The sequence below is a fragment of the Bos mutus genome, chromosome 19, assembly GCF_027580195.1.
Source record: "Bos mutus isolate GX-2022 chromosome 19, NWIPB_WYAK_1.1, whole genome shotgun sequence".
NCBI lineage: Eukaryota > Metazoa > Chordata > Mammalia > Artiodactyla > Bovidae > Bos > Bos mutus.
This window is the reverse complement of record NC_091635.1, coordinates 54,152,939-54,216,049: the sequence shown is the minus strand read 5'-3', so window position 1 is coordinate 54,216,049 and position 63,111 is coordinate 54,152,939. Positions and strand designations below refer to the sequence as shown.

The following is a 63,111-nucleotide window of genomic DNA, read 5'->3' as shown; positions in this document are numbered from 1 at the left end:
TTGGAACTCTATGATGGGTATGTCTTTCCTTTTCTCCTTTGCCTTCCACTTCTCTTCTTTTCTCAGCTATTAGTAAGGCCTCCCCAGACAGCCATTTTCCTTTTTTGCATTTCTTTCCCATGGGGATGGTCTTGATCCCTGTCTCCTGTACAATGTCAGGAACCTCTGTTCATAGTTCATCAGGCACTCTATCTATCAGATCTAGTCCCTTGAATCTATTTTTCACTTCCACTGTATACTCATAAGGAATTTGATTTAGGTCATACCTGAATGGTCTATTGGTTTTCCCTACTTTCTTCAATTTAAGTCTGAATTTGGCAATAAGGAGTTCATATTCTGAGCCCCAGTCAGCTCCCGGTCCCATCACTTCATGGCAAACAGATGGGGAAACAATGGTAACAGTGACAGACTTTATTTTCCTAGGCTCCAAAATCACTGCAGGTGGTGACTGCAGCCATGAAATTCAAAGACGCTTACTCCTTGGAAGAAAAGCTATGACCAACCTAGACAGTGTATTAAAAGCAGCGACACTACTTTGCCAACAAAGACCAGTCTAGTCAAAGCTTGGTTTTTCCAGTAGTCATGTATGGATATGAGAGTTGGACAATAAGGAAAGCTGAGCGCTGAAGAATTGATGCTTTTGAACTGTGGTGCTGGAGAAGACTCTTGAGAGTCCTTGGATTGCAAGGAGATCCAGCCAGTCCATCCTAAAGGATATCAGTCCTGAATATTCATTGGGAGGACTGATGCTGACGCTGAAACTCCAGTACTTAGCCACTTGATGCAAAGAACTGACTCATTGGAAAAGACTCTGGCGCTGGGAAAGATTGAGGGCAGGAGGAGAAGGGGACGACAGAGGATGAGATAGTTGAATGGCATCACCAACTCAATGGACATGAGTTTGAGCTTCCGGAGTTGGTGATGAACAGGGAAGTCTGGCGTGCTTCAGTCCATGGAGTCGCAAAGAGTCGGACACGACTGAGCGACTGAACTGAACTGAACTGAGAGTTTCAGCACAAGCATTTCAGTAGTGGTGGCACACAGGTTTAGTTGCCCCATGACTGGTAGCATCTTTCTGGACTAGAAATCAAACCCATGTCCTCTGTATTAGCAGGCAGATTCTTAACCAATGGACACCAGGGCAGTTTCTCCTTTTTCCTTTTTTTATGCTGAACATTTTTTCATCACATTTTAAAATAATTCTTATTAAACCTAGAAATTTTCCATTGTTTGCTATAAATATTGATTTGCCCATTGCCACAAAAAAAGTATAATTATTCTTGATTAAATTTGGACACATTTTATCCTCTAATTTAAAAAATTATCTTCCATATGGTTTATTACAGAATATTGAATGTCATTCCCTGTGCTATACAATAGGATCTTGCTGCTGTTTATCCATTCTCTACATAATAGTTTGTTAATCCTGAACTCCCAATCTGACCCTCTCCACCTCCTCTTCCCTTGGCAACCAGAAGTCAAGTCTGTTCTCTATGTCTGTGAGTCCGTTTTATAGATCAATTCATTTGGGTCGTCTTTTAGATTTCACAGATAAGTGATATCGCTTGATATTCTTTTTTCTCTTTCTGGCTGACTTCACTTTGTATGATAATCTCTAGATCCAGCCAGTGTAGCTACAATAGCAATCCTTCATTCTTTTTTATGAATGAGTAATATTCCATTGTATATGTGTGCGTATATATATATGTGTATATATATTGTATCTTCTTTATCCACTCATCTGTTGATGGACATTTAGGCTGTTTCCATGTCTTGGCTATTGTAAATAGTGACACTATGAGCATAGGGGTCATTAAAAGTGTCTCTCTTTTAATTATAGTTTTGTCTGGATATATACTCAGGAGTGGAGTTGCTGGGTCATAGGACAACTCTATCTTTAGTTTTTTAAGGAACCTCAATCCTATTCTCCTAGTGGCTGCATCAGTTTACATTCCCACCAGCAGTGCAAGAGGGTTCCCCTTTCTTCATATCCTCCCCAACATTTGTTATTTTTAGGCTTTTTATTGATGGTCATTCTCACCGGTGTGAGCTGGTACCTTTTGTGCCACCTGTAAATTTGATTTGCACTTCTCTAGTAATTAGTGACGTTGAGCTTCTTTTCTTGTGCCCATTGGTCATCTGAACACATACTATTTTATAAGGACGTCATACATAATCTAAGAATATCATTTGCCTCTGTTGAATACTATTTTTGTTTTGCTGTTTATTCAATCTTTTAAAAATTAATTGTAGTAGTCTCATATATATATTTTTTGCATGCAAGTGATGTTTCATTTTAGTCAAGAACCTAAGTGATTCCAGACACAGACACCTTAATTGGCCAAAACTGACCATGTAAAATTTTGTCATAGTGGTAACAAAATACTGCTTTTGGACCGAGGATATAAAAATACATAACAGCTATTTCTAGGATCTCTTTCTCCATCTAAAATAATTTTGCTGTAAAATTAAATACTAAATTTAATTCTGCCATATTGGTGCAATGGAAAATTCTAATCATTAATTTGAATTGGCTCTTGCTAGAAACATATTTATGCTGTCAGAAGGACATGACAGCTATTTTTCAAGATCACTGTCCAATAAGCACAGTAAAGCTCCAGATGTTTTTGGTTTTCACATTCAATTTCAGCTTTTATAAATGCAATTTTCTTCATATGCTATTATTGGACAGGCCAGAATTGCATTTGGCTTCCTGAGTTATAACTTTGTTATCAACAAATCTTTTTGTTGCTGTTGTTGTTCTCATCGTTTTAATCAATAATGAAGCGTTCATTTCCTGGAGAATATGAAGTTGCAGGCATTTCATCTTTCCAAATATGAGTTGGAAGGTTTCTTTGTTCGTTTTCTTTTGATTATTAATGAGAACTTTATTGAGCAAAACATTTCTAAAATCCTTTTTTTTTATGTGAGTCATGCTCAGCAGAAGTCCACTCACTTGCATTGTTTCTAGTTTTTAGAAATTTAAGTAGAATGCTTTTTAAAAATTGAGGTACAGTTGATTTACAATGTTCTGTTAATTTCCACTGTACAGCAAAGTGATTGTTATACATGCAATATACATACACACACACATATATATTCTTTTCCGTTATGTTTTATCACAGGATATTGAATCCAGTTCCCTGTGCTGTATAGTAGCATCTTGCTGCTTCTCCATTCTGTATATAATGGTTGGCATCTGCTGGCCTGAAACTCTCCATTCATCCTCCCCTCCTGCCCTCTCCCCTTTGGCAACCACAAGTCTGTTCTCTGAGTAAGCAGACTGCTTTCTACTTCCTTCCCCTGCAGCTTTTTTCTTCTCTCAGCTCCACTCTTCTTTTGGCGGCACCGTGTGGCATGGGGGATCTTAGTTCCCCATCCAGGCACTGAAGCCGTGCCCCCTGTCGTGGAAGCGCAGAGTCTTAACCCCTGGACTTGCAGCGAAGTCCCTGAGCTCCACCTTTGCATTTTACATCTCTATGAAGATCTTGTGCTCATTTTCAAAATTATTTAAATAAAACTAAAATGTAAATCTAAATTTTTGAAAAATTTCCATTTTATTCAAATGTTAATGAAAACATCATTTTAGCATTCGGCGTGCGTCTAGTTGCCACTGTCCTTGCTCACCTGGTTGCCAATTCCTGTTTCCTGAATGTTGCACCTGAACCTGCATATGTACAAATTTGAGAGTAATATGAATTATTTAATGATATAAAATATCCTTTAGCGTTCACTTGCAGCCATTGCAAATATCAGAACCAGGCACCTCTGGGGAAATGATACCTTGTTATGCAGGAATCTATGCATTCAAGCTAGCTGAGAGGAAGGATTTGACAAGTTAATTGATTTGTCTTTTTTCCTTAAATGCTTCCTCCACCTTGCACTTGGAGGCAGTGTCTAGCTCTACGTTAGTGGGAGCACAACTGGCACATCTACACGACACCTGGTCTCAGTCCCTTTGTGTTTCAAGGACAAAGGTCAGAAGTGTAAGGAAGTAACCTCTTGGGATCTGTACGTCATGAGAACAAATGTTTAGGGTTTATGAACTCTGCTGCAGCAGCACTGACTGCCAAACTCCAAATGACGGGCATGCTCACACTTCATAATACACCTATCAGTTGAGTTTGTGATTTGTAAAGTCCTCTAAAGTTCATGGCTTGGGTCCCTTTTGCCTAGGTTAAGGGCTATGGTGACCCCTTTGGATGTCGTCTTTGGAAGAGTGAGAATCGATAGAGGGTGGGATCCCTGGCAGACCAGCTACTAGGAGAAAGGAGCCTCACCAGATGAGATTTGGGAGAAAGAGAAGTGGCAGATTACCATGAGGCTAAATGAGGCTAAAGCTTCGGGTCTTTCACTTGCACAGACTTTTCCAAGACCCATACCTATTTTTGTGTTTTTTTTCTTAGCAATGGCCCCCAGCCTATAAAACATAAGGTAGGTTTAACAGGATTCAAGCCAGGCAGGTTCAGGGCAGTTCAGGATCGGTCCTCCTTCTGGCAGTAAGCTGGAGTACTCAGCAGAGATACTGTTGATGCCTGGAGTACTCAGAGGCATTTGAGCTGAAGCGGAGCCCTGGGCCAACCCAGTCCAGTTTCACAGTAACATCAGAAACCCCAGCAGTGAGATTCATTTGAATCCAAAGAACGGAGCTGATTAAGAGAAATATAATGCAAATAACAGGTGAAACTTTGAGTTTTCTAGTTGTTACATTTAAACAAGTAAAAAAAGAATCAGATGAAAGTAATTCTAATAACATATTTTATTTAATCCACTGTATCTAAAACCTAATCACGTACAGATGTGAGAATTGGACCATAATGAAGGCTGAACATCAAAGAACTGATGTTTTTGAATTGTGGCGCTGGAGAAGACTCTTGAGACTCCCGTGAACTGCAAGGAGATCAAACCAGTCAATCCTGAAGGAAATCAACCCTGAATATTCATTGGAAGGACTGATGCTGAAGCTGAAGCTCCACCTGATGGGAGGAGTCGACTCATTGGTAAAGACCCTGATGCTGGGAAAGATCGAAGGCAAAAGGAGAAGGAGGCTGCAGAGGATGAGATGGTAAGACAGCATCACCAACTCAACAGACATGAATTTGAGCAAACTCCAAGAGACAGTGGAGGACAGAGGAGCCTGGTGAGCTATAGTTCATGGGGTCACAAAGAGTTGGACCTGACTTAGTGACTGAACAACAAGAAAAATGCAAACCATTAATGAAGTCCCTAAAATCTGGTGTGTATTTTATACTTGCCACACATCTTAATTCAGACTACCCACATTTCAACTGCTCAATAGCTACGTGTGGCTATGGCTACCATATTGGGCAGCATGGCTCTAGATAAGCCCTCTGTCTCTACCTTCTCGTCAATTCTAGCTGGGGCACTGTATTAGTTTCCTATTGCTGCAGTAAAAAGTCACCCCAAACTGAGTGGCATAAGACAACACAAATTTATTCTCTTATAGTTCTGGAAATCAGAAGTTTAAAATGGATCTTATGGAGAAAGTGATGGCACCCCACTCCAGTACTCTTGCCTGGGAAGTCCCATAGACAGAGGAGCCCGGTGGGCTGCAGTCCCTGGGGTCGCAAAGAGTTGGACATGACTGAGCGACTTCCCTTTCACTTTTCACTTTCATGCATTGGAGAAGGAAATGGCAACCCACTCCAGTGTTCTTGCCTGGAGAATCCCAGGGATGGGGGAGCCTCGTGGGCTGCCGTCTATGGGGTCACACAGAGTCGGACATGACTGAAGTGACTTAGCAGCAGCAGCAGTCTAAGATATTCGTCAGGTTGCCTTCTTTCTGGAGGCACTGTTCCCTTGCCTTTTCCAGCTTCTAGAGGCTGTCCACATTCCTGGGCTTCTAGCCCCACATCACTCCAACCTCTGTTTCCATAGTCATATCTCCTCCTATAGCTCTAACCCTCTTATAGCTCTGTACCCCTCTTACAGGATCCGTGTGATCATGTTGGGTCCACACAGATAATCCAAGATAATCTCCTCATCTCAAGATCCTGCACTTAATGATATCTGCCAAATCCCCTTTACCATGCAAGATAGCATATTACATATTTGGGGATTAAGATGTGGACATCCTTGGGAGGTGTTTAGGAGAGGCCAAGGCTTCAGGGAAAAGATGCTAGGGCCTCTAGCCAAAGCAGAGTCAGGGGAAAAAAAAAAGAAGAATGGCTCTATTTTGTCCAGAAAAAGAACAAGAATGAGCTGAAAGTCTATGGGAGGAAAACTAAGGGAAGCTGAAGGCGTTGAACCTGTGAAGGAACCTGGCTCAGGATCACCCCAACCAGCAGGCTCCCAACTTTTTCGGTTATTTGGGAAACTTGTCACAGTTATTAGTCCTAGAACAGAACCTCTTCTCCAAGGATCATATCCATTCCACACCCCCACCCCACCTCCTCCATCACTATCAGCTACACACAGAGACACAGAGACACACACACACTCAGCATGAAAATCAGAGGCGGACTGCTCCTAAAGTGCTTGGTAGGAGAATGGATCATTTGAAAATGAACAAATTAATTGAAAAAATAAATATGTACTTTATTTCTTCATAAAGTGAAGTGAAGTCAGTCAGTCGTGTCCGACTCTTTGCGACCCCCTGGACTGTAGCTGGAATTTTCCAGGCAAGAATACTGGAGCGGGTTGCCATTTCCTTCTTCAGGGGATCTTCCCAACCCAGGGATCGAACCCAGGCCTCCCGCATTGCAGGAAGACGCTTAACCGTCTGAGCCACCAGGGAAGCCCATTTCTTCATAGGAATACTATTAAAATGGAACAGTGGGCTCCTAACCAAGGACTCAGCACTAAATAAGTTGGGGATATGGTCAAAAATACTTCCTGGAAGAAAAGATTATAAAAATCTATAATCACCTAGAACAATAAAACTGTGCTGCTCCGACTACTATAAAACAGACTTAAATATAGCTACAATGATTACACAAGAGCCCAGTGAGCTGTAAGTGCATAAAAGTGCCTTTGGATCATATGTTTGAACTAGAATCCAATCTGACGGCTATAAAGTGGTCAATGAGAATCTTGCTCAACCCGTTGGAGTTTAGATGGCTCCTTAGAGGTGATTTAATGATCTAAGCTCTCTTGCTGCTAAGTCGCTTCAGTCGTGTCCGACTCTGTGCGACCCCATAGACGGCAGCCCACCAGGCTTCCCCGTCCCTGTGATTCTCCAGGCAAGAACACTGGAGTGGGTTGCCATTTCCTTCTCCAATGCATGAAAGTGAAAAGTGAAAGTGAAGTCGCTCAGTTGTGTCCGACTCCCAGCGACCCCACGGACTGCAGCCCACCAGGCATCTCCATATCCATGGGATTTTCCAGGCAGGAGTACTGGAGTGGCGTGCCATTGCCTTCTCCAAGATGGCTCCTTAGAGGTGATTTAATGATCTAAGCTCTCTTAGGGATTCCTTTATTTTCTCTTGATATGCTTCACTGGGGCCAACAGAGGTGTTTAAAGCTCTTTCCATGAGTCAGTGTATCAGTATTCAATGCGTTATTGGGAATGGCAGCCAGCCCAGCCAATCTGGTCCAGAGCATTGAAGAAACAAGTGCCCTGGAAGGGGCGGGGCCTGGCCCTGACACACCCACCCAGGATACGCTCTGGGAAGGCAGCCCACAGGTGGTGGGTGCGGGGAGGCTCTCCGGTTTGGCAGGTAGAACACGGAATCTGGGGAACAGGGCAATCAATAATAAGCAGGTTTTGCGTAAAATAGGAGGCATCAGGGTCATTTGCTACAAGAGGCAGATAGAGGTAGCAACAGAGGGAGTAATAAATTAACACCCCTGGCGTTCTTGGATGTCACAGTTACCATTTAAAATACATTTGGGTAACCTCAAAGATCCATGACATGCAGCCATTTGTCATTTCGCCAGGACAAGCATCTTAAACACCTTGAGCACGTGGGAACTAATTGAATGAAAACCAGCCTTCCATCTCACCATGACACTGTAGTTCTTTGCTTAGAATGGAGCATATGGAAACTTTCTTTAGGTGACTTAAAAATAACAATAACCACGATGGTTTTTCCTTTGGAAGAGAAAGTTAGCTGCTGATGCTGTTATTAAACTGAAGAGAAATTTAGATGGAAGAATGAAACGTAATTGTCAAAGTCAGCTGTGCTGGGCTGGAAACGATGAATAGGTCCACTTGTATTCTATAAAAAGATTTTGAAGAAGTTCTTTGAGTATGGCACAAAAACTGGTCATCACAGGAGAATTAAATTTTAGGGAATGTTGAAAGGAAGGTGAGTATGTGATAAGGGGCTACGCACAACAAACAGTGACCCTTTGATTCTGGAGAACAAGAGTCACTTGTACAATGCAGGGGTTCAGAATGGCTTGGAAGAATATTGCTCAAGCATGTCATGGGCTTGCTGCAATCGAAAACCAAACTTGTAGGAGCTGGTTTGGGGAAAGTATGTTTGCAGATATCAGCCATTGTTCCCAGCTGGAGTTCAGGGACAGGTTTTGGGTGGAGCCCAAAGCAGGGCAGGGACTGAGTCCTGGAAGGACCAGGACTAAGTGGATAATCAAAAGAGGCTTGTTGGCCCCAGGGGTAAGGCAGAAATCAGCCAACAGGACCTACGACAGAGCAAGAAGTCACAGCTGATCTCAGAGCAAACTTAACTTTGTGTTGTATCCCCAAGCGTTAGACTAAAAATCCTTAATCTTCTTTTTCTAATGTTAGAACCAGGGGACTTCCCTGGTGGTATACAGTGGCTAAGACTCTGAGCTCCCAACGCAGGGGACCTGGGTTCAATCCCTGGTCAGGGAACTAGATCCCACATGCCACAACTAAGTGTTCACATTCGCAACTAAAGATTCCACATGCAGCAATAAAAAGGGGAAAAAAATGATTTTACATACCCAAACTAAAAGAGTTTGCATGCTGCAACTAAAGCAAGATCGAAGATCCTGTGTGTCACAGTGAAGACCTGGCATGACCAAATAACTAAATATTTTAAATAATAATATAAAGTTAGAATTGGTCCTAGAAATTGTGACAAGGCTGAGCCTACAGATTTGGGAGAAGGATCAAGGGCTATTAGGTGTGAGAGGAGAGGGCTGCAGAGCTGGGAACCTGGAAGGGGGTGAGAAAAATTGCCCATTGAGAAGTAAGTAACTGGAGGGTCAGACTGTTGGAGAGCCAACTAACAGCTAAATCAGCTATAACAGCTAAAACAGCTATAGCATCCGGTTGTCCTCATTGGAGAAACTTTACAGGAAGTTCTTTATCTCTCTGGATAAAGGATAGAATTCGTACTGTGTCTATTTGACTAAGCTGGGGTGTGCAGTTCCCAAGATTCCTTTCTCTGTATGATTCCAGGTAGGAGCTGGCCAAAAGAGGAAATTGCAGGAGATTTGGAAGATGGAGGAGAAGCAGCAGCCATCCCCCTCCTTCATTTATCTCTACTGTACCCCATCTGCTGCTGCTGCTGCTGCTGCTAAGTCACTTCAGTCGTGTCCCACTCTGTGCGACCCCATACCCCATCTAGTAAGTTAAATTGGCAATTTTGAACGTAAGAAAAGTTCTTTCTAGCTGAGGTATCCAAAGAGATATCTAGTGGTTGGAAGACACAAATAAATTGCCTAGGCCTCTTATAGAATCTGATATTAAATGAATATGCTTTAAGACCTAGTGAATTACATTAGAAACTTTAAAAACAATCACCAGGATACCACTGAGCATCTTTAACTTTTTAAAAAAATACTTACTTGGCTGTTCTGGGTCTTAGTTGCTGCATGCAGGATCTAGTTTCCTGAGCAGGGATTGAACCCTAGGCCCCCTGCATTGGGAGCGTGGAGTCTTAGCCCCCGGACCACCAGAGAAGTCCTCATATTGGGCATCCTTAGATGGAGCCTGAAACATTTCACTAGAGGCTTGCTAAGATAGGCAGAAGACACTCTGGCAAAGAAAGAGCTGTTACCTTCTTTATTTTTGGACATTATAGAAAACAAGAAAATGAAAGAATGAGAAGTATAAGTCTTCATTTGGGAGCAAAGGAAATGAAAGATGGAGACTATTGCAACATATCTTTACCACACTGAGTTTCCCCAGCCACAGACATGGTGTCATCTCTCTGTTTGTTTAGGAATCCTTTTAGGTCTTTGCTGCTCTGCTAAGTCACTTCAGTCGTGTCCGACTCTGTGCGACCCCATAGACGGCAGCCCACCAGGCTCCCCCGTCCCTGGGATTCTCCAGGCAAGAACACTGGAGTGGGTTGCCATTTCCTTCTCCAGTGCATGAAAGTGAGAAGTGAAAGTGAAGTCGCTCAGTCGTGTCCGACCCTCAGCGGCCCCATGGACTGCAGCCTTCCAGGCTCCTTCGTCCACGGGATTTTCCAGGCAAGAGTACTGGAGTGGGGTGCCATTAAGACTTTAAATTTTTTCATAGACATTTGACCATATATATGAATTAAGATTTATTCCTATATAGCTTTGTAGATTTTGATCCTATTATGAATGGTATTTTTAAAAATCTAATTTTCTAATTGTTTCCTTTCTCTTTTTTTTTCAAGTTTGTTTTGTCTGGAAATGGTAGTCAACTTTTTCACCAGTTCTGAGGATTTATCTGGAGTGGTTCTTGATCAGAAATTTTCTCTCTTAATTTTGACACACAAGTTAGTTTTCCTTCTGTAAAACATGCGAATTCCATAATGTAAACCTGGGATTGTGATACCGTGTATTGATTTTCTTTGACTTAACAATTAACGTTTATTTAATTCTTACTGGAAACCATATGGTCTATGGAAGTGTTTTACAAAGCATGTGTCATTGACTAAGAGGAGGTTTTCATATTTCATACTATAATTATTTCTCAGAGATTCACAAAGGCCCTGAGAAGTCCTGCAAAGAAACCTCTCTACCTCACTTAAACCCTGCATTCCAAATTTATTTCATCACAGAACTCCTTTTCAGGCAATACCTTTCAGCCTTCTGAGGAACCGTTTTTAACAAAGAGCTCCCTTTGGGAATTGATGGTCTCAGGGAATAGTTATTGTGAAAACTGGTTAACTCCAGGATTGTCGTAAAGAATCTATTGTCTCTGTCACTACATTCTGTGGAAGCTAACCTGGGTAGAACAAGGCTCTATTTGGCATTTTCTGATCCTACTCTTGTGTTTAACAATAACACCCTATGGGTTAATGCTATCATGATAAAAAGAAAGAAAAATATGCATATTGGTCTTCATGAGCCTACTTATTACCTCTGTTCCCTGGGAAAGGACCACAGCTGGTCACAGTGGGAGAACGTCCTTGAAATTCTATTGCTATCTTTTGCCTGTTATGGAGATGACATTTTTTCCTGCTGCTATTACTCTTCCTGTTAAACCCCAGGCCCTCAGCTCTTCTGTAATGTTTTTTCCTTACATTGTACAGAACCACATATGTTTACTGAAAGCAGTCCTTTCTGTGTTCTGGATTATGTACAAAGGCTACAGTTTATCGGAGTATAACTAACTGGAAATGGAAAAGGCCCACAAGTAGGAACAACTTTTATCAGGGAAAAAGGGTTCTAGTTATTAATATATAAGTTTTCCTTGTATTGCTATTTCTTATCAGTGTTTATTAGAGCATTTGAAAGGATAATGATGAAGTTCATCCTCCTGTACATCAAAATCATTTGTGAGCTCTGAAAAAATATATATGTAAAAAACTGGTCCCTATCTGGGACTTTCTGAATTGGAATCTCCAGGGAGCAGCTTAAGCATTTGCTTTTTTAAAAGCTGTGCAATTTACACCCTGGCTTTTATGATGTGGACTTTCTTTTTTCATAAACCACTTTCCCATACGGCTCTGCCTATGTTCTTCTTCTGATTTTGATGTAAAACAATAAAGAATATTTTTAAAGAAAATAAATCAATTTCAAAATCAGTTCCAAAACCCTAACACATTTTTTTTCCTTGTCTGGCTCTAGTTGCTGTTTATGTAGAGAAATTTTTGAGTTCCAAATGTGTCACTTAGCATTTTGTTTAAAAATGTTTCCAGGCTTTCATATAGTAATAATAATTGTCACTTTAGGAATCATAATATTCCAACAAGTACTTACTTGTGTTGTAATTTAGCTAACCATTTCCTTACTACTGGACATTTAAGCTGTTTATTTTTAGCTGCTCTAGGGAAAATGGCAACGAAGAACTTGGCATGTATGCACTTTGCTTTTCTTTTGAATCAGTTCCCTTGGGATAATTTTCTTGAAATCTGGTTATTGGGTCAAAGGATATGAACGTTTTTTTATGACTTTTGTTAATGATTACTAAATTGCTTTCCAAAAGGTTGAAGAAATTCACAAAGTCATGCCCCAACTGCACAGCTTAATGGCTGAGGTTTTCAGGGAGTGGCAAGCAGTACTCGAAGTCTGTTGGGTGTTCCCATGACAGGTAGAAGAAATTGTTCTGTTAGCAGTCCTGTTACCTCACTTCTCCCTTCTCCAGCAGATCTTCTCAACCCCAGAATCAAACCAGGGTCTCCTGCACTGCAGCTGGACTCTTTACCGACTGAGCTATCAGGGAGTGGGTAAACGTATCGGCAGTTCTCTGCTTCTTCTCCCGCCCAGAGGTGGAGCCTACTGACACTTCCCTCGGACCCTGGAACCCAGGCTGTCATGTTAACTTCTTTTGACCAATAGAATATAGCACAGCGATGCTGCCTAGGTCTGGACGTTGGTCTTAAGATGCCTGGCAGGTTCAGATTTCATCCTCTTGGAACCCCAAGCCACTATACAGAGAGGCCCAGCTTCGTTGCTGGAGAGTACATGGAGGGAGAGGGAAATCCCTGGCCAGTCCAGCTGGCAGTTGAGGCACCAGACAAAGGTGACTCCATCTTGAATTCTCCAACCTCAGTCAAGTCACCCAGCCAACATCTGGAGGAAAAACAAACCTTCCTGATGAGCTGATAATCAAGGGTTGTTTTAAGCCATTTGTTTGGGGGTGAAATGAAGTAATACATTTTATTTTGCTGAATGTCAAATGCAGAGGCATACCAGTGATACATTCAAGCTTCCTTAACCCTGTTTCAAGCAGAATGAAACTCACTGACATTCACCACCTCTCATCCCACCTCTGTACTGACCTCTGTCACAGAACTGACCCCGCTGTGCCATCTTCATGTCCATTTGCATCTGCTTTCCCTACCACATTGTGGGTATTCACCTTGGTAACCACAACACTTTTCAGTAGGCCTGGCACAAAAGAGTTGTTAATGGGGACTTCCCTGGTGGTCTAGCGGTTGAGAGTCCACCTTGCAAGATAGGGGTCCAGGTTCAATCCCTGGTCGGGGAACTAAAATCCCATATGCCATGGGGCAACTAAGCCTGGGCTCTGCAACCACTGAGCCCTGGCACTCTGGACCCTGTGCACCACACCTAGAAAGCCCCCACACCACAACGAAAGCCCCCACATAACACAACGAAACTCCTGAGTGCCACAGCTAAGACATAATGTAGCCAGATAAACACATACTAAAAAGCAGTTGTTGGAACTTATTTGCTGAGTGAATCTTGACTTGCTCTTGATTGAGTGATAAAAGCACTTGAAACGCAGTGATAGTTTTTATTCCTGGGCTCAGCACTGTGCAAAGTATTTTATGCTGAATACCTCATTTAGCTGTCACAACAATCCCATGAAGTAGGTCTTATTATTATCTTCATTTTGCACGCGAGGAAACAGAGGCTAGGCAAAGTTACTTGAGGCAACAAGTGTACTTGTGCTGATCAAGGCAATGCTTTAGGCTTTGGCAGCAATAAGATGAACAAAGTCACTTCAGTTAGGTGGCCAAAACCCACTGACATCTGGTTAGATGACTGTGTCATAGTGGACAGCACTCTCTCTGAGAGGGCTGCCTTCCAGCTGCAGGAATGCCATGGAGGCTTGTGTAGGGCAAGTTCTGCACAAGGGTATCCAGCCCAAGGTCAGGTAGGGGCTAAAATCTAGGCTATGCTCACCATGGTGCCTGGCATAGAGCTGTCTATCTGGGGGAAGGGACACTTGTTGCTCAATGTGTACTGTGTCACTGGGTGGGTTAGTGGCAGTCCTGGGTAAAATGTGCTAGTCTACAGGAAACTGGAATGCCTGATCAAACACAAGACAGAGATGACTAAGAGACATGCCAGGTTTTAGAACGGATAGAGCAAGGAGACGGTTCCAGAGAAATAGAGTATGTGGAGCCTGGGGGCAATGGAAAATCTAGGTGTGGTATCTGAGTGCTGTTCACCATCCTAGAGGTGGGTCACTTTGGCTAAATGTCTCATCCCTGGGAAGTTCCTGTCTCTCTGCCATTGTTTGAGACTTCCAGACTTTGCTGTTTCAGTCCATCCCAGCTGCAATGGTGCACAGTAAGTTATGCAAACTAGCGAAAATATTTCATAACGATTATAAACCTTGCCAGAGAGGGCTTACCGCAATTTTTCTTAGAGTCCAAGCAATTCAATGTCCATACAGCACCCAGCATGTGGGGCCTTATGGATCCCGACAGTTAACCCAAAAGAGATGTCTCTCATGGAATACAATGAGATTGGTAACAGCCTCTGATTGCTCCTCTATATGCACGAGCGGAGCTGGAGCTGAAGGATCGAAACTGGTTTGGAGTAGAACTTCACTCTGTCCAAAGTAGCTTGCAGAGTTCCTCACGCTCCACTTCGAAACTGGAAAAAACTGGGAAGACTGGAGAGGGCTCTGGGAAATGGCTAACCATACCCTTGTCAGACACCCACTGAATAGAACCAGAATTAAGATCTTCAAAATGTAGCTGGAAAATTCCCAAGAACAATGTAGCGGTGACAGTGTCTCAGTCTGGCTAGTACTTATTTGAGGCCCTTTCATCATAGCCACTTGGATGAGGCCTCTGCCTTTTGAAGACATGGCACGTGGGTCCAGACAGGCGGAAGGGGACAGCCCCCTTTTATCACCTGCTGAATGACATCACATTCTCTTGTACCGCCTGGCATATATGAGCTCAAGAAAGAAAGGCACTATTTCAGTTTCCTAAGGCTGCTGTAACAAAGTACCACCAACTGGGCAGCTTAAAAGAATGGAAATGTATTGTCTCACAGTCCAGGGGGGATTAAGTCCCAAATCAAGACGGTAGCAGGGCTCTGTTCCTCTGAAGCCTGCAGGGGAATCCCTCCTTGGCTATTACCTGCTCCTGGTGGTTTGTGGGCAGTCTTTGGCATTCGCTGGCTTGCAGATGCATAAATCCAATCCACTGTCGTCACGGGATATTCTCTGTTCCCGTCTTCACAGGGCCATCTTCTTATAAGGACACCAATCATTTTGCATTAGGGGTCCAATCTACTCCAATACCACCTCAGCGCAACTGCTGACATCTGCAACGGCTCTATTTCCAAGTGAAGTCACACTCGGAGGTACTGGGGGTTAGGACTTCATCACTGGGGAGGGGACAGGGTCACACTTCAATCCATAGCAGACACGCTCCTGTATAAAACTACTTTCTGGACTCCTAGATCTGCCTCTAGTATAGTGAACTGGTTAATCCATGGGTTCTGAGTCAGATTTCTCAAGTTAAAAATTTGGTCTCTCATACAGATGGCCAATAAACACATGAAAAAAATGCTCAACATCACTCATTATTAGAGAAATGGAAATCAAAACTACAATGAGGTATCACCTTACTCTGGTCTGAATGGCCATCCTCAAAAGATCTACAAACAATAAATGCTGGAGAGGATGTGGAGCAAAGGGGACCCTCTTGCACTGTTGGTGGGAATGTAGATGAATACAGCCACTATAGAAGACAGTATGGAGATTCCTTAAAAAACTAGGAATAAAACTACCATCAGTTCAGTTCAGTCGCTCAGTTGTGTCCGACTCTTTGCGACCCCATGAATCGCAGCACGCCAGGCCTCCCTGTCCATCACCAACTGCCGGAGTTCACTCAAACTCACGTCCATCAAGTCGGTGATGCCATGCAGCCATCTTATACTCTGTCGTCCCCTTCTCCTGCCCCCAATCCCTCCCAGCATCAGAGTCTTTTCCAATGAGTCAACTCTTCGCATGAGGTGGCCAAAGTACTGGAGTTTCAGCTTTAGCATCATTCCTTCCAAAGAAATCCCAGGACTGATCTCCTTCAGAATGGACTGGTTGGATTGCCTTGCAGTCCAAGGGACTCTCAAGAGTCTTCTCCAACACCACAGTTCAAAAGCATCAATTCTTCTGCAGTCAGCTTTCTTACCCAACAATCCAACTACTGGGCAATCCCACTATTACCCTGAGAAAATCATAATTCAAAAAGACACAGTTGCCCCAAAGTTCACTGAAGCACTATTTACAATATCCAGGTCTTGGAAGCAACCTAGATGTCCATCAACAGATGAATGGATAAAGAAGTTGTGGTGCATATATACAATGAAATATCATTCAGCCATAAAAAAGAATGAATTTGAGCCAGTTCTAGTAATGTAGATGAACCTAGAGGTGGTTATATAGAATGAAGTAAGTCAGAAAAAGAAAAACACATATCATAGATTAACACACATATATATAGAACCTAGAAAAATGGTACTGATGAGCCTGTTTGGAGGGCAGGGATACAGATGCACACCTAGAGGACAGACTTGGGCACTTAGCAGGGGCAGGAGCAGGCGGGATGAAGTGAGTGGGTTGCACTGAAACAAATATATTACCATATGTAAAACAGATAGCGAGTGGAAAGCTGCTGTGTGACACAGGAAGCTGAACCCGGTGCTCTGGGTCAACCTAGAGGGGTGAGAAGGGGTGGGAGGAAGTTTCCAGAGAGAGGGGACACAGGTATATACTTCTGATTGATTCACTGTTGTTGTATGGCAGAAACCAACACAACATTGTAGACAAATGACCCTCCAGTTTAAAAAAAACACAACTGTCTCTACGTCTGTGCGAATGAGGGTGGGGGAGGTTAGAATAAGGTGCAGTGCACAGCGCTGGGTATTAAGTGCTCATTTAAGTACCAGTCGTCAGTGTTTTTACCTGTCACATCTTTCCACTGACTTCTCTGGAAGGAAATAATTTATTCTTTCCTGCAGACACACACGGTCCAGGGCAGAATCAAATGCTCTGCAGTTACGCGAACAGGGACCCGAATGGAGAGTCGGAGAGGTTAGTTTCACTTGTTCATTCAGTTAGACTGAAGGAGGAAAGCCACTCCTTCGCTGTATTACCCATAAAGGAGACAGTTCATATTTGTTAGCACTGAAAAAGTTCTCTCTGTAGACGCTTCCAGTAGGAAAGGCAGGCATTTCTCAAACACATGCCCTTGACGTTGGAGAGGTTGCTGGGAGAAGACGACTGACTCATGTTTAAAGAGAGCCTCACAAGATGATGTTTTTGGTTTTTGGTTGTTTGTTTGGCAGAGCTGAGCTGCATGTGGGATCTGTTTTTTGTGTGTTTTTTTTGACGAGGGTCAGACTTTATTGTGAGCAGGATGGTAGGGAGTGGGGCTCAGGTCAACCAGAGACTGAACGCATGTCCCCTGCATTGGAAGTGCGGAGTCTTAAACAAGTCTTAGACCCTGGACTGCTTTTGATGAAAGCATGTTTGAGGATGTTTTGATGAAATTCCCTGTGGTCAGGTATCAAGCCCTCACTCAGTTTTAAGACAGGCTCAGAAACTTCACAACAAAGACCCAGAACTGAAAGCTGAGTCAAACAAAAAAAGTTCATAAAAATGTACGAGATGTCGAAAACCAGAGGGCCACTTTTATAATTTGCAGTGACAAAAATCTACGTCTGTTGGACCAGAACTTTCCATCGGTCCAACCAATGGAAAGTCTAAAAGTCTCTCCTTAGACGTAATGGGCCCAAAAGGAAACGAATGATTCTCTGCCCCCATCTGGGTCGGTTGCACCCACTTCACACCCATAACCCAGGCCAGAGGAAGCCCGGTTCCCTCTTCTTTACCGTCCATGACGGTAAAGCCAGTCTTGTCGCTACTACTTCTGAAATCTGCCTTGAGTCCAAAGCGTCTCTCTTCCGGTTCACTGCCATGGCTCTTGCCTCAGGCCACATCATTTTCCCTCTGAACCTCTGTACCGGCCTCCCAACTGGTCTCACTTTTTCTGTGCCAGTCTTCCTCTAGTCCATCGGTCCCCAGCTTTTTTGGCACCCAGGGCTGTTTTCGTGGAAGAGTGCTTTTCCACAAATCGGTGGGGGTGGGGGGGCCATGGGTCCAGGATGATTCAAATGCATTACATTTATTGTGCACTTTATTTCTAATCTAATGCCACCGCTGATCCGAAAGGAGGTACCTCTGTAGCCTGGAGGTTGGGGACACCCTGCTCTAGCCTGTCCTTTCCGCAACAGCTACAGCTCCCATTTCAAAGCAGAAATTACAGTGTCACTCTCTACTTCATCCTCTTTATGGCTTCCCATTCATTCACTAAACATTTTTACTGAGTGCCCTCTCTGTGCTCTACCCTCAACAGTGCCTCCATTCAGGAAAAGAAATAGTATGTAGATTGCGGTAAATGCTGTGAAGAAAAATTAAGAAGGTGTGAAGGGGCAGGGAATTGTGTGTGTGTGTTTACAGTTATTAAACAGGGTCTCTGAGGAAGGTTTCACTGAGACTAAGTAGGAGGTGAAAGAGGTGAGAGTTGAATTCTGCAGAATATTCCAGTGGGAGGGAATAACTGGTGCAAAGGCCCTGGGGTGGAACAGAAGCATGCCCGGGAGCTGAACAGAGTACAACAAAATCAAAGCTTCACTATGGTTTATAAACTGACCCAGTTCCCTCACCCCCCAAAAAAACCCTTCCCTTGACAGTCCTCCAACCTTCTCCAGCACTCTCCCCACCTCACTGCAGTCCATTCACACCAATCTAGTTCATCAGACGCTATTTCCTGAAACACAGGCAATGTAGCTGCCTCTGCAGGAATACTTCCCATCCAACTCTTAAGTACAATTTGCTAGATGGGCTCCTTCTCATCAGGCAGGTTTCAGTTTAAATTTCACCTCAGGCCTTTTTGAACCACAGAAATTAAAATAGGTCTCTTCTTATTACTTCTTTCCTAATTGTTTCCCTCCTGTCCCTAATAACATCATACAATTGGGATTCATATTTACATATATATATATATGAATTTATACTTACAACTCAATAGGCAAATGTTATCTCATCGTCATTTAAATTTGTATTTGAAAACTAGGGAAAATTAAGCATGTTCATAAGTAATATGAACTTTTTTCACTTCCTGTCCTCACTTCCCTGGCCAGCTGGAACCCGACCCTGTCCACCTGTACCGGGGGTTGGGGGGGGGGGCGCAATTTATTTTCCTAAGTTTTCTCTTGGCAATAATTATTCCAAATCCCAACCGTCTTTAGAGCAAAGTGTGTCACTCCGAAAAGGGGCAAGAGTGACATGTGAGTTGTGACGGGCACTCCCATTATGCAGTTGCTGCTAAGTCACTTCAGTCGTGTCCGACTCTGTGCGACCCCATAGACGGCAGCCCACCAGGCTCCCCCGTCCCTGGGATTCTCCAGACAAGAACACTGGAGTGGGTTGCCATTTCCTTCTCCAATGCATGAAAGGGAAAAGTGAAAGTGAAGTCGCTCAGTCGTGTCGACTCTTAGCGACCCCATGGACTGCAGCCCACCAGGCTCCTCCGTCCGTGGGATTTTCCAGGCAAGAGTACTGGAGTGGGGTGCCATTGCCTTCTCCCATTATGCAGTTATTATCGTGCAATTATTAAATTGATATTTAATCACGTACAATGCAATGATGAATCACACTGAATATATCTATTTAAGTGAAGGCGAGGGAGGCGCTGCCCACCAGCGGCCCCTCTGCCTGCTTCAGGGGCCTCCCGAGGCAGGCAGACGGTCTCACTAGCCCCGGAGACCGTCCGCGGCCGAGGCGGGCGAAGCCGCGCAGAGCTCGGAGCTTCACCGATGGAAACGCGCAAGAAGCGTCCCAGAGCATCCAGCGCGGCCTGTCTCCCGAGCCCCACCGAGACGACAGCTCATCTCGCGAGAGCACGGGCAGCGCCCGGCGGCGGCGACGGCGGGAGGTGGCGAGCGGCAGGCGGCGGCGAAGCGCTCTAGACCGCGCCCCTCTGGCGCGGCCGGGAGCGGCGCGCACGCGCAGGGGTGGCTGGCCGGCGTGGGGGCACGAGGGCGGGGGGCGGGGCCTGCGTCGCGCCGCGGGCACGTCGCCGCGCGTCCTCGGTATTTAATGTGTCTGTGTTCCCCTGGCCCGGCCGAGCACGTGGGGGAGCGGTCAGACCGCTGCGCTGAGGGGCCGCGCGGTAGAGGCGGGGGCCGGGGGGCCGGGGGGCGGCGGCGGCGGCGCGAGGACTCTGCACCCTGACGGTGGCCGAGCAGCGGTGAGTGGGGGCCGCCGGTGAAACGGGGAGCACCTGCGGGGGCCCCGGGGGCGGCGCCGTCGGGGCGGCGCTGAGGCGGCCGGGCCGTCGCCGCCTGTCAGGCAGGCCCTCTCCCTCCCACCGCCCGCGCGCCCCGCCGGGCCCCGCCTGACGCGCCTCTGGTGACCGGCCACGGCCGCCCTCGGCAGCCTCGCGGGCCCCCCGCGCGCGTCCTCGTCCCCGGGGGGCGGGAATCGCGGGCTCGGCGCTCCGTACGCCTCTCCGCGGCTTAACTTTCCGCGAGCTGCGGCTCACACCCTCCGGGGCACGGACGCCAGTGCGTCCCACCCAAGGTCGCCCGGCCTCGCGCGCGTTTCGCTTTCAAAGGTCGCGTGCGCCCGGCCTGCGCCGGGAGAGGCGGCGGCGGCGGGCAGGGCCAGGTGCTCACAAGGGCGCGGGAGTGTCCGAAGGCCCGCGGGCGCCCTTCCCCCGCCTCCTCCGGGGTTGGAGCTGAGCTGGTCACTTCAGAGAGCTCCCCCAACTTCTGGGCTCTCCCGTCGTGCCCCGGGTTTCGCCGCACCGAGGCCCGGCGGTGGCACACCCGAGCGGGCAGCCCAGCTCCTGGGAGCGGCACGCGGCGAACTCAGGGCACGGGGTCTCGGTCTGCGGGACCGCGAGGCTGAGCTCGGAGATCGGCTGTGCTTGGAACCCTGTTGCGGGAGGAGGGAGGTTTAGGGTCCTGGTATCGAAGGCTTGGTGTCTCTCGAGGACAAGCTCTCCCAGCCCCTTTACAGGGTGTCCGGGGAGACGGAGGCGTGCCGCCCCGGGCGCCCGCTGACCTCGCGCCCCGGGGCGGCCCGGGGGGAGCACGCTGGTTTCGGGGTCACAGGTCCCAGTGTGCGTGGGCAGGCTTTGGTCTGGATGCCTCGGGGGCGAGCTTTCACCAGCTCTCCTGCTTTGTGCCACCTTGGGTACGGTCGCTCCTATTTCCCACCCCCGGAGGAGGCCCAGAGAAGGACCGGAGCTGTTGGTGGCAGGTGGTGCCCAGTCGACTGGCTGGGAAAACCGCGCGTTTCGCGGTCCCCCTTTCCCGCGGAGATGACGAGGTTGGCGGGCGCCTTCTTGCCCTCTCGTCCTCCGCTAACAGCAGCCGGGTTTATGTACATAACTCCAGGTGTCAGAGGAGGCCTCTCAAGCCGTGTCGGGTATATGGGCAGAGCCCTGAGGTTGAACTAGCTGTCTTTCCCCTGGGGAAGAACAGGCTGTCTGGTGTTTAAATGTATCTCCTGTAGGTTAATCTGGGTTGCTGGACACTAGGTACAGTCATATCTTGTTGGTTGGTTTGTTTTCCAATACCCCCACCTCCTTTGTCGAAATTCTGGATCAAGAAACCCCATTCACAAAAAGCTGTCAATTCTGGGAATTAGTAACCTTACCTTGCTGCCACATTCTTGGAACTAAGTCCTTCCAAATAATTTTCTTTTAAATTCTAATTAGAAGTTTGAGCTCTTAGCACTGCCCATCCCCTTTGCTCTTAAAGGTACAGAGCATCTTTGAAGCGAAGAGAGGGGAGCATGACGTGCCCGTCTGTCAAATTCCTCTGTTCTTGAAGTTCAAGGGATTCACCTGCTGATGATTTAAGACATTCTTAGCACTGGAGACAAAGTGAGGTAGATTTTTTTGACTTGTGTTGAACCTTTCCTCTAACTTCTGAGCTTGTATTATGGGTTCTGGGTAGTAATTCCTGGGTGTGCATTTAGATGAAGAATGGCCTTGGGCTATAGTAGGTTCTCTGGATCCTACAGGTATGCAAATCATTGAAGCCTTGGTGCCTATCTGAATTCAGTAGGCTCTATTGTCACACATATTGTCAGGTGATGGCCCCTGAAGTCGCAGAAAACTGATCCCCTCCCAGCCTGTGGTGACACTGGTCTGCTGTCTAGCTCTTAGATTATCTGCTCTTCCGCCCAGCAGTCTCTAGGAAGTACTTGGCCACTGCAGGGTGTCGGTGAGGATGTCAGTTGAAGTGGCTGCTCAGGTGCCAAGGAGATACGTCTCCAGAATAAGGTTGCTCAGCGTCAATATTTTAAAGTAGTTTATTCTACCTAGTAATGCAGATTATTCTTGGGCGTTGAACCCAGGCCAGGTCAAAATCACCATTTGTGGGTGTAGGCTGGTTTTAAGCTTTTCAGTCTTCTTTCGTCCTCAAGACAAATTGAGATAATATTTGTGGGGCGCAGCGCTGTGCCTGGCACATGTTGGGTACTCACACATTATTTTTTTTTTCCCTCCTTCTCAAGAGTCTCTGAGACTGACTTTGTTTCTCTTGAATCTGTTAAGTGACTTGAATATTAATAAAAGGACTCTATTCCCCAACCTCTCACCTGGAAACTTGGTTGGAAGGAGGAAAAATTGGCTTCCTACACATTGCCAGCCAGCCTCCTGGCTCAAGCCACGTGCCTGGTGAGCTGGTGCTTTCCAGCCCATTCTCCCCCAGTGCTTCCTTCCTAATCTTGTGAGTCTTGAATGAGAGGTCTTCTCTGCAGTGTGGACTGTTGTGCTCTGGTGGGGAAGTTTGGATGTGAGTAAATGCCTTCACCCTGCTATCTAGGGAGTTTATCTCCTCTGGGGAGGAGGTTGGTCCTTATGGGCCTCTTAGTCCGTTGAAATCGTCTCATACTATTTGAGTTGCTAATCTGTGTGGGATATATTTTAATCCCAGACCTTCATTCCTAGGGCATGTGTTTTCATCTACATCCCTTTCTGATGTAATGCCTCACACAGATTTCACCTTTGATTATTAACATCAACTACCGATTGTGTGTGGCATTCTCACTGAGCAAACCTGCTGTCCCTCATACCTAATTTTAAACTTGGGCAATGCAGAACAAGGACAGTGCTTTGGGTAGGACAGAGTGGCTGGAGAAGTCACTTGTGGAGACAGAAGCTAAAATTTAGGGGACGGCTTTTCCTTGATAGTTACTCTGCGAGGTGAGTTACAAGCAGGCACCTCCCTGTTCCTTTAATCCTCACACTTCTGAGTACAGTTGAGGAGGGTGAAGCTGGAGGTCATTCGGGATTGTTTCAGTGGCAAATAAAAATACAAATTGAAGGATAGAGAAACTGACTAAATTTGTGTTTGGACTTACACTCGGTCCTCTGGAGGGCTTTTGTGAGAACAAGAAGGAGTCGTCAAGTCTATGGGGTTTTCACCTTTTCTGTCTGCTGCTTCCTAAGCAGATTGTTGCAGTAAAAGGAATGTGTGTTGCCGTTCAGCATTCTGAGGACTGGCTTTCAGTCTTATGGACCTTTCTAGGTGTCCTCTTCCTGTCCTGTATGGTTCTGCTAAGTGGTCTTTGTTCTGTTCAGTTCTTGCCATCTGAATGTTTCCACAGCTCAGTTTGGTAAGTTTGTAGAAGTTGATACTAAACTTGCTGTCGCCATCTGGCAGTGCTGGTCCTCACTGAGGCCCATGCACTTGGGAACAGAGCAGGGCCCCAGGAAAGTTCTGGAAGTAAAGCTGAGCAGTGCTGAGGTCTTGTTTCATCCCTGAGGGGTTAGCTAACAGGAGTCTTGGTTAGGGGTGGCAGGGTGAGGTGGAGGTTGAGGTCTCTACAGCTTTCAAGACTGAAACCTGGCTGGAGTTCCGGGCAGGTCTCAGTTTCTGCAGCTGGGGAAATAAAGTTAGTCAGTATGAAATGCATTCAGATTGTGCTTCTGGGAGCCCTGGAGTTAGTCTGCCCCTTACAACTGCTGGTAGGTGGAGTTGCCTGCAGGGTGGGGTATGTTTGGGCCAGGGATGCCAGGATAGTACTGCTGCTGCTGCTGCTAAGTCACATCGGTCGTGGCCAACTCTGTGCGACCCCATAGACGGCAACCCACCAGGCTCCCCCGTCCCTGGGATTCTCCAGACAAGAACACTGGAGTGGGTTGCCATTTCCTTCTCCAATGCATGAAAGTGAAAAGTGAAAGTGAAGTCACTTAGTCCTGTCCAACTCTTAGCGACCCCATGGACTGCAGCCTACCAGGCTCCTCCATCCATGGGATTTTCCAGGCAAGAGTACTGGAGTGGGGTGCCATTGCCTTCTCCGAGGATAGTACTAGCCAAAGACCTAAAAAAAAAAAAAGTCAATCCACTATTTTAAGTGCATTTGAAGTTCACTTAGCTCTCAGGTGCTACTGTATTAAATGTTTTTATTTCTTACTCTATCAGCCAGACTGAAAAAAATGTCAATCCACTGTTTTAAGTGCATTTGAAGTTCACTTAGCTCTCAGGTGCTACTGTATTAAGTGTTTTTATTTCTTACTATATCTTTATTTTCCTGAATCCATCCTTAGGGCTGGGGGTGTAGAGCTGCCTGTCCTATAGATAGCTACTAGTTATGGGTGGCTAGTTAAATTTAAGCTTTTTAAAGCATTAAGGAGAATTTAATTATTAGCTCCTTGGTGACATTAGTCACATTTCACATGCTCACATAGCTTCATGTGGCCCAAGGCTGCGGTACTGGACAGTGCAGATCAGGAACGTTTTCATCGTCACAGAAAGCTCTGTTGGACAGCTCTGGTCTTAGTTCTTTGCCCAACTCTAAGAGCTTCATTGTCTCGCCTTGTAAAGCATCACGTGTTTGGCCTCAGTCTTCTATATTCCACAAACCGAACATCTTTGGTGACAAGTGATTTATCAACTCTCTCCATGGCATGTTCAGAAGCAAGTTCTGGTCTGCCAGTTTGGAGGGCAGTGATCAATCATGAAACAGTTGGAGAGAGGAGTGTAGCAAGGGGTCTGGGGATGGGAGAGAGAAGTGAAGGGCCGGACGCTAAGCCTTGGGAAAGCCATCTTGGCTCGAGAGACTGTTCATCATCGTAAAGGTCCTCGCTAGTTCTCCAAGGCCTGTGCTCATTGGCCTTGGTCATCATGTCAGCAGACTTGCTATTTGGTCCTTCAGTGGCCTGGTGACTTTTGCAGGATCCCAGCGTGGGCCTTTCTAAGCCAGGTTGCGCGCACCTTACAGACGAGTGTCATTTTCATTCTGTCCCGGCAGGCCGTTTCAGCGGTAGGAAGCCTGTCTTTACCGAAGGCTTTGGGGAGAGTTGGTTCCCAGTGGGGATCCCCAAGTCTTGGTGTGGGTCTGGCTCTGGGGAGCAGGCTTTATTTCCATATGCCCCTCATCTAGTCCTGGGTGTGCTTGGTTTTAACCCTGCTAGACTGGCCTTTGGCATATACTGTGAACTCTTTTCTTGGAGCCTGACAGAAGATTTATAAGGCATTTATTGAGCATCTGCTGTATACCTGATAACTTAGGAGGGTTTTTGCACATTATTCCCTTTTTATTCTCTCTCATCCCTATGAGGTTAAGAATTTCTAGTTTTGTGTATATGGAAGCCAAGGCTCTGCGAAAAGGAAGCTGATTCCAGGACACAGGGCTGGGCTGGGTCAGGCCCTTTGGGGCTCTTTCTTATTAACTGCCCTGTTACCCCTCCATCCTCATCCAGAAAGTGAAACCAGGCTTTTAAAACGTAAATTTATTTATCCCACAAACTGAGTCAGACTGTTAGATCATTCCAGCCTCATTCAGCCTTAGGAGGGAGGTATTTGTATCTCATTTCTTTCAATGTTATTTTACGGGAAACGGGAGTTAAGGATCTTTAACGCCCTTATATTTCCAGTGTTTTTATCGTCAGAATTATGCAACCGTCCAGTGCCTTCAAGCTGCACAGTAATGGCAGTGACTAAGAGCAGACAGCCTCCTAAGTGAGGTAGCCCTGCCTTAGGGCCTGGAAAACTGCTCTGAAGACTCTATGGCTTAGTTCAGTCACCTGGCTGAAAAGGCTGTCGTGAAGCCACTCAGTCCTTGGCTAATAATAGTGTGGCCTGTCAGACCTTGCACAGGGTCACGGGACAGTCCCCTGGCCCTCAAGCAGGCTGCAGCCCAGAGCAGCCTGGTCCCTGTTGGAGGAGGCCGCCCCACTGCCCCCATCACTTCCCTCCAGCCTTGGCTTGGAGGACAGGTTTCCACCCCCACCCCCCGCCCTGTGGATTTCCACCCCACTCACCTCCCCCTTCCTGTCTCTCCAAAGAGAAAGGAGTGGCTTGCCCGGAGCTGCATGGGCTGGGCCTGAGAATAACCTCCTCGCTTTGTCCTTTGACTTTGGTGCGGCCTGCCCGGCCAAGCATGTGCTGTCATGCTATTTTTAGCAGGTGGTTCCTTTAGGAGGGCCAAGTGCGTGCGGCTTCAGTGTGTGGGGCAGGTCCTAGCTCCAAAACCGCCGCCTCTCTTAATCAGGGAGGAAGGGGGAGAAAGCCCCCTAGAGACCACCGTGGGTGTGGGAGTGGCCACTCATGAGGTCCCCGGGGCTGCCGCTTCTATTGGGACCTGTGGCAGGGACCCAGCCCTTTCTCCTGAGCAGGCAGGCATGTGACCGAGGCAGCCCTCTGAGCGGACGCTTGTAGGTCAGGACTGCCATCCTGGGGAAGGACAACCCAGCGGCTGGGTGCTGTTTCCATGGGAAGTCACCCAGCCTGAGGACCTGCCACTAAAGAAGCGCAGCCTGGAAACCCGCGTCCTCTGGCTTAAGCCAGAACAAAACCACGAGGGAAGGGAAACTCATGCCGTTCACGGGGAATTCTTCCTGGGGAGTCACTGAGGCCCAAAGGAGACGAAAAAGGGGGCTGACGGATACGTTTTGTCCCTCATTGCCCTCCTTCCTCACCCTGCTCCTCCCTCGCTCCTTCTTTCCTCTGACTCGGAGCTGCCAGCCCCTCTCCCTGTTTCTGATTAAGGAAGCTTCGAGCCATATAAGGTCCTCTGTTGCCTATGGTTTATGTTGGCTGGAGAGCAAGATTGTTTTCGCAAAGTCTGATTGAAAGAAGTGGCAAGGGCTTCTGTGGGGCTGCGTATATGTGTGTGTCTGTCTGTGCCTGTGTCTCTCTGTCCGTCACTGCCCTCTGTCCCCAGCCCCGCTCTGTGGGGGGGGCCTGGGCCCCCTTATTCTGACAGATACGTTTGAAGGTGTGAAGGGCTGAGGGTAAGAGCTTAGCTCCAGTTCCCCAAGGGTAATGAGGGGTGTGCCCCCGGGTCTTCCTGGCAGATGAATTTGCTGAGGGAACCTCTTGTCACAGCGTCCCTGCTGTGCTACCAGCCGCAGGGGCGCTCTGTCCTGGAATGGATTCTGCAGTCAGCTTCTGTTTATTAAGAACCTGCAGTCCCGTGGCTCTTGGGGCGCCCTCTCCGGAGGGAGTTGGGTGAGCTTTAGCTCAGCGTCTGCCCAGTGGTGCTGGGAACGGCTCCTCGGGCAGCAGCCCGCAGTCCTGCCCTGCCCTCCGCTTCTGGCCGGCTCTTGAGTCAGCCAGGCTTGTGACTGCCGCAGGACTCTGGCCTGACTTCTCCCTGCTGGAACTTCTCCCCCTCCTTTCCCGTCCTCTTAGGTCTTGGCAGAGCTGCTCCTTGCCGTTCACGCTGCTGCCACCTCTGCAGAGACCTTCACTGACCATGCTGTCTAGAGCTAAAGCTCCTCCTCTCCCGGGCGGGCTTCACCTGGCTTTCCTCGGCCCGGGCTCCTCGTTTAAACTACACAACACTTTCTCAGCTCTCCCAGCTGGTACCGTTCAGAATGCCGTTCAGTTCAGTCACTCAGTCATGTCCGACTCTTTGGGACCCCATGGACTGCAGCACGCCAGGCCTCCCTGTCCATCACCAACTCCCTGAATCCACCCAAACCCATATCCATTGAGTCGGTGATGCCATCCAACCATCTCATCCTCTGTCATCCCCTTCTCCTCCTGCCCTCAATCTGTCCCAGCATCAGGGTCTTTTCCAGTGAGTCAGCTCTTCACATCAGGTGGCCAAAGGATTGCAGTTTCAGCATAGTTCTTCCAGTGAATGTTCAGACTGATTTTCTTTAGGATAGACTGGTTGGATCTCCTTGCAGTCCAAGGGACTCTCAAGAGTCTTCTCCAACACCACAGTTCAAAAGCATCAATTCTTTGGTGCTCAGCTTTCTTCACAGTCCAACTCTCACATCCATACATGACCACTGGAAAAACCATAGCCTTGACTAGATGGACCTTTGTTGGCAAAGTAATGTCTCTGCTTTTTAATATGCTGTCTAGGTTGGTCATAACTTTCCTTCCAAGGAGTAAGCGTCTTTTAATTTCATGGCTGCAGTCACCATCTGCAGTGATTTTGGAGCCCCCAAAATAAAGTCTGACACTGTTTCCAGTGTTTCCCCATCCATTCCCCATGAAGTGATGGGACCAGATGCCATGATCTTAGTTTTCTGAATGTTGAGCTTTAAGCCAGCTTTTCCACTCTCCTCTTTCACTTTCATCAAGAGGCTTTTTAGTTCCTCTTCCCTTTCTGCCATAAGGGTGGTGTCATCTACGTATCTGATATTTCTCCCGGCAATCCTGATTCCAGCTTATGCTTCTTCCAGCCCAGCGTTTCTCATGATGTGCTCTGCATGTAAGTTACATAAGCAGGGTGACAATAAGGATGCACAGGAGTGTGGTTAATCCATTGCACGACGGGGTGCCCAGGGCTCAGTGCTCTGTTGAGAGGCTGCGGGTTTCTTACACAGGTTCCCACATCTCTACAGTGTTATCTTATTACCTGAAACGTGACTCCCTACCCCTCCCTCCATCTTTGCTTCCTGAGGGCTCCCCCACCTGCAGTGGATCTTGGCTCCCTGTGGGTCTTTAGTCTTTATTAAACTGCTGGCTCTGAGGGGTTCTGCTGCCTGAGGCTAGCTTGCCCTCAGTAAGCATGTTCTCTTTCTGATTGTTGCTGTGTGTCAGGAGGCAGTTGGGGGTTTCTTGAAGCAAGGTTGCTATCAGTTAGTATTTGAAAATAAACAGTATAAGTTTGTACATAGGTGGATTAGCGCTGATACATATTAATCATATAGGTAAAAGTTGTATGGTAATAGAACATGTAGTTAATATTTAGGAGAGTATTAATTTATCATAGGGTTGCTTGTAGAAGGATTTGACTTGACTCTGCTAAGGTTTGAAAGAACAGCCCTTTGCCCAGAGTGTTCGCCCACCTGTCCTGACCCCTTCTGGAGGGGGCTGGCCTCCCTCCTGAGTACTTCTGCAGGGCAGCCTCTGGGTCTCCTGGGGGGTCGGGTCCAGACCTCCGCAGACCCAAACCCGCGCACATTCGCGGCCCTGTAGGCTCTGTCCTTGGGCTCTGCGTCCATGGGTAAGGAAGGCTGGATCTGTTTCTAAGCAGTGTACTGCTTTATTTTTTCCTTCCTTCCTTTTAAAAACTGCTGTCTGTTCTGTTTTTCTACTCTGGAAGATACGGACTTGGCCCATTCCTCTCCATTTTCCCCCTCATTGTCTCAGTAGAGGGGCAGCTCAGCGTTTGGTCATGTTACAGGGTTGTGGTATTTATATTGCCATGGCTGCAGAGTTCTAGCTTCTCCGAGTTTCCTCTCTGGTCTTCTCCCTTCCTCCTCTTCCCCTAGTTGATTTCCTGTGTTTCTTTAGCTTGGTATTCTTTGAATCTCTCTCCAGCCTCTGGCTCTACCTTGGGCCTTGGCCACTGCAGTCCACTGGTGGGAAGCTCCTCTCATGCTCACCGTGTGCTCAGCATCCCCGGGCCCCTGCGTCCTGGAACCTCCTCTTCCCCTTCTCTGGTGTTGCTTCCTTCCTCTCCTTTCTGGTTTTACTCCCTTGTCTTGGTGAGAACATGTGCGAAGGTGGGCAGCCAACCAGAAGCAAGCTGCTCTGAACACAAGGACAAGCCCCTTTGAAGGCAGGAGTTGGGGCTGTGTGGCTGAAGGCGAAGGGTTGGTGGAAAGACGGCAGAGAAAGCCAGGCCCTCAGATCCTTTCTATCAATACCACGCCCGCAAAAGACGGGCTTTACTCTCGGAGTAGTTGAAATGAGAGCGGATCCAGATTTGGGTACCAGGTAGTGGCGGGAACGAAAGTCTGCGTGCTGAACGGGCACCCCGCCCCGCTTGACTGGCTCAGTGCTGCTGTTCATGCTCCTGTCTTCTCTTACCCCGGGACAGTCCAATTTGGGACATCTGGTGGCCAAATCCTCCCCCCGCAACCAGAACCCTTGATTCACTCTCGGGCTAAACCTGTCACTTGGTCAGTGGCAGTACCAGGCCAACTGAGGAAGAGGTCACTGGGGAATTTTCCCCCAAAGAAACTGAAAGGCTTGGAAGAAGGCCGTGTTTCTGTCTGGTTCATGTCTGTGCCCCGCTGAACTTTGTACCTTGTTGGCACCAATGAATTTTTTGTTGAGTAGAAATTAGCTTATGCGTTCAGGTCATTTCTGAGTTAGTCCTGTTGCACTGGCTGCCGTTTGGGAAGTCGGTGTCGTATTCCCTCTTTGCGTCTTTTGCCTCTCCTCAGCATCTTTTCTGATTCCTTTTGAAGGCATGTGCCGTCCTTAACAGCTTTCGGGTGAGCTTGCTGTCCAAGCACACCTTCATATCTTTGGGGCAGTCTTGTGTTCTCTGGTTGTGGGTGGGAACTCCATGTGCCTGGGAGCACTACCCTGGCACCTGATCTGTCACCGTCCTCAGAGACCTGTCAGAATTCACTGGTAAAGCAAGAAGGTTGCCAGAAGCCAGGGATGAGGGGCAGGATGGATGTGACATCGTCGTTCAGGGATGCAGTGGGAAGGTTTTTGTAGGAGATGCTGATTTTATCACCTGAAGCTGAGTGAGGCTAGATGGTTGTGGGTTTAGTCAGAGGAGTCAGGGGATTTGGGGTGTTCCTTGCATGGGTTTCTGGTTTCTGAAGTTTTGCAAACTGGAAGCTTAATTTTGAATTGAGCTGGAGGAGGAGATCTTGATTTGAACCATGTCCAGATGGGATGTTTTGCTTCTGACTTCTTACCTGGAGCTCTGGTACTGGACCCCAAGTTTCTGCTTCAGCAGGAGAAGCCTTCCCTGAGCAGATCCTCTCACCTAGACATTACTGGGAGAAGGCTCCAGTCTCCTGGAGGGCAGCCAGGAAGCGCCCTGTGACTTATGGGACCGCGGGTCCCACCAGGGTGGGCAGTGTGGCGGGGCTGGCTGCGCTGGCTGCCCTGCTGCTGCGCTGGGCCGTCACAATGGAGGGTGTGGAGGCAGCCCTCTCTGTGAGCTAGTGTGGAATCTCTAGGGTGCTCACACGAGTCACAGCCCAGCCAGGCCCCTTAAGGATGAAGGTAACAACCCTGTGAGCACGGGCTGGGCGAGACCAACCACCTGAGGATGGCCGCGGCAGTCTGATTCCGGGGCCTCAGTCATGCTGCTGAGGGTCCGCAGCCCAGCGCACCATCGTCCCCCACCCTCAGGGGCAGGACCACACTCTGCCCGGCAAGGTAGGCACTGGCCATCGCGCCGTTGACCCGGCTCTTGTGTCTCCTTCGGGCCCTTGAGGACGCCCTCTAGCACCGCGTCTGTGCTCGGGACGCGAGGCTGCCACTTGCTGCACGTGGCTGTTTGGGTTTAAGCTGACATTAGATTTAAGGTTCAGTTCCTCTGTCGCCCCGGTCCCGTTTCCAGTGCTCAGGAGCCCCTTGTGACGAAGTGGCCTCCAGTCCTAGCCTTCAGTTGCCCCTCAGGGATGGCCCAGGCCTTTGCGTCTTGCAACCTGCTCTGCTTTGGCTGAATCTCAGCTGCCACAACTTCTCCCTGCCATCCTCGTCCTCACGGCAGAGGTCAGACTCCTTTGTCCCCCCCCACCAGCTTTTTGGCTCTGGCTCCCGACTCTTTCTTCCCCTCTCTGCTGCCCCCTTCACTCCCCAGTGTGTCTTGGTTCAGAAGCTCAGTTTCTGTTGTTAGCCCCATTACAACCTAAGGAGATCCTGGCCTTCTTTGAGACAGCCTCCTGGGGTGAGTACTCTTTGCCACGTCTGAAGGTGGGCTCAGCTTGGTGCAGTTCTGTGTGTGAGAGACACCCAGAGGCTTCCATTGGCGTTGTGAGCTTCTGGTGACGGGAAGTTTTTATTTGCATGGTTTAAATGTACGCACATAACCTCAGCCTGGTGAGGAATTGGGTAAATGCGTCCTGTACAGATCCAGAGACACCCTGGTAGTCCTATACAAAGACCTCTGTGTGTGGCCTTCCTCCCAGGGTGGAGGGTGGTGAGGGGCGGGTCGGTGGGGGTGATGTTGGCCCAGCCAGCAGCCTGCTGTTCTCTGAAGGCGGTGGCAGCAAGTGCTGGGTCATGTAGCTATTTCCTGTCCTTGGAAGGGACCCCTCAAGAGGAGAAGCTCCTTAGCAAGAGTTTGATGTGCTGCACACGCAGAGATGGGGTGTCCTGCGCCCCCTGTGGTGAACACCCCAGGACTGTAACACTTGATGCTGGAGTAATGGAAGAAGCGCCCCGGTTCCCACTGGAGGGGTGTGGCGGTCCATTCAGGGCACAGGGGTGGGCCCAGGCCCACACGGGGCTCGTGAGTCTCCTGGTGTTCCCTCGGCTCTTGTGTCACGACCAGTTCCCCGCCCACCCGGTCATGAATCACATGCCATTCTTTTTCTAACAATAACCGCAGCCAAATTGACTTAGTTACTGGGACCAACACTTGTTTTCTTGTTTAATAAATCTCCTGGAAATTTGCCTTCTTACTTAGCAGAAGGCTCTAGACTGCAGTGACTGAACTGGTCATCAGGCTTGGGGTGAGACCAGTATTTCTCCAGGGGTAAGCTCTTCTGTGGAGAAGGAAATGGCAACCCACTCCAGTCTTCTTGCCTAGAGAATCCTGTGGGCGGAGGAGTCTGGTGGGCTGCTGTCCATAAGGTCGCACAGTCAGACACGACTGAAGAGACTTAGCATGCATGCATGCATTGGAGAAGGAAATGACAACCCACTCCGGTATTCTTGCCTGGAGAATCCCAGCGACAGAGGAGCCTGGTGGGCTGCCAGCTATGGGGTCGCATGGGGTCGGACACCACTGAAGTGACTTAGCAGCAGCAGCAGCAAGCTCTTCTGAGAAGCTGCAGGTGCCTCTGGGAGAAGGAAGAACTCTCTTTAAATCCTGGGGCTGCTGCTGCTAAGTCTCTTCAGTTGTGTCTGACTCTGCGCGACCCCATAGACGGCAGCCCACCAGGCTCCGCCTTCCCTGGGATTCTCCAGGCAAGAACACTGGAGTGGGTTGCCATTTCCTTCTCCAATGCATGAAAGTGAAAAGTGAAAGTGAAGGCGCTCAGTTGTGTCCGACCTCATGAACCGCAGCCTACTAGGCTCCTCCATCCACAGGATTGTCCAGGCAGGAGTACTGGAGTGGGGTGCCATTGCCTTCTCCATAGATCCTGGGGAGTCCAGGTGAATGCTGCAGTCTTGTGGGGCTGTGGCACGTGCCAGCCTTGGGCTGTGTGACCACTGGGAAGCCAGCCAGCCTGCATCTATTCCCCAGCAAATGGACCTGCTAAAAATAAACAGGCAGCTATTCAGTTCCACCAGATTCAAAATAGCCAGGCCGTCCTCCCCACCAGTGTTAAGGTCCCTTCTGCATTCTTCTGCGAGAACGGGAGGCAGTGTCCTTGGCCTCCCGGGTAGTAGGCCCTAGGGAAGGAACCTGCCTTCCCAGTGAGTGAGTGTGAAGGCTGCTAGACCTATGGTGCTAAATGCCACTTTTATCTTCAAAGGTTCAGGTTAAAACAAGTCACACATGCACAGAACCAGGGCCAAGAGAGCAACTCGTGATTCTGTGCCCAGAGAAGGAAGGTAGCAGTGGGCTGACGGAGGCTGCAGAGTGTGTATGTATCTGTGTGTGTGTGTGTGTGTGTGTGTGTGTCTGTGGTCAGTGTTCAGGAGAGGTGGGCGCTTCCTACACCACCTGTCCAGGTCTGTCAGACCTTGTGAAGCAGGGAAAATCGGCACCTCACTGATTCACAAGTCTATCCAAGTGACATTAGCTCAGGTAGGACCCTTCCAGACTGAAGAGCCAAGGAAGTGAGGGGCAGTTCTTGACTGGTGGCAAGTGGGGCTCCCTATGAGGTGCTCCCAGGCCGCCGTGCCCTTGGTGAAATCCACTCGCCTCCTGAACGCGTTGCCTTTGGGTGGAGTGGCTGCTGGTCTGGGGGCTTCTGGCCCTGCTCCCAGGGCCCTTGCTGCTCTGCGCCCCACTCCCGTCTGGGGATCTGCTTGCTCTGAACTCAGGAGCCGGGAGCAGTTCCTGCGGGAGACGGGGCAGTGCAGGGCCAGGTGCTGCTGCTCACACGGAAGCTGTGGCTCCTCGGCTTGAGGGCCCGGGTGAGTGGTGGGCGCTGGGGCTCCGCTGGGACATCCCGGGTCCTGTGGGGAGGGTGACGTTGCTTCACAGGAGCAGCGTTTCCCGCCTTCTCTGAGGCCCTTTTGGGTATTGGTCCGGCTTGGCAATGTAGAAAGTGTTTCCTGAGCTGTCGTTAACTGAGTGGCCTATTGGGCTGGGTGAGGCTATAGGTGGTGACTCTTGCTGGGAGCTTGGGCCTTAGTGTGTGCGGACCGAGCTGGGCTGGAGGGTGAGGTGGGCAGGTGGCAGGTGTCGTGGCCCCAGTCTGCACTAGGAAGGGAGCAGAACGGGGAGGCGGCAGGGGAGGCCTGGCACGGGGCAGGTTGCGGTGTGCGTGTCCTGGGTGCAGGACCGAAGCTCGACAGGGGTCTGTGTCTGACCTCTGCCTCAGGGTAGCACAGATCTGATCCGGGAGTGGGGCGGGGCCTGCGGGAGAGCAGACCCCTGCCATCAACTTTAGTTCCAAGGGAGTGGGGAGCGGGTTCTCCCAGCTGTTTTGAGAAGCAGTTTGTATCTTGGATAGCAGCTCCCCACTTACACCCTGATTTTTAAGACTGTAAAAGTTGGGCCCCTGGTATGTAACGTGAGGAGACTGCCCACTCTGGGTTGTTAAGATGTAGGATTCTTTTTCTTCCTCTCCATCCCATTCCATTTAATCTCTTACCTGAGAGTAGAGAATGGCTAGAATACGATGGGAATCACAGCTATAAACTCTGGGATTGCCGAATTAGTGAAGAAGTAGAATAGGAATTTGCTGATGAGAAGAAAACCTCGGTTCATACCCCAGCCCCACTTCCTGTTGCGTGTGATCTCTTGGGTGGGACTTGATCTGATATCAGGCCAGGGACGGACTGCCTTATCCTGAGTGCCCCCTTCCCCCCAACCTGTTTTCTTTCTCAAATTTCATTTTTTAAATTTTTTATGTGAAAGACATTAAACACAAAGCAATTCTCCTTAATCTCACCTTTTCTGGGGTGTGCGCAGGTTGTTATGGAACAGTGATTCCCCAACTTGACTGCACTTTGAAATCACCTGGGTTGATTTCAGGTGGAATCAAAACCTGACGCCCAAGTCTCAGCCTGAGATTCTGATTTAATTGATCTGGGTGCCACCTTGGGGTTTTAAAGGTTCCCAAATGATACCAACAGGCAGCCAAGGTGGAGAATCTCTGTTAAAAAAATTTTAAATTCTCTTCCTGAAAGAAAGAAGACTATCTCTATTTACAGATAAGGATAAATAAATAGACAGGTCTGGGAAGATTTGCGAGATCAATGTACAAACCTCCCCCCTTCCACAACCAAGAGGCCTGACGCGGATCTTTCCCAGTTTTTCCCTGAGATTATGTGAACATAATCACAAATGCACACTGGTCTACAGCTTCTGTTTTCTGTATCACGGCAGTTTTCCCATGTCAGTACATGAGATCAGCTTCCTTCTGCAAAACTGGTATATGCATAGGTTCTGCAGTACATTTAGCAGTCATTCCTCGGAGTTTTGCTTCAAATGATACCCCAATGAATGTTCTTTTTTTATAACTTTTTATTTTATATTGGAGTATAGATGATTTACAAGCAGTGTAATAGTTTCAGTTGAACAACTGTGAGGAGTCTCCACCATTCATATACATGTATCCATTCTCTCCCAAACGCCCCTCCCATCCAGGCTGCCATATAACATTGAGCAGAATTCTATGTGCTATACAGTAGGGCCTTGTTGGTTATCCGTTTAAAATGGAGCAGTGTGTATATGTCGATCCCAAACTCCCTAACTATCCCTTCCTCCCACCCTTCCCCCCCAACAACCCTGAGTTCCCAGTGAACATTCTTAATACATAGAGATGTCTGCCTGTGTTTTTCTTTTTTTAAAGGAAAGATTCTGGGTGTGGGATTTGGGCATCATAGGATAGGATCATTAAGTTTTAAGAGAAGTACAAACTTCTTTCCTTGCTCTGTACAATGCCTTGTTTGCACACACCCTTGGGTTCTGGATTTAATGTGGAGTAGACCCAGGTTCTTTTCCATGGGGATGGTTTTGATCCCTGACTCCTGTACAATGTCACGAACCTGAGTCCATAATTCATCAGGCACTCTATCTATCAGATCTAGTCCCTTAAATCTATTTCTCACTTCCACTGTATAATCATAAGGGATTTGATTTAGGTCATACCTGAATGGTCTAGTGGTTTTCCCTACTTTCTTCAATTTAAGTCTGAATTTGGCAATAAGGAGCTCATGATCTGAGCCACAGTCAGCTCCCAGTCTTGTTTTTGCTGATTGTATAGAGCTTCTCCATCTTTCGCTGCAAAGAATATAATCAATCTGATTTCAGTGTTGACCATCTGGTGATGTCCACGTGTAGAATCTTCTCTTGTGTTGTTGGAAGAGGGTGTTTGCTATGACCAGTGCGATCTCTTGGCAAAACTCTATTAGCCTTTGCCCTGCTTCATTCTGTATTCCAAGGCCAAATTTGCTTGTTACTCCAGGTATTTCTTGACTTCCTACTTTTGCATTCCAGTCTCCTATAATGAAAAGGACATCTTTTTTGGGTGTTAGTTCCAAAAGATCTTGCAGGTTTTCATAGAACCGTTCAACTTCAGCTTCTTCAGCGTTACTGGTTGGGGCATAGACTTGGATTACTGTGATATTGAATGGTTTGCCTTGGAAACAAACAGAGATCATTCTGTCATTTTTGAGATTGCATCCAAGTACTGCATTTCAGACTCTTTTGTTGACCATGATGGCTACTCCATTTCTTCTAAGGAATTCCTGCCTGCCATTATATGGTCATCTGAGTTAAATTCATTTTAGTTCACTGATTCCTAGAATGTCGACGTTCACTCTTGCCATCTCCTGTTTGACCACTTCCAAATTGCCTTGATTCATGGACCTAACATTCCAGGTTCCTGTGCAATATTGCTCTTTACAGCATCGGACCTTGCTTCTATCACCAGTCACATCCACAACTGGGTATTGTTTTTCTTTGGCTCCATCCTTTCATTCTTTCTGGAGTTATTTCTCCATTGATCTCCAGTAGCATATTGGGCATCTACTGACCTGGGGAGTTCCTCTTTCAGTATCCTATCATTTTGCCTTTTCATACTGTTCATGGGGTTCTCAAGGCAAGAATACTGAAGTGGTTTGCCATTGCCTTCTCCAGTGGACCATATTCTGTCAGATGTTCAAGCTGGTTTTAGAAAAGGCAGAGGAACCAGAGATCAAATTGCCAACATCCGCTGGATCATGGAAAACGCAAGAGAGTTCCAGAAAAATATCTATTTCTGCTTTATTGACTATGCCAAAGCCTTTGACTGTGTGGATCACAATAAACTGTGGAAAATTCTTTAAGAGATGGGAATACCAGACCACCTGACCTGCCTCTTGAGAAACCTATATGCAGGTCAGGAAGCAACAGTTAGAACTGGACATGGAACAACGGACTGGTTCCAGATAGCAAAAGGAGTACGTCAAGGCTGTATATTGTCACCCTGCTTATTTAACTCATATGCAGAGTACATCATGAGAAATGCTGGGCTGGAAGAAGCACAAGCTGGAATCAAGATTGCCAGGAGAAATATCAGTAACCTCAGATATGCAGATGACACCAACCCTTATGGCAGAAAGTGAAGAGGAACTAAAAAGCCTCTTGATGAAAGTGAAAGAGGAGAGTGAAAAAGTTGGCTTAAAGCCCAACATTCAGAAAACGAAGATCATGGCATCTGGTCCCATCACTTCATGGGAAAGAGATGGGGAAACAGTGGAAACAGTGTCAGACTTTATTTTTCTGGGCTCCAAACACTGCACATGGTGATTGCAGTCATGAAATTAAAAGACGCTTACTCCTTGGAAGGAAACTTATGACCAACCTAGATAGCATATTGAAAAGCAGAGACATTAGTTTGCCAACAAAGGTCCATCTAGTCAAGGCTATGGTTTTTCCAGTGGTCATGTATGGATGTGAGAGTTGGACTGTGAAGAAAGCTGAGCGCCGAAGAATTAATGCTTTTGAACTGTGGTGTTGGAGAAGACTCTTGAGAGTCTCTTGGACTGCAAGGAGATCCAACCAGTCCATTCTAAAGGAGATCAGCCCTGGGTGTTTTTTGGAAGAAATGATGCTAAAGCTGAAACTCCAGTACTTTGGCCACCTCATGTGAAGAGTTGACTCGTTGGAAAAGACTCTGATGCTGGGAGGGATTGGGGGCAGGAGGAAGAGGGGACGACAGAGGATGAGATGGTTGGATGGCAGCACCGACTCCATGGACATGAGTTTGGGTGAACTCCGGGAGTTCGTGATGGACAGGGAGGCCTGGCGTGCTGCGATTCATGGGGTCGCAAAGAGTCGGACATGACTGAGCGACTGAACCGAACTGAAGTGAGACCCAAGTTCAGCCCCTTGAGGTATTTTAACCTTTAGGATGGTAATAGGTATTCCACACCAGGTAGTTGAGGATTAAACAATGCACGGGAAAGCATCTAGTGAGGTTGTGTTTGAATCTGAAGCTCCAGGGTAGCATCTTTGAAGCTTTCTGCCTGAAGGGATTAGTACAGTCTTCTGAGCCCCGGCCATTGCTTAGCTTTGCTTTTGTATTTTCCAGTCCCATTGCTTCATCTTTGAATATTAGCAAGAAGGTTTCTCTTTACAAACAAGGGAGTTTCTGGAAATGACTGCCCCCCAACCCCTTCACTTTGGAGCAGAACACTCTTCCCTGGACCCCTTCCCCAGCTGCCATGTGCTGGGGGAACCTTGGTGGTCCTGTTAAATGGCAGCGTGCGATTCAGTGGGCCCGGGGTGGGCAGCAGGTTCTCAGGTGACGCTCAGTGCTTCTGGTCCATAGACTACGCTTCGAGAAGCAAAGTTTCCAGGCCTGTTTTTGCAGTGGTTGAACTTTCTTTTGCCTTGGCTGAACATTAAAACCACCTAGGAAACAAGAGTACGCTCTGGTATTTCCAGAGTGCACTCATGTAAATAAATTCAACTAGTTGTTGTTTAGTCACTAAGTTGTGTCTGTCTCTTTGTAACCCCGTGGACTGTAGCCTGCCAGCTCCTTTGTCCTTGGGATTTCCCACGCAAGAATACTGGAGTGGGTTGCCATTTCCTTCTCTAGGCCATCTTCCTGTCCCAAGGATTGTGAACCCACATCTCCTGCATTTCAGGTGGATTCTTAACTGCTGAGTCACAGGGGAAGCCAAGTTAAACTAGTGCAAGTTTAACAGTTAAAGAATCGTTAAAGCATCACTTACGTCCACTACCAAGCACAGACCACATTAGGGGTAATTCACCGTAACAGTGGAGGATTTTTCGTTTTAAGGATTCTTGTCATTTTTGCAGACAAAATAAATTTTGCTGGTAGGGAGGCAGTGCATGCAAGTGTGTGTTCTAGAACACGTCCGTCACATGCCTCTCATGAGAGCTAACCCTGCTTTACCAGCACTTCATGTATGTCTCAGCTGACCTTAGCCAGCCATTCCTTACAGTGTGTCCCCGCCTCACAGGTGGAGAAAGCCATTTCCGTCTCTTGTCTACTGCCTCTTCTGGGCTCTTAGTCCTCTTTGCCTGGATCTGACGGACCAGGTACTCAGCTTCCTTTCATTTGACATGCTCCTGTAATAAGCTAGAAGCACAGTTTGGGAGTGTGTGTTCCTTGCAAACCAAAGCTGGTTCTCTATTTACTGCAGAAAAAAGCACAGCCTCTGCAGTGGATGCAAGAGCCTCACTGAACCCGCTGAACAGCTTGACTCTCAAACCACTCGATTTCCACAGCCCTGTGTGTTGCTGGTCCCTCGCCTTGGGGCACCCCCCATCCCTTGAAAAATCTCACTTGTCCTTTGTTCTGACTTAATTGTGGCATAACTACTGTTTCCTTGGCTGATGATTTGGGGGATGATTTCGAGGGGACGTGTCCACACGGATTTCCATGGGTATTTAAAAGTGCTGCAATATCACCTGAATAGAAGTGTTCTGGGAGTTTAGAGAATGAAAACACTAAACACAGCTAGTCCCTTGTGGGGGAACCTAGGGAGAATTGGGCATCAAGAAGTGACGCAAGAAAGGACTTGGTTTCGGGAGCCGGCTCAGTGTGTTTCAGGGGAGTGTGCCTGGATGAGCGGGCAGCAGGCCGGGGGCAGTGCGCGCCCCCCCACCCCACCGCGTGGGTCACTGGCCGGGGTGTGCCCAGAGGGAGGGCTGCGCCTTCCAGGGGCCAGGGGCGCGGCTGGCCTTCCTGGGCAGTGAATCCCATCAGGAGCCCTCGCCGGCTCTCACGGCTCCCCCTTGCTCTCCTCTTCCCGCAGGTGTAATTACTCCACGCCTCCAGGATGACGATCCAGTTCCGTTCACTCTTCCCCCTGGCCCTGCCTGGAGTGCTGGCGCTCCTCGGCTGGTGGTGGTTTTTCTCTCGTAAAAAAGAGCCCCTCGACAGCCACGACAGAGCAGCGGAGGCCGGTGCGGTGGCGCTGCGGGCCGGCCCTGAGGCCCAGGAGGTGCTCCCAGTGGAAGACTCGCGGCCTGGAGCAGCCAGCCCACCGCCTGAGAGGGAGCTGTGCGGTGGTGGCAGGCCCTCGCCGGAGCCGCCGGCCCTGTTGCGGGCACACCCGGCCTGCCGGAGGTCCGAGTCCTCGGGCAGCCTTCCGAACCCCGCGGACACGAGACTCCGCCCGGGAGCGCGCAAGGAGGTGGAGCTCACCCTCGCGGGCGACGAAGCCAAGGCTGTCCCTCTAGAGTGTCCCCTGCCAGCCCCCAAGGGCCTTCCGTTCCCCCACGAGGCAGTCGAGGTGTGTAAGCGAGAGGCCGTGCTGGGCCGGCCGGGGGGACGGGGCCGCCAGGGTCAGCCTGCAGCCCCCGCGGAAAAGCCGGCCCCTGAAGAGAAGGCCCGGGAGACAGGGGGCGCCGAAGGCACGGGGGACGCGGTGCTGGGAGAGAACGTGCTGGAGGAAGGGCCGGCGGCCTGGGAGCCAGCCCCCGAGTTAGAGTTACAGAGCAGCCGGGCGGCCGGAGCGGGAGAGAAGGACCCGGGCCGCCTGCTGGAGGAGGCCGTGGTGGAGGCGGCACCCGAGGAGGAGACGCTGGCGCCGCGGGGCCTGGCGGGCCGAGCCTGGGATGGAGCCTTTCCCCAGGAGCAGGGTGGGGAGGAGACTTGGGACAGAAGCGAGAAGATCGAGCAGGCTGCCTTCCAGATCATCTCCAAAGTGATCCTGGAGGCCACCGAGGAGGTGCTGGCCACCACCATGGGCAGGATTGCAGGCCGGGTGTATCAGGCCTCAGCCACCCAGCCCCAAGGGCTGAAGGAGGAGAGCTGTGCCCCCGCCAGCCAGAAAACCCCCCTGGGCCTGGAGGCCTTGGAGCCTACCCTGGCTGCGGTAGAGGCGGCCCCGGGTCTGAGGGACACGGCCCTCCCCTCCACAGAGCCTCCGGCAGGGGACCTGCCAGCGCCAAAGACCTACGTGAGCTGCCTGAGCAGCCCTCTGTCCAGCCCCACCAAGGACAGGAAGCCAAAGAACTCTGCACACCACATCTCCCTGGCCCCCTGCCCTCTGCCGGCTGCCCCCCTCCGCGAGTTGCTGGACGAGGCAGGCGGCACCGGGGAAGAGACCACCCATGTCCCCTGCGTGTCTGACGGCGGCCAGGCTGTCCCCTGTGGCGCGGCCTCTGGGCAGTGCTCAGATTCCGCCAGCACCTCGGGGCTTGAAGACTGTTGTCTGGAGACCTCCCCCAGCCCCAGGGGCGAGGCCGCCACCCCACCGCTGCCCGAAAGTACTGTGCCCGTCAGCAATGGGGTGCTGAAGGGGGAGCTGTCAGACTTGGGGACTGAGGACGGATGGACCGTGGACGCGGAAGCAGACCATTCGGGAGGTAGGCGGACCTGGGGTGTCCCCGAGAGGAGCGGGGTGTCTCCCCTCATTCAGTTGGGAAAGGTGGCTGGCCTGCCTCTGCTGCTTCTGTAGTCACGATGCTCTTCTACACTGTGTCCCAGCGGCTTGCAGAAATCGGGGTACAGGAGAGAGCTGGGGGGGCAACTGAGAAGTGAACGCTGCCCTGAACCCCAAAGCCATGGGAGCTGTAACTTGGTTCTGCAGCCGGGGACCCTCCCCAGCCCTTCTGAAGGAACCAGCTCAAGTTGGGTTCACCCAGTAACTTAAGTGTACACACTAACTTCCTAATAGCTTTTGTAAAGACGGAGAGGCCCCTTTAGCTTTAATCCACTTGAGTACCAAGAACGGGTGAGCTTTTTCAATGATTTATTTCCTTTTAATAACGTGCTTGTTCCCATGTCTTCACCTGCTTTCCTTCTCCAGAAGCTCTTTCGGGGTAAGTGCCCAGAGAATGGCCACAGCCTCGAATCCTTGCGGGAGGCTCGCGCCTCCTGCCTGTTGCTGTCACCTATTCCTTCGCAGAGAACCTCAGCCATTTCCTTTCTGTGCAGCTGCAGTTCCACCCCCGGGAAAGGGGCACTTTGGTAATGAAGTGTCCAATGGGTTTTTCGAGTGCTGACCCCAGCGTAGACAGTTCAGACCGCTCACTTACAGGTCAGCAGCTCCTGACCCTGGTTTTGCAGCTTCCCTGGGGTATTTGCACTTATCTCATGGAAGAGGCCGCGGGTTCCTCTGCGGGTCTGCAGCCTGCTTGTCCTGGAGGTGCTCCCATCATCTGAGCCCCAGGAAGGCCGGGGCTCCTCTGGGGAGCTTTACTGCTCTCAGCAGCGTCTTGTGGCACCGCGTGTTGTCGCCTGTAAGGCGCTGTTAGTGACGAAGACACTGCTGTTTTGTGTGCCTGCGATGGGAAACAGTGCTGCCGGCCACCCGTGTGGAGAAGTCAGGGGCCAGAAGGGGCACCCGGCTTCAGGGGTGCCAAGTTACTTTCTTAAAGTCATTCTAAAACATCTGAAAATGGACGGAAGTGGACCCCAGTTTGGCAGTGGCGGCTGCTGGGATGAGTCTAGGCCTCAGAGGAGGGGTGGTGGGCCCTGGGCACAGCAGGTGGGGGCTGCCGGGAGTTGCGGTGTGGTCTGAGCCCCCTCTAAGTGTCATCAGGGTGGAGGCCCATCCTGCTTGGTCGGGCAGCAGCTGGGGGCCGGGTACGAGCCGAGCCCGCATCGGCCAGGTAGGCTAAGCAGACCTCTCTCCAGAAGGGTGGTTTTCCCAGCGTGAAGCCCCTAGTGTCGAGGGAGGCGCCTCGTCGTAGCTGGGAGGAGTGCCTGCCTCTGTCTAGGCAGGGCCGGGATCTCTTGGTAGGGGATTATGTCCAGGGCTTAGAGAAACCATGTGGAAAATAACCTAGTTAGTAGCCTCTCAGGAGTGATCTATTTCTGGCAGTCGAGTCTTCCATATTTCAGCCAGAGCCACTTTCTGAAGCCGTCTGACCCCTTGTCTGGGTTGTGGGCCCCCTGGCAGACCCCGAATGTGGGTGTCCTCTTGGGACCGAAGACCCATCGGGAGCCCTGAGAGCCTTCAGCGGTGCGCGAGTCAGGCCTCAGCAGAGGGAGGGGGCCTCCTCCCGTTGCCCACTCTTCCCGGCCCTGACCGGGATAAGGGCAAGTGGGGACTCTGTAGTTCTGATCGGCTGAAGGCCCCTGCGTGAGTGCCCCGGCCTGGGGCCTTGGGGCCCAGGGACCCTTCATCGGAGGAGCTGCTTGGTTGTGTGTAGACCAGCTGTGACCAATTGGGCTCCACCGAGACCTACACCAGGCGCAGGCCGCCGAGACCTTGGGGACCGGCTGGCCTGTCCCCTCCCCCACCCCATGGACTCCCCTTGCTGAGCCAACATCAGTTTCTTCCCAGTTCACCACTTGTCTCTGCTCCAGCAGCTGTGCTGGGCGCGGCTGCCAGTTCAGCAAGTGGGGCTGTAAGTGACAGGCTAAAATTAGGTGTATCTACACCCCCAGTCCGCCTTTCATTGGGGCTGTTCTGAGCCTTCTAGACTGCGAGTTGACAGTCACCTGCCAAGCCTGAGGAGGGGGCGTGGGGCGGGGGCCTCCTGGGAGTGCCAGTTTGGAAGTTGTACGTTATTAACTGCTCTGGGCCCGTGTCTGTGCGTGCTGCTTCCTCCCCTGCAGGTTCAGACGGGAACAGCATGGACTCGGTGGACAGCTGCTGTGGCCTCAGGAAGCCTGACGACTTCCAGAATGCCCAGGCAGGCTCCAATCCCAAGAAGGTCGACCTGATCATCTGGGAGATCGAGGTGCCAAAGGTAAGGGCTGTGAGCGCTAAGAGACCCCGGGTCCCAGCTCAGCGGGCTTGGGAGAGGGGGCCAAGGGGGGGACCTAAACCAGGAGAAGCCCCCAGGGAGCCGGAGGCTGAAGGGGTGGGAATGCTCCGCTTTGCCTGGAGTCTGGAGAGCTCCAGCAGCACGGAGTCCCTCCAGCTGCCCTTGGGGGCGGTGTTCTCACACTCCCCGGCTCCTCCCCTCCTCAGGGCTCTTCTGGGCGTGCAGGGCTCAGATCAGTTTGGAGATGCTAGCAAAGCGAGGCTGAGGACAGGGGCTGGCCAGGAGTCCCCTCAGCACGCTCTCCTCACGCTCTCCAACGCAGACTGTATTTTATAATTGAGCACAGCATAAATCCGTATTTTAGAGAGCTTGAGGAATATAGCAGTGTAGGAAGAAAATAAAAATCAGCTTAATCCTACCCCCAAGAGTTACTAGGAAGACTTTTATTTCCTTCTCATCTTGCACCCTGTGGTTTTTAAACAAAACTAAGATTATGTTGCTTTAATTAATGCTTTTAAATATTTAACAACTTAATTTTCCTGTGTTATTCTTTGAAAATGGAATTTTAACTGCATGATTCATTGTGTGAATGTCAGTTTACTTCACCAGTCCCCCAATTCCAGGGTGCTTAAGTGATTTCTAGCTTCTTGCTTTTCTAACTTACATCTTATTAGCTTGATCTTGACGTTTGTCTCAGGGGTTCAGAAATAATTGGCCAACTGCATTCTTCTGGGCTCTTAGCCTCCTGCCGAGGTGGAAACTTGGCCTGGTGTGACCTCGAGGTCAGGCGGGCCGCTCTGACCCACACGGCTGGCTCCCTTGGTTATGTCTTTATCCCATTGATCCTGAAGGCAGAGCTGCCCTCTTTTCTCTCCTTCAGTGGTTGCAAAGGGCACACCCAGGCAGCTTTGGGTGCAGGGTGACTGTGTCCCTAGCAGCTCTGCCGGGTGGGGTCTTTGGGGATTGCTTCAGGGTTTGTCTTATATTGGGCTGAGTTTGGCTCCTGTTGCTCACAGGGGATGTGTGCTCTGGAGTTGGCAGCCGGAGCCCAAGGGTTCTTTCTTAGACCTTTGTTTTCAAACTGAGGCCATTCTTTGGACCTGAGCAGACTTGGAGAGGTAGAGGACTCAAAAATCCAACCTTGTGCTTAGAAACATCCCAGTGTCTAGGAGGAGAAAATGCTGCCTTTGCAGCCTCTGAATGTGAGCCCCGTTGTGGGGGAGGAAATGGAGACTGCTGTGTCCTGGGGCTGCTGCCTGGTGCAGCTGCTGCGTAGCTGTGTGCAAGGGAAAGGCGCTCAGTTGAGTCCGACTCTGTGCGACCCCATGGACTATATCTCCATGGATTATACAGTCCATGGGATTCTCCAGGCCAGAATACTGGAATGGGTAGCCTTTCCCTTCTGGGGATCTTCCTAACCCAGGGCTCCCACTTTGCAGGTAGATTCTTTACCAGCTGAGCTATCAGGGAAGCCAGTAGCTGTGTGAGCCTGGCCAAATTAGTTTAACCTCTCTGGGTTTGTTCCATCAACTGTAAAATGGTGATAAACAGATGCTGTTTGTTTTGCACTCAGAACCGTGCCTGGTGAGTGAGTGCCGAGAATACGTGTGAGCCTGACCTGGTGTGAAGCAGAGACGGGTCTTGGGGATGCTCGAGTTTGGCTTCTTGTTAACCCTCTCACTTCTCTCTCTCTCCCGAAGCACCTGGTTGGTCGGTTGATTGGCAAGCAGGGACGCTACGTGAGTTTTCTCAAGCAGACATCTGGTGCCAAGATCTACATCTCCACCCTGCCTTACACCCAGAACATCCAGGTCTGCCACATCGAAGGTCAGTGGCAGCCGCTGCCTGGGTTTTATGACAGTTTTCTTACCTGGAACGTAAGTGACTTGAAGCATTTGAGTCCCACTTGCTCCCTTTTGGAGTCTAAGTCTCTGAATAGAAAGCCCTGCTGCTCACCCCAGGTGAAGGGAGTGGGCAAGTCTTCCCTTTAGCCTCATCTTCACTTGCGGTACTTAAAGGAGACTCTGGATCCCCCAGATCTTCTGGCGGGAAAGGGGTGGGCACTCGGGGACTGGCCAGGGGTCCTGGGCTGATGGTGGACAAAGGCCAGGCCTCTCCGTCAGCTAAGCTCCTGTTGCATTAGTGCAGTCGTAACCAATAGAGGCCAAGTGTGAAAGGGCGACCGGCTTCCAGCTTTAGGTGCATTTCACCCTGAGGTGAGGCTTGGCATTTTGGCGCCTTACAGGTGCACCTGAACTCTGGGGAAAGGCGGTGCGGGGCAGGGCGGGCCTGAGTTCAGTTTTGCTCTCTGTCTGAGCCCTGTGACTGTGGTCTGGCCCCACATTCAGGCTCTCAGCATCATGTGGACAAGGCGCTGAACTTGATTGGCAAGAAGTTCAAAGAACTGAACCTCACCAACATTTACGCTCCCCCGCTGCCTTCGCTGGCACTGCCTTCTCTTCCAATGACTTCCTGGGTGAGCATGCCCCTTCCTCCCGGCTGGCCCCAGATGGAAGCTCCCGAGGCCGTGGGCAAGGAAGGCCCGGGGCACACTGAGGCCTGCCCCCTCACCTCCGGCCAGTGGCCAGCTCTGCTTTTAGTTCTCTGGATTGGGCTGGGGGCCAGGGTGCTGTAGGAAACCGGAGGCCTCTCGGTCCCTGCTTGGAAGGACCGCTCTCCCCACCTCTGCCACCTGGGCAGTCTGTTCTCCAGGCAGTTGCCTGGAAGGAACTACTCCCTCCTGACTGGCCGTGTGCAGGCTGGCTCGGGATGCCTTCGAGCTGTGCCTTGTCCTGATCACCCTGAGACCTGATTCGGGGACCCCCCGGTGGAGTTGGGTCCAGCGGTGGCCCTGGTGAAGGAGGCCCTTCCCCTTCCATCCTCACGAGGGGCACCTGTGTCATAAAGGGAAAGACCCCCACTCCACCTCCAGCCCTGGGAGCCCTAGCAGAGGAGCTGGCGTTTTGGGGCCTGTGTGCTGGGGCTGTGGGGTCTCTGGGGCCTGTCACCCCTTGCTGCTGTGTGCCTCCAGCCCTGTGCGCCTCGTCTCACTGGGAGCAGAACTGTAGGTTTCTGGAGGCTGAGAGCACTGCGTGTCACACGTAGGCTGGGTGTGCACTCCAAGAGAACGTTCAGGACGCTGGCCTTTTCATCCTGTGTCTCCTCCCTCCCGGTACCCTTGTGCTTCGGGGGGAGGGTGGGTGTCCCTTCCTTTCTTGTGGATATCTGGGAGTGGGCTGACCCCCACTCCACGCTTCACTTCTGAATCATCGGGGTTTCCCGTGAGGCTTGGCCCCAAACCCACTCTCTCTTTTTCAAGTAGTTGAGCGGTTGGTGAGGCCTCCTGACCTTGGGCTCTGAGTGGCTAGATCCATGGCTGTCAGCCTGCAGGGCCGGGGGGTCGGCGCGGAGCTCTCACCTGAAGCTCTTTCTGTGGCCGCCTGGCTGGAGGTGGCGTGGATGCCCTTCTGTGTCCACAGTGCCTCGGTGTTGCCTTAGCTTGGAGGGATGCCAACAGTCACGCTGGAGCTCCTGGAGTCAGCTGCCGTTCCAAGGAGCTGGCAGAGCGGCCCTCAGGCTTGACCATCTCTTACTCTTGTTCTCAGTGGCCACCCCATCCCTGTTTGCCTTCCCTGGGTCTTACAGAGTCTGGAGAAGAGGTGGACTGGGCAGAAGCTGTGCCCAGGCCCGTGGGCGGCCAGACGCTCCATCCACCATGGACACCTGGGGGCCTCCTTGCCCAGCTGAACTGAGGCCACCTCTTGTGGTTACTTGGGGCATTGCAGGGTCAGGGCCACAGGGGAGCCAAACACTTTGAACGGCTTAAGAGAATTTTCCTTGCACCTCTGCTGTCTAGGAGCCATGTTGCTTTGGTTTGCTGTGCCTTTTTCGAAGATGTGTCGATTTGGAGTCTTGCCCTGGGGCCTCAGAATTTATCCCAGGTGTGAGAAGGGTTGCTGAACGCACATGCCCCTCTGCTCTCTGCAGCTCATGCTCCCGGACGGCGTCACTGTGGAGGTAATCGTGGTCAACCAGGTCAACGCCGGGCACCTATTTGTGCAGCAGCACACACACCCCACCTTCCACGCGCTGCGCAGCCTGGACCAGCAGATGTACCTCTGCTACTCTCAGCCTGGCATCCCCACCTTGCCCACCCCAGTGGAGAGTAAGCGCTGCCCTTGGGGCCAGAGGGGGGCGCCTGTGCTCTGGCCAGGCTCGGGGAGAAGTTTTGGGGGGTCTCCTCTTGTTCTGCCCATGGTTTTAACCAGCAGGAGGCTGTTCTGGGGCTCTTCATGGGAATAGCATCCCTGAGTTCTTGGTGTCGGCTTGGGGTGCGCTGGGCTCCATTCCCTGGCTAGCTCACACTGGTGTTTCCATAGGCTGACGGAAAGAAGGGGTCAGAATACAGAGTTGGCACGAGGGTTCAGGTCTCAGCTCTGCTGCTCGCCTGTTGAGGGCTGGGGTGGCTACTGTGTGTGTCAGACACGCACAGTACCTGCTGCAGACACCACTCCCATAGACGGTCCCAGAGTCTGGTGACGGTGGGTTGGGGCATCTCCAGTCAGCGGGTGAGAAAATGAAGACTTTGAAGTCAGTGACTTGCCCAGGTGGACCCTGCCCCGGAGCTCTGTTACCTTCATCACCCTCATTAGCAGAGATCTAATGTCTCTTACCTAACTTGACTCCTAACCTGAAGCCCCCAGTGGGCGTTAAGACATAAGGAAAACTTGAAATTTGGGGGACATTTTATATTAAGCTTTTCCTTTTGGAGGAATATTGTCAGGTTCTCTGACGTTGCTTCAACCCAGAAGCGAAGACAGAACTGGAGGCCAGGAGGTGACTGGACTGGACTGGGGCCTGCTCTTCAGGGTCAGGGCACAGTGAGGCCAGCCGTGTCACAGCCCCCGCCCTTGCTGCTCCGGGCTGGGGTTGGTGGCGCTCAGGGGCACTTGCGCTGTGGCCTGGTTGACTGCCCCGAGCATTCCTGCTCTCAGCACCGTCCTGAAGTAAAGGCCAGAAGTGGGCTTCGGGCTTGGGAGCCCTCGGTCTGGTCTGCGGTGGGCCAGAGCAGGTCCTGGCAGCCAACCAGAGATGTGCTGCACTTGAGGCTCTGGATTCTTTCTGAGACATTCCTTTCAGAGTATAAGGCAGGTGCTGGTCCATTCCATGAATTCTGGAATTTACCTGGCTTATATCAGGTAATCTGTGTCTACCTTGGCCTCAGAGAACGTCTCAGAGAAAGAGGCGTGGGTGGGCACTTTCTGGTCTCGGGGGCGTTGCGGGCAGCAGAGATGCACGGCTGGCAGGCCCTGCCCTTGGTCCGTGCTGGGCCCGGGATGGCCTGTGGCCGCCCCGCCCCGCGCCGGCTCTGGGCACACGCTCTCGTCTGCCCGCAGTAACAGTCATCTGCGCTGCTCCTGGCGTGGACGGGGCCTGGTGGCGAGCCCAGGTGGTGGCCGCCTACGAGGACACCAACGAGGTCGAGATTCGCTACGTCGACTATGGTGGCTACAAGAGGGTGAAGGTAGACGTGCTGCGGCAGATCCGGTGAGTCGAGTCGGCCGTGATGTCTGCCGAGCGGGCGCCTGGGACGTGGGTGGGTTCTTCCTGCTGCTGCCCACTCTGTTTGGGAGAGGATGATGCAAACGAATCCCGTCCTTGCCTCAGCCAAACAGAGCAGAGAGGCCTGTCCGGTGGAAGAAGTCCAGGTGTCGCTGGGCACAGGGAGGCGGCGTCTCTTGCGCGCTTGATGGAAGCAGCGCCTCTGGGGCCGGGCCTGCGCGGGCGAGCGGGAGCAGTGGCCTGTGCCTGTCGTGTGCGCCTCTGTGTGGCTTCACTGGGTTTTGGGGTCACGGCACTGAGCGGGAGGGGAGTGTCCGCCTGGGGTGAGGCGGTGTGGCGTCCGGGCTCAGCTCGGACCGTGCTTGTCTTTCAGGTCTGACTTTGTGACCCTGCCGTTCCAGGGAGCGGAGGTGCTTCTGGACAGCGTGATGCCCCTGTCAGGTAACAGGTGGGGCCGCGGGCCGGGGCGCAGCAGGTGTTGAGAGGAGGTCTTCTCTGTGAGACCCTTGTTCTCAGCTTCCAGGCTTAAGCAGCACAGGTTGTGGCCACTCTGCTTCCATGGACTGGTCTGGGTGGAGGCCCGAGAAGTTGCGTTTCTAACAAGTTCTCCGCGGTGCTGGTCCCTGGACCCCCGCTTTCAGGCCCACTGCCCTGGCCTCCACCCGGGCCTCTGGCTTTGAGAGGCTTCCTGCAGAGACTGCTCCGTCCCTAGATGCTCCCAGACCTTAGCCCTGTGCTCCCGTCCTCCCTGCCTCTCACCCTGGGTGTGTCCTTGTTCAGGAGGGTATGATCTGACAAGAGATGCTGTCGCGCGCCCCACCCACCTGGGACCGCTGTGCAGAGTGGACTGTATGGCCAGCTGCCTGGTCTGAATCGCACCTGCATCACTGTGGGCGCGGCTGACCGTCAGCCACTGACCCTTGTCTCACATGTTCTCACCTGTAACGTGTGTTCCTGAGTTCGTGAGATGACAGTCCATTCAGCCCCCGAATCAGTGTCGGTGGCAGCGATACTTCCACTGGAGGCAGCCTCTGTCCCCCGGGGGGTGGCATGCAGCAGGCACCCCGAGTGTACCCAGGGAGGCCTGGGGCTCTGTCCCGGGAGGTCCTGCTCCGTGGCAGCGTGTGACGTCTGCTTGGAGAACACCTGCGAGCTGTGTGACGAGTGCTCGGCCCCTGAGAGTCGAACGCTGCTTTTCCCTCTCCTCAGACGATGACCACTTCTCCCCCGAGGCGGACGCGGCTATGAGCGAGATGACGGGGAACACGGCGCTGCTGGCTCAGGTGTGTGGTGCGGGCGGGCTGGTGGGTCTGTCTCAGGAGCCCCCGCCTGGCGCCTCCAGCCTCTCTGAGCTCTCCTGGCTTCTTGTGAGCAGACCTATAGCGCCTGCCTTCCCCTGGCCCACACCCTAGGTTGACCAGCAGTCTTGAATGAGAGGGGCCTGGGGTAGCTTATTAACACCATGGGGGGTTTTTCTCTCAGGTTACGAGTTACAGCCCAACCGGCCTTCCTCTGATTCAACTGTGGAGCGTGGTTGGAGATGAAGTAAGTTCTGGCCTCCTCTCCCCCGTCACGCCCAGAGACGCTCTTGGTGGCCGCCGTTGGGGTGGGGATGCCGCTGTCATCTAGCGGGTGGCGGCTGGAGGTGCAGCTGACGATCCCCGCGGAGCTCTGGCGGCCCCGTAGCAGGACGTCCCTGGGCTCTCTTGGACCTTGTCCCTTGGGGTTTCCCCTCCGTCCCCTGGTACTAGAGTGTGGAGAGCCTGCTCACCCGCTGGTAGAGCCTGTCCGTGAGCCCCTGGCGGGCCCGGCCCAGTCACTCAGGCGCCGGTGATGGGGCCTGGGCTGAGGGGGACCCGGAAGGTGGGCCCAGTGCCGTGGCCGCGCTCTCCAGCACCTTTCTCTCCTAGGTGGTGTTGATAAACCGGTCGCTGGTGGAGCGAGGACTCGCTCAGTGGGTGGACAGCTGCTACTCGAGCCTCTGACCCGCTCCACACCACCTCTGGAGTCTGTTTTGCACTGTTGAAATTGGGCTTGGCACTCAAGGCAAAGACTTTACAGCAGAATTACAAACACTTGTTGTCTCCAGAGAGTCCTTTCGTTCCGTACTGTAGTCATGTTGAGCTGTTTCCGTCTCTGAGACGAGGGAATTGTGGGTTCTTTTCAAAGCCATCAGATGGCGTGTAACAAGCCAGTCAGCTTAACCTGGCTCCAAGCTGTTTATAAAACAAACAAAAACGATGAAAGGAACACTGCCTCAGCTCGGTTGTCCTGCCCTCCCCCCATTCCCTTCCTCCCTTCTTCCTGCCTCTATATTTCCTCCCAAACCCAAACCCCTGTAAGCAGACAGGCCAAGGGATGTGTTCTTGCTTTTGGGGAAGGGATTCTTTTACCTTCAAGGCTTTCTTCAGGGAGCAAGACATGAACTGACTGATGGGCGTCAATCGCTTGTATAGCTTACAAATGAATTTATGATTGTTTAACCATTTTTTATGAACTCCATCTAGGTCTCTAAGAAGACAGACTTTTTAATGCATCTGTAAATACAGAGCAATCGTACCTCCAGCCTCAGTCAGTGATAGAGGAGGGGGGGAACTTATCTTGCCAAGCCTGGTTGTAATTTGTAACCATTTTCTATTTGTGCAAACTCTGTAAATATGTTTAAAAAAATGTAATTATTTTGTACAAGATACACTGGAGAACAAAGGGAACTCGCGGTTTTTCCACATCCCGTGTCATCTATGGCCGCTGCCTGTCCCAGCTCCCATTGCTTCCTGCATAACCGGACAGGGTGAGCGTATGGTATAGGGTGTGACCCGGGGATTTTTTTTTTTTTTTTTCCTGTACAAATTTGTTTAAAAAAAAAAAACAAAAAAAAAAACCCTCAGTGGATTACCTTGCAGTGGTGTGTGTTGATTCTTTTTTAGACTGATTTCATGCAGCATTGTGCGATTTAAGTAACTTAAACATACAAACATACAAATCTCAAATTGTATACACTGTAGCTTCTGTTTTTTCCCATGGTGCACACAGCTGGGGAGTCGTGGGGTGGTTGTGAGTGTGGCGGGCTCTAGGGTGCCACTTAAACTAGGAGACTCATGGCTTTCTGAAGACAGTTTAGCCAGAAATTTCCATCTGGTTTTTTCCTCCCCTTTGCTCCACAAGGTGGCGGCCAGCCTTCCTCTGGCTTCTTCCTGTGATGTTCTCAGACAGCCAGGCTTGAGGAGAAAGCACTGGTTGCCCAAATTCTTTGTGCACTCTTAATAAATCTGTGAAGTGATTTAAGAGCAGAACCAAGTCTTGATCGAAAGGCCTCTCCTCTCGAACATAGGCTCCGGGCCTTGAGCCGTGGCCTCTGGGCCTGCCTACCCCTCCAAGGTCCCTGGAGTGCTAATAGAGCCCCAGGGCACAGAAGGCATTCTCCCCAGAGCTGCAGCCTCTCTCCCTGGGTTTGGGTACCGAGTGGGTGAAACACAGGCTTCAGTTTCCATGATCAGATAATGGTGGTGGTGGATGTTCAGTGGCTCAGTCATGTCCAACTCTTTCTGACCCCATGGACTGCAGCACACCAGGCTTCCCTGTTTCACTCTCTCCTGGAGTTTGTTCTAGCTCATGTCCATTGAGTCGGTGATGCCATCCAACCATCTCATCCTCTGTTGTCCCTTTCTCCTCCTGCCCTCAATCTTTGGGTCTTTCCCATGAGTCGGCTTTTTGCATCAGGTGGCCAGGGTATTGGAGCTTCAGCATCAGTTCTTCCAATGAATATTCAGGGTTGATCTCCTTGCAGTCCAAAGGACTCTGAAGAGTCTTCTCCAGCACCACAGTTCCAAAGCAGCAATTCTTTGGCACTCAGCCCTCTTTATGGTCCAACTCGTGTCTGTTCACTACTACTGGGAAAATCATAGCTTTGACGATATGCACATTTGTTGGCAAAGTGATGTCTATGCTGTTTAATTCGCTGTCTAGGTTTGTTATAGCTTTTCTTCCAAGGAGCAAGTGTCTTTTAGTTTCATGGCTGCAGTCACCATCCGCAGTGATTTTGGATCACAAGAAAAAATCTGCCACTGTTTGGTATCAGCCTCATAAGGCAATGAAATTGAAATATCCCTGCTGGAATGGAGCTTGGCCCTCAGCGAGCTCTCGTGTGGTCTTAACCACCAACAGCCCTCAGTCCCAGCCGTAAGTGGGTTGTGACTTTGGTCAAGTTGGTTATACGCGGGGCTAAGCCTTTTCTTTACAGCTTGCATCACTGAAACGGGAAGTGGCGTGTGGCAGCCTTTAGGCTAGTCTGAAGAGGGCTGTCACCGCCGGGGGTGCAGGCATGGCTTCTCTCTTGGGAAGCAGTGGAGGGGTTTTGAGGAGGGCGGAGGGCAGGGGAGGTGACGGAGTGGAGGCCAAACCAGAGCGGTCTGGCCGAGACGGCTTCCTCTGGGAAGGCTCTTGGGCTGACAGGTGATGGGGTCAAGACCAGGGCCCAGGCTCATGGGGGGCAGGTTGTGCTTGGTGTCTCAGGGCTTAGCTCTCAGGGCTGGGATATTGGAGAAAACGTAAGAAGTTACTGAGGAGCCTGTACGCTTTGGATAGATAGTGTTTAGGTTGCCGTGGGCCTTGGATTAATTTCCAGAGTTCTGAAAAAGGTCATTTTGACCATTTTGCTAGTACTTGTGTTGCTTTTACTGAGGAGTGGATTTCCAGGTTCGTGGAGGTCCTCATTCTGCCAGGCCAGATGGCGTCCCTCTGCTTGTTGGTGTGTTCTCGGAATTACCCGGGGGAGCCTGGTGGGCTGCCGTCTATGGGGTCGCACAGAGTCGGACACGACTGAAGCGACTTAGCAGCAGCAGCTTAAGTGTAACTTGAACTCTTAAATGGGAGAAGCTAAAGACAGAGATGATCTCCGCCAGGTGTGAGGGAGAGGTGGATGGCTGAGCACAGGAGCCGGAGAGCCAGCCTGTTGTCACTGCAGGTGCTTGTGTGGGCTGTAGCCCCTCTCTGGTCCTTGGGGCACTGCTGCGGGAGAAAGGACTGGACCTAGAAGGGTGTCGGTGTCTGTTCTGGGGTTACTGCTGCACCACCGTAGGCTTAAGATCAAGGTTGAGCTGGAGTTGCGGAGAACTTACTGTCAGGTGCTGTGCTGTTTTACAGTAATCCTTGGTCCTCAAAAGGCTCAGTGGTAAAGAATCTGCCTGCCAGTGCAGGAGACACAGGTTCCATCTCTGTCATGGAAAGATTCCCTGGAGGAGAAAATGGCAACCCACTCCAGTGTTCTTACCTAGAAAATCCCACGGACAGAGGAGCCTGGTGGGCTACAATCCATGGGGTCGCAAAAAAGCTGGACATGACTTTGCGGCTAAACATCACTTGGTCCTCATGACCACCTCTGGGGTGAGCCACAGCTGACCCCAGAGATAGATGGTGGGGACTGCGGTTTGCAGGTGGAGCAGATGTGAGGCTGAAAGCCAGGTTCTGGACCACAGCTCCTCTGTGTCAGTGTGAGAATGATCGTTCCCCCTCCTGTGTCCCCAGACACCACAGTGGTTCACTGACCAGCCTCTAGGAGAGTTTCAGAACTGAGAATTGGAAAAACACAGACAAGAGAGATCCATCATTTCACCTCTTAGAAAAATTAACATTTATGTAAACAAACCCAGGAGAAACTCATGGCACCTAGGCCAGACAGGAAACATTTTAAATCTGATCTAAAAGGAAAACAGTCTCCGTGGACGTCAAAGAATGTGGACAGAAAATTGAAAACCCAGACCCGTTTCTAGACCAGCTCTGTCCAGCGACATGGAGTGTGAGACGTGTATAGTTTGAAATTTTCTAGGAGTCTCAATAAGAAGGAAAGAGCAGATGAAATCAATAATGGTTCATTTAACCTATTTCAACATGTAATGGGTGTTAGAAATACTGAGATATTTGGGTGTTTTTATATTAAGTCTTTGGAATCCCATCTGTGTATTTGCACTCACAGCAGCTCAGGTGCTCCACAGTCACGGGGGCCTGGAGGCTGCTGGTCTGGGCAGCTCAGGACTGGCCTGTTGCCTTCATTACTATCACTCCAGTACCGACAGCCTCATGGGTATATTCTTACTCAGAAATTCTGGGTTCTTTGGTGCATTTAATTCTCCAGGTAAACTCTAGAATGATTTTTTTGCGGGGGGAAGGGAATTGTGGAAAATGTTCTGCCACACCTGAAAATAATGCATTATTGTTGGTTTGGTATAAAATTTTATGTGATCTATTAAATTCAGCTTGTAAATTAAATCTGTTTTCCTTTTTTGCTGTCTCCCTCCACCCCCTCCCCCAATTTTTTTCTCTTACCTGTACTATCCATTTCTAAGACGAGTACATGAAAGGATTTTGTATGTATTGGCATCATGTTTTCCTGTCTCCTTGACAACTTTCTGGTGAAATCTGGAAAGTCAGTAGGTGAATTTCACCTGTTCATTGTGATCACTGTTGTCATATTATTTGGTGTTTAGTTCATTTTCCTGTTGCTTTCTGACTGGCTCTCTCTTTTTTTTTTGCTTTCATCATTATTTGCTTGGTCAAAAATTTTCCCTGTAGTAAATTTAACAACATTCAACAAGTATTAATTAACAACATTAAGTTATTAATGTTATTAAGTATTAACAACATTTAACAAGTATTCAACATCTTGATTCTGTGTTATCAGTGAGTTTTAAGTTACCCACTTTTCTCCCTAAACAAGAAGAAACTCAGCAGAATGTCAGATTTCTGCCCTTCCTACAAGTATGTGCACACACACACATGTTCTGTGTCCCCTGAATTGTGTTGAAATATCTAGAATACAGTTCAGAATTATAAACTTTTCACATATGCCTCTATCTCAAGAATGTTTTAATGGTGACATTGAACTTCAGTCATGTTGTCAACGATTTTTGCCCAACTCACTGTTAGGAACTTTATTGCTCATCTATTTCTTTTTTTTTAAATTTTATTACCAAAAAGGAAAAATTGAAGGATGAAGGATGATTACAGTATTGTGTTCTGACCCACGCCAACACGAGTCAGCCACGAGTGTGCACACGTCCCCTCACTCTTGAGCCTCCCTCTCACCCCTCTAGGTTATCACAGCCCCTGTTTGGGTTCCGAGTCACACAGCAAGTTCCCACTGGCTGGCTGGCTTACACGATAGGGTGTGTGTTTTCAGGCTCCACTCATCCCACCCTCTGTTTTACCCTCCCCCCATTGCAGCCTGCAAGTAGGTTCATCAGTAGTCTTTCTAGATTGCATATGTATGGGTTAATACGCAACATTTGTTTTTCACTTTCTGACTTCACTCTGTATAATAGGCTGTAGGTTCATCCACCCCACTGGTACACACACATGGGCACCTTAGCATTGACAAAGGAGGCAAGAGTATTCGGTGGGGCAAAGATAGTCTCTTCATTAAGTGGTGCTGGGAAAACTGGACAGCTACCTGTAAAAGACTGAAATTAGAACACTTCCTAACACCACACACAAAGAGAAAATGGATTAAAGACCTAAATGTAGGATCAGAAATAGTCAAACTCAGAGGAAAACAGGCAGAACACTGTTTCTTATATACGTGTTCCTGAGTTATTTTGATTCACTTCTAAAGTTATTTTGGGTTGTGCTGGCTCTTTGCTGTGGTGAGTGGGCTCTCTAGTTGCAGAGTGGGGGCTCGCCTTTTTTGCAATGCCCAGGCTCCAGGGTGCGCCAGGCCGCAGCAGTTGCAGCTGTGCTGGTGCCCAGGCCTGTGGGATCCTCCCAGACCAGGCATGGAACCTGTGTGCCCTGCATTGGCAGATAGATTCTTATTCACTGGGCCACCAGGGAAGTGCTTTTGATTCACTTCTGTTTGTTGTGTTTCTTCTGACTTTTCTGTGTTTTCAGAACACGTATGAATCGTTGGTCATCAGAACCTTTCTGTCCTGAGGTCAGCCTTAGTGTCTCTACTGGAGCAGATGCCTGCCAAAAAAACTGCCCTTCCTCCTCCTCCGCACAGTAGGATCACACATTCTGACACCAGGCGCCATTAGCGAAGGGCGGGTCAAGGTGCCCTCAGTCCCAAGGCTGAGGCTTCAGGAGGCATCGTGTGCCCTGCTGGCCCAGCATCCGCTAAGTTCTGGGTGGAGACTAGCCTGCGTGCCCGGGTGCCCACAGGGAGATGGTGAGGAACGGAGCTGCAGTCACCCGCAGAGGGGGTATGGGGTATCCCAAGTGGGTCTGTCGTGAGTTATGAGGTCTGGGGGCTACGTGTGGCTTATCATGGTCAATGGTGTTCTGGCCCCAGACTTTCCTCTGAGGACACTGAGCTCTGGCCGTGGCCTTGGGGGCAAGTTCCTTACTCCCCAAACCCCATCTGTGAAAGAGTGAATTAGGTGCGTACAGAGGTGTCTGCCAGGTTTGACTTCACACTGATCTCTAAGGGCCTTCCTGGCGATTCCTCTTAGGGGGCTAACTTATTTTGCATTTTTACAAAGCACATTATCTAGGAGAGATCTTGGCTGTTTGCCGCTAGCAATAGGCCCAGCTAACAGAGGGTGGGGACAGCCCCCCCATCTTGACCTGGGGTGGCTATCTTGTCTTTCCTGGCCCCTGGCTTGGTGATGGACAAAAGCTCTGCCTGCTCCCACTGGTCTCTTCTCTCCATTGAGCGCCTGCTGTATGCCAAGCATCCTGCTGTGCTGTGCTTAGTCGCTCAGTTGTGTCTGACTCTTTGCGAGCCTTCCAGGCTACTCTGCCCTTGGGGATTCCCCAGGCAAGAATACAGGAGTGGGTAGCCTATCCCTTCTCCAGGGGATCTTCCTGACCTAGGAATCAAACCAGGGTCTCTTGAGTTGCAGGCGGATTCTTTACCAGCTGAGCTGCCACATAAACCCAAGTATCCTGCCAGGAGGCTGCAAAGATGGGGCACATTCTGGCCCTTTGGAGGCATCTCTACCTGGGGAGGCGGGCTTGGCGGGTCTGCACAGCTGGTGCTTCGCCGTGGAGCCACACTTCCTATGGGATCCTGGCAACTGCTGGTGAGGTGGGCACCGGGGGCTGAGAATCAGCAGAGCTGGACCAGAACCCAGGCCTTCCGGACTCCAGGCTGAGCTTTTCTCTGCATGTGGTGCCTCAGCTTCCCTTTATGAAGCCAACTTGCCTGTCCCCAGCAGGAGGCGGCCTCCACCGGGCTCCGCTGAAGGAAGGGGAGGCCGAGGGAGGTGGGCAGTGGGCGGCGGAGGGGAGAAGCCAGGCGTGCTACTGAGATGGAGTTGGCCTGCGGGACTAGGAACAGAGCTGGTAAAAGTGAGAGCAGAGGAGGCCTCACAGTAGGCAGTCTGCAAGGACTTCCTGTGTGCAAGTCTTGTCTGTTTTTTGTTCTTTAATAGGTGGTGCACGTAACACAATACATGATTCCAAAGAAAAACGAAGAGAAGAGGGCACCGCCACCTCCTTTCCTGTCCCCCAGACACACGTCTCCTCTTGGGGAGACTGTTATGAGGTTCCCCTGTTCCTGCTCAGCACATGTGAGCGATAGGGCGATGCAAACCACGGTCACAGGGCAGGCATGAGTCTGTAAATGGTGTTAGCTGCACAGAGCAGCAGCTGTGTGTATACTGTCTAGGGCTGCGTTTCTGCTGCAGCCACGCAGTTGAGCAACTTGGATAGAGGCCACCCCGCAAAGCCCCCAATACCCAGTCCTTTATAGAAAAAGGCTGACCGCCCCAGGCTGTAAACATTTAAAAGTCAGTATGTCCTGCCTCTTTCAACCAGAAGTTCCTTTGTTAATTCCAGAGCCTCAGGTTCCTTGGGATGGTGTCTGGTCGGCGGCCCCCTGCTGGAGGTCTTGTTCCTGAGCAGGTGAGCAGGCCAGAGCCTGGGGTGGAGGAGGCAGCAAAGAGTGGGCCACCACCCAGTGCGCTGGCAGCACCTGCTCAGGCCCCCCACTGACCCACGTCTTCCTCTTAATAAGACTCCTGGTGATTTGTGTGTACAGCAGGGTCTGAGAAACACTGATCCAGGGGTTGTCAGTCATGTCCGACCTTGGTTGTGTATTTGGAATCGCCTCAAAAACCACGTATGCCTGGGACCCATTCTCAGAGATGCAGATTTTAAAAAATTATATATGTGGTTGCGCTGGGTCTTAGCTGCGTCACGCGGAATTTTTCACCCGGCGCACGGAGACTCTGCGGTTGTGGCTTGTGGGTTTAGTTGCTCTGCAACATATTAGAACTTTGTTCCTTGACCGGGGATCGAACCCTCCTCCCCTGCATTGCAAGGTGGATTCTCAACCACTGGACCACCAGGGCAGTCCCCAGAGATGCAGATTTAATTGATCTCAACAGCCTGGGCATTTATTTTATATATATTTAATATTAAATATATATATATATATTCTTCCCTGGTGGCTCAGCTGGTAAAGAATCTGCCTGCAATGCAGGAGACACATGTTCGATCCTTGCGTCAGCAAGATTCCCTGGAGACGGGAATGGCAATCCACTCCAGTATTCTTGCCTGGAAGATCCCTTGGACAAAGGAGCCTGGCAGGCCACAGTCCATGGGGTTGCAAAGAGCCGGACATGACTGAGCGACTAACACTTTCACAACTTTCACTTTTCATATTAATATATATAATATACAAACACACATATATAAATGATTACCTTTGGAGTATAACGTATACTCTCTATTTGTGTATAGAGTGCACAGATCTTGAGTAGAGAATGCACACATTTTTTGCATAATTACACCTAGGGTAGCCATTACCCAGTGAGGAAAGAGGAACGTTTCCCGGGTTTCTCTCACGACGTTTTCTGGTTGGGACCCCCTTCCAAGGAATCCTAATTCTTGTGTCACCCTAGGGTTAGCTTCACCTGTCTGGAGGGATCACCCAGGAGGTGCGTGAGGTCACGTGCCTTGGTGGTGCCTTGCTGTGTGAGCTCCTCCTCATGAACACGCTGCAGCTCTCTGATCCAGCCTTTGGACGACTGTCATTTCAGTTTCCACGTTCAGGCTGTAATGAATTAAAGTGCTGTGATTTCTTCTTGTGTTTTTAGTGGCTGCTGCTGCCAAGTCGCTTCAGTCGTGTCTGACTCTGTGCGACCCCATAGACTGCAGCCCACCAGACTCCCCCGTCCCTGGGATTCTCCAGGCAAGAGTACTGGAGTGGGATTTCGTGGCCACGTGTATCCATTTCTCTTGAGCCCGCACCTGGGCGGGTGCTTGCTGGGCCATGGGGGAGGACTAGGTTTACCTTCAGTAGTTACTTGTGTACTGGGACTTTAAAATGCTCAGCAGGTGACTCTGATGTCCTGCTGTTATTTCTTCCAGCTGCTGTTCTGTCAGTTTCCCCAGTCACCTTCCAGTAAATTCCTCACCCACCTCTGTTTCTTGCCACCCGTAAGCCCTGTCTACCAGACGCCGGGCAGTTCCCACCCAACCCCTGAATCCCCTTCAGTGTTTAAATCTCTCCCCATCATCCCTATCGACGGGATTCTGTCCAGCCTCACTCGGGTATCTCCCCTGCCAGCAGCCTAGCTCAGACTCTGGACCCAGTTCTTCCTCCTGGGCCCTCCAGGCATGGACACAGTAGCAATCTACCACAGGGATGTGGTGTCTGTCGATTCCCAGCACCCTCCCTGTCTTGAGAGCCCTAACACTGGGTTGACAAGAGGGTGAGCAGGCGTAAAGCCTATAGAGCACTCGGCACAGGCACTGGTGGACAGTACTCAATAAATGACGCCCAAATGCAGATAACAGAACGTTTCCCAACTCACTCCAAGTTTTGATGGACAGTACGGTGTCGAGACTTCCCTGGTGGCTCAGAGGTTAAAGCGTCTGCCTGCAATGCCGGAGACCCGGGTTTGATCCCTGGGTCGGGAAGATCCCCTGGAGAAGGAAATGGCAACCCACTCCAGTACTCTTGCCTGGAAAATTTCATGGACAGAGGAGCTTTGTAGGCTACAGTCCATGGGGCTGCAAAGAGTCGGGACGACTGAGCGACTTCACTCACTCACTCACTCACTCATGGTATCGAGAGCCGCACTATCTGATGGGGCAGCCTCTGACCACAGGCAATTTCTGATGGGGCAGCCTCTGACCACAGGCAGAGAGCTCTTGAAAAGTGACTTGTCCAAACTGAGGTGTGTTGTAAAATATATACTTTGTGAGAAAAATGATTACATGTTGAAATAATATTCTGGATGTAGGGGGTTAAAGAAAATAAACACCCTGTACTTTTTTTTCCTAAAAAAATTTTTTTTTGGTTTTTACTTTTAAGCTGGATAATTGCTTGATTTATTCTCTCTAAACATGTTTATTTTCTTTATTTTTGGCTGCACGGGGTCTCTGCTGCTGCGTGCAGGCTCTCTCGTTGCGGCGAGCAGGGGCTGCTCTTTGGTTTCTCTTATTGTGGAGCCCGGGCTCCAGGGTGCGCAGGCTCCGTAGCCGTGGCGAATGGGTTTCGTTGCTCCACGGCATGTACAATCTTCCCAGACCAGGGATCGAATCCACATTCCTTGCATCTCAAGGCGGCTTCTTAACCACTGGACCTCCGCGCAAGTCCTGGTGTTTTTCAATTTTTAATTAAATTTTTTTCTTTTTGTCTTTCTTTTCTTTCTTTGTGTTTTTAAATGGCTGATGGGCACGTGAAGATGGCTCAGGTGGATCACAGGTTCCTGTTGGACTGCGCTGGGGAGAAGCATGTCATTACAGGAGGTCACTTTTTCATAGAGTGTTTCTCAAATTAGGGGCTCATGTTTTTTGCTTCAGCGTTTATATGGAGTGACTCCTAAAAATGCAATGTGCGGTGCCCTAACCAGAAACTCTTATTAAGAGTG

The 63,111-nt window shown here is 50.2% G+C and overlaps 1 protein-coding gene across 1 annotated transcript; it reads left to right on the top strand.

The window, feature by feature from the left end:
- The first annotated feature begins 20,180 nt into the window (after nucleotides 1–20,180).
- AKAP1 (A-kinase anchoring protein 1) lies at nucleotides 20,181–53,198 on the top strand. The gene is made up of 11 exons (XM_070357274.1): nucleotides 20,181–20,336; nucleotides 40,825–42,382; nucleotides 44,583–44,716; nucleotides 46,435–46,561; nucleotides 47,083–47,210; nucleotides 48,722–48,899; nucleotides 50,131–50,281; nucleotides 50,670–50,737; nucleotides 51,506–51,579; nucleotides 51,779–51,841; nucleotides 52,207–53,198. The coding sequence occupies exons 2-11, from the start codon at nucleotides 40,849–40,851 to the stop codon at nucleotides 52,279–52,281; spliced, it is 2,532 nt and encodes an 843-aa protein (XP_070213375.1). The 5' UTR covers nucleotides 20,181–20,336; nucleotides 40,825–40,848; the 3' UTR covers nucleotides 52,282–53,198.
- The last annotated feature ends 9,913 nt before the right edge of the window (nucleotides 53,199–63,111 follow it).

Excerpts from the sequence above, each read along its gene's own strand:
- AKAP1 (XM_070357274.1), top strand. The coding sequence starts at position 40,849 with ATGACGATCCAGTTCCGTTCACTCTTCCCCCTGGCCCTGCCTGGAGTG. Across the intron at positions 42,383-44,582 it reads GGAAGCAGACCATTCGGGAG|GTTCAGACGGGAACAGCATG; the intron begins GTAGGCGGACCT and ends CCTCCCCTGCAG. Across the intron at positions 51,842-52,206 it reads GGAGCGTGGTTGGAGATGAA|GTGGTGTTGATAAACCGGTC; the intron begins GTAAGTTCTGGC and ends TTTCTCTCCTAG.